The following is a 72,089-nucleotide window of genomic DNA, read 5'->3' as shown; positions in this document are numbered from 1 at the left end:
ATAGGCCATTAGGACAGGTCATGAGGGCGGTGCTGAGCTGGAAGGCTGGAGGTGGGGTGAGATGGGGGAAGGGGAAATAAGGAAACTGGTGAAGTCAACATTGATGCTCTGTGAGGCGTTCTTCCTCCAGGCATCGGGTGGCGAGGAAGCGGCGGTGGAGGAAGCCCAGGACCTGCATGTCCTCAGCAGAGTGGGAGGGGTAGTTGAAATGTTGGGTCACAGGGCGGTGGGGTTGATTGGAACGGGTGTACCAGAGATGTTCCCTAAAGTGCTCTGCTAGGATGTGTCCAGTCTCCCCAATGTAGAGGAGACCGCATCGGGAGCAGCGGATACAATAAATGATATTGGTGGATGTGCAGGTAAAACTTTGGATGTGGAAGGCTCGTTTGGGGCCTTGGATGGTGGTGAGAGGAGAGGCGTGAGCGCAGGTTTTGCAATACCTGCGGTGGCAGGAGAAGGTGCCAGGAAGGGAGGGTGGGTTTTTTAGGGGCGTGGAACTGACCAGGTAGTCACGGAGGGATGGTCTTTGTGGAAGGTGGAGAGGGGTGGGGAGGGAAATATATCACTGGTGGTGGGGTCCGTTTGGAGGTGGTGGAAATGGCGGCGGATGATTTGGTTTATGGGAAGGTTGGTAGGGTGGAAGGTGAGAACCAGGGGCATTCTGTCCTTGTTACGGTTGGAGGGGTGGGGTTTGAAGGCGGAGTTGCGGGATGTGGACGAGATGTGTTGAAGGGCATCTTTTACCAGGTGGGAAGGGAAAATCCGATCTCTAAAGAAGGAGGCTATTTGGTGTGTTCTGTGGTGGAACTGGTCCACCTGGGAGCATCTACGGCGGAGGCAGAGGAATTGGGAATAGGGGTTGGGAATTTTACAGATGGTAGGGGAGGAAGATATGTAATCTAGGTAGCTGTGGGAGTCGGAAGGTTTGTGAAAAATGTCAGTGTCAAGTCGGTTGTCATTAATGGGGATGGAGAGGTCCAGGAAGGGGAGGGAGGTATCAGAGATGTTCCAGGCAAATTTAAGGTCAGGATGGAATGTGCTGGTGAAGTTGATGAATTGCTCAACTTCCTCGAGGGAGCACGAGTTGGTGCCAATGCAGTCATCAATGTTGCAGAGGAAGACGTGGGGAGTGGTGCCATTGTAACAACAGAAGATGGACTGTTCTACGTAGCCAACAAAGAGACAGGCATAGCTGGGGCCCATAAGGGTGCACATGGCTACCCCTTTGGTCTGGAGGAAGTGGGAGGAGTTGAAGGAAAAATTGTTAAGGGTGAGGACAAGTTCAGCCAAACGAATGAGAGTGTCGGTGAAAGGGTACTGTTGTGGACGTCGGGAGATGAAGAAACGGAGAGCTTGGAGGTCCTGGTCATGGTGGATGGAGGTGTAGAGGGATTGGATATCCATTGTGAAGATGAGGCATTGGGGGCCAGGGAAATGGAAGTCTTGGAGGAGTGGAGGGTGTGAGTGGTGTCTCAAATGAATGTGGGTAGTTCCTGGACTGGGGGAAAGGACAATGTCGAGGTAGGCAGACATGAGTTCGGTGGGGTAGGAGCATGCTGAGACAATGGGTTGGCCAGGGTGGTCAGGCTTGTGGATCTTGGGAAGGACATAGAACCGGGCAGTGGGTGATCCCGGACAATGAGGTTGGAAGCTGTGGGTGGGAGATCTCCTGATGAGGTGATGAGGTTCTGTATGCTCTGGGAGATGACGGTTTTGTGATGGGAGATCTGTCATGGTAGAGGGGGGCGGTAGGAGGAGTTGTCTTTGAGTTGACATCATGGATTCAGCGGTGTAGAGGTCAGTGCACCAGACTACCTCTACACCCCCTTTATCTGGTGGTTTGATGGTGAGGTTGGGAGTGGAGCAGAGGGAGTGGAGGGCTGCACGTTGTGAGGGTGAGAGGTTGGAGTGGGGGAGGGGGTAGATAGGTTGAGGCGGTTAATGTCTCGGTGGAAGTTGGAAATGAAGAGGTCGAAGGCAGGTAATAGGCCAGCTCAGGGTGTCCAGGTGGATAGAGTGTATTGGAGGCTGGAAAAGGGGTCCTCAGAAAATAGGTGGGAGTGTTCATTGTAAAAAAAAGCTTTGAGGCGGAGGCGGTGGGAGAAGTGTTCGATGTCACGGCGTGTAATAAATTAATTGATGTGCGGACGGAGAGGGATAAAGGTGAGAACTTTGCTGAGGACTGATCATTCGTCCTCAGTGAGGGGGAGGTCAGGGGGAATGGTGAAAACTCGGCAGGACTGGGAGCTGGGACCAGGGGTAGGTGTGGAGCTGGGGGAGGGGACGGTGCCTGTAACTGGAGTGGGTGTGGTGTTAGGGGGGATGGGGATGGAGTCATGGGCAGGAGTGGTGTTCCCCTCAGGGTTCTGGGGGCGGGGATGGTGATGGTGGGTCTTGGGGGTGGTGTCAGCAGAATGCAGGTGAGTGGTGTTGGTGGGGGCGGAAGTGGTGGCAAACACGGCAGTGGGGGGGCGTGCAAGTCACTGAGTGTGTGACATCAGCGATGATGTGAGGGGCGGAAGTGATGTCACTTGTGGTGTATGAGGAATTGTGAGGGGCGGAAATGGCATTTACTTTATTTTAACCAACAATTTTCTGTCACAAATCTGTTTGATAATGTCGTATTTTAATTAAACTCAGTCCCTTAATGTTTCTTTCTGTTGGTCTTCATCCACATCTCCATGGTGTTACAATATTTCAACTTTTCTCTTTGGACTTGGGAATTTCCATTCACCTCAGACCTGTCCCATCCTCATCTGTGTCCGTTTACAACACAGTGTGTAATCCAGGTCCCAGAGGAGCCTATCCCAATTAAATAGCTCAGTCCTTCCTGAGTACTGGGAGCAGTGCTCACTGCTCAGATCAACTTCTAATGATACCATTGTGTGATCCTGACACCTTCCAGCACACTGCTGATATCACTCAGTCTCTCTCCATGTGATATCCCTCACTGTGTAGGTCTAATTGCTGCCTCTGTCAGTGTCTCTCACTCTTGCAGTTACTCCAGATCATGAGCCAACAGCATTCCCCACTCCAGAGGGAAGCAACTGCACAGGCCATGGATGGAGAAGGGATTTTCCAGATCTCTGTGGGACTCAGTGCCATTCTCCATGTGTAACCTTCATTGCATCAGTCTCATTTCCCATTCTGTCTACTTCTCTGTCTACTGTAGGTATTCCTGATGTCCCTGACTCGGCAGAATTCCCAATTCCTGTCTCGTCCATCACCACATTGAAGACGGTTGGTCAGCCAGAGAGAGATGGAGAGTGAGATCTGGAGCCTTTAGTAAAGCCTGCAGCCGGTAAGATCACTCACAGTAAACAGCACAGGGAGGAGTTCATGGGCTTTAATTCAGACCCTGAGGGCATGATGTAGGAACAATGCTGGGCAAGGAACAATAGAAAAATCTCAGGCTTCATTATCACCACCTTGTCTGTAAATTCATCTGTTCAACAGAACCCTCCCTGTGTCTGCCAGTTTCTCCACTGTCTGTTTCATCGATACCACTTCCCCTATCTCTATCAGCCCCTTCAGTCCTGCTTATCCCTGTAAGCTCCTCCCACCAGTACGACTCTCCAAGTCTCTGCCTTTGCCTTTAATCCTGGGTTCTGTCACATCTCTCCTTAACTGAAGAAAAACAACTCTTCAGTTCCTGAAGCCATCCCTGTCAGTGTAGTCCTTTCCAGACCTGAACAACCTCCCTGTCTTTGTGACTTTTTCAAATTCCTACTACCTTCATGATCTCAGTAACCTTCCCGTCACAACAACAGAAAAGCTCTGTAAATTCGTAACCTCCTCCAGCTGTTAGACTCCTCCTTGTCTCTGGGCACAAAGCAGAGGGACCCTGCTTCTCTCATAAATTAGTTTCTGCATTTCTAATGATTACTATGAACTCTTCCTGTCTCTAAGACACACTCAGTCTCTGTAAACTCTGCTGGTCCCCATTGATGTAATTTCCTTCAGTAACTACAAACCATTATACCTTTAATCTCCTCCAGACGCGACCACGCAGTTTATTTCAATAACCTCCATGAGTGATACAGTCACAGAGATGTAGAGCACGGAAGCAAACCCTTCGGTCCAACCCGTGCATGCCAACCAGATATCCCAACCCAATCTAGTCCCACCTGCCAGCACCCGGCCCATATTCTTCCAAACCCTTCCTATTCATATACCCATCCAAATGCCTCTTAAATGTTAAAATTGTACCATCCTCCACCACATCCACTGGCAGCTCGTTCCATACATGGACCACACTCTGCGTGAAAAAGCTGCCCCTTAGGTGTCTTTTATATCTTTCCCCTCTTACGCTAAACCTATGCCTTCGAGTTCTTGTCTCCCTGACCCCAGGGAAAAGACTTTGTCTATTTATCCTATCCTATCCATGCCCCTCATAATTTTGTAAACCTCTGTAAGGTCACCCCTCAGCCTCCGAAGCTCCAGGGAAAACCACCCCAGCCTGTTCAGCCACTCCCTGTAGCTCAAATCCTCCAACCCTGTCAACATCCTTGTAAATCTTTTCTGAACCCTTTCAAGTTTCACAACAATTCTGCTGAGAGGAAGGAGACTGGAATTGCATAAAAGATTCCAACAGTGGCCTAACCAATGTTCTGTACAGCCACAACATGACCTTCCATCTCCTGTACTGAATACTCTAACCAATAAAGGAAGGCTTACCAAATGCCACCTTCACTATCCTATCTACCTGCGACTCTACTTTCAAGGAGCTATGAACCTGCACTCCAAGGTCTCTTTGGTCAGCAACACTCCGTAGGACCTTACCATTACGTGTATAAGTCCTGCTAAAACTTGCTTTCCCAAAATGCAGCACATCACATTTATCTGAATTAAACTCCATCTGCCAGTTAGCCCATTGGCTCATCTGGTCCAGATCGTGTTTTTATTTGTAACCCTCTTCGCTAAACACTACACCTCCTATTTTGGTGTCATCTGTAAACTTACTAACTGTACCTCTTATGCTCGCATCCAAATCATTTATGTAAATGATAAAAAGTCGAGGACCCAGCACCGATCCTTGTGGCACTCCACTGGTCAAAGGCCTCCAGTCTGAAAAACAAACCTCCATCACCACCCTCTGTCTTCTCCCTTTGAGCCAGTTCTGTATCCAAATGGCTACTTCTCCCTGTATTCCATGAGTTCTAACCTTGCTAATCAGTCTCCCATGGGGAATCTTGTCGAATGCCCCACGGAAGCCCTTATAGATCACATCTATCACTCTGCCCTCCTCAATATTCTTTGTTACTTCTTCAAAAAAGTCAATCAAGTGTATGAGACATGATTTCCCATGCGCAAAGCCATGTCGACTATTCCTAATCAGTCCTTGCCTCAAGGACTGTGATCACCAAATTACTCCCAGTGCCATGTGCCAGTGAGGATAGAAATAGAAAGATAGGCCAGATGGAGGTGTCGCTGAGGAGCTGGTGGAGCGGTAGAGTTTTCAGTTCTTGGATCATTGGGATCTCTTCTGGGGTAGAGGTAACCTGAACAAGGGGTGGGGGGCGGGTTTGACTTGAACCAGAAGGGCACCAGTATCCCTGGGGGGAGATGTGCTTGTCTTACCCTGGAGGGTTTAAACTAGTTTGGCAGGGGTTTGGACTCTGAGTAAGAGAGGTACCATCAACCAGTCAGGGGAAAATACATCAGCCATCGAGAGCAAATTTCCTATCCCGGATATCCGGGGCACAGTACAGGGAGGGAAAAGACTTCTGGTTTAAAGGACATTTATTTCAACACACAAGGCCTGACTGATAAGGCTGACGAGTTCAGACCATGGATTGGCTCTAGGGACTGGGATATTATATCCATAACAGTAACATAGCTGAGAGAAGGGCAAGACTGGCAGCTCAGTGTTCCAGGACACACGAGGTACAGGCGTGACAGAAGGACAAGTAAGTGAGGAGGGGCAGCTGCCTTATTGATAAGGGAGGACATAACACCTGTGCTTCGGGGTGAGCAAATGAGGTCATATGGTTAGAAGTTAGAAACAAAAACGGGATGGTCAGTGTACTGGGAAGGTGTTCTGGACCCCCAAATAGCCAGCGGCTACTAGAGGAGCAGATGTGAAGAGAGATTGTAGGTACCTATAGAAATAATAGAATAGTACTGGTTGGAGATTTTAACTTCACCTGTATTGATTGGACTATCCAGAGTGTAAAAGTCCTGTATGGGGTGGAATTTGTCAAATGTGTCCAAGAAAGTTTCCTAGATCAATATGGAGAGGGCCCCACTCTACTCAGGCAGCTGAAAACGAGACCTCCTCTCAGCAAACGAGGTCAGGCAAGTGACTGAAGTGTCAGTCGGTGAGCACTTTGGGTCCAATGACCACAACTGTCCTTGTTTTAACATCGTTATGGAAAAAAAATCAGGCAGGTCCACAGATTAAGGTCTTAGTCTGGAGCAGGGCCAATTTTGGGGCTATTTGGCAGGATCGAGTAGAGGTCGAATGGGTGAATTAAAAATCACACAACACCAGGCTATAGTCCAACAGGTTTAATTCAAAGCACCAGCTTTCGAAGTCCAGGTGATCATTCTGAAAGATGAAAACTTAAACTAAATTTGTTGGTATTACATCCCATGACACTGCAATCCTGTTGCTATAAATTCTGTGCCTGTTTATTGTGCTTGACAACCACCTGATGAAACAGAGCTATGAAACCCATTGCCTCCAAATAAACCCGCTGGACTGTAAGCTGGTGTTGTGTGACTTTTAACGTTGTCCATCCCAGTCCAACACCAGCTCCTCCACATCATGCTCCCGTCCACTGGGTGAGTGTGTTTGAAGGAAAAGGAATGACTGGCAAATGGGAGGCATTTAAAAGTGTGAGCTCAAGAATCCAATATGTCCCTGTTAGAGTGAAGGGAAAAGCTGGCAGGTTTAGGGATCCCTGGCTGATGGGGGATATTGAGGCTCTGTTCAAGAAAAAGAAGGCGGCACACATTGTCTTCGATGTTTCCGTGTCTACGTAACCTCTTCCAGTCCTAAAGACACGATCACTCAGTGGAGACACAACAATCCTGTCAGGTCCCTGCACCACTCCCGATTTGAATAACCCACTGAAAGCCTGATCCAGTTCTGACGAGACTCACCCTCTGTGTAACATCATCCCATCGTGAACACACACCCTTTCATTGTAAGCCCCTCCTGTATCTCCATCCATTTACTCATCTGCACAACCTTCTACAGCTCTCACACCCCTACCTCTGTAAACACACCCTCCCCTACAACCCTTTCCACTTTGACCAAACTGGAGGAGGTTACTAATGCTTCCTTATCTGTGAAACTGTCTCAAACCAAAATTACTGCCCTTCTGGATAATCTGCAAGTCTCCACACCCTTCATATCCAAATAATTTGCAGAAGGAAAACTTCCTATATCTACAAACATCTTCAGTCACGACTACCCTACATATTTGTGTATGGCCTCTAGTTTATACAACCCAATTTATCCCTGTCATCTGCTCCATTCACCGAAAATCCTCCCTGTCTGTGTAAACCGCTCCATCCTACTAACACCCTTCTCCCTGAAAACTGCTCCATCCCTCCCAACCTCTCCATCTTCATGAACACATGTAGACCGTACAGCTCTCCACATTTCTGTAACACCCTGTGGTTCTCTGTGCTCCCTGTGAAACCACTTCCACTCCCCACAACCCTTCCAGTCTGTGTAGTTTTCTCCAGATCAGACCATTGCTCTCTGTTACCTCCGACAATCCTAGTCAACCTCCCTAATGTATCTATTCATTCAGATCCCATCGTCTTCAGCCTCCTGAAATCTCTTCCTGCCATTGTAACTCTCCCTATTTTGAACACAGAACAGTACAGCACAGTACAGGTCCTTTAGCCCTCAATGTTGCGTCAATCTTTTATCCTACTATAAGATCAATCTAACCTGCAGGCCATTGAAAGAACAAAGAAAATCACAGCACGGGAAAGGCTCTTCAGCCCGCTAAGCCTCCGCTGATCCAGATTCTCTGTCTAAACCTGTCGCCTATTCCGTCACCTATTTGGTGAGGATCTGTACCACTTTGCTCCCTACCCATTCATACATCTGTCTGGATGCACCTTAACTGACGTTATAATTCCCGCCTGTACCATCTCCGCTGGCAAAATGTTCCAAGCCCCCATCACTGTCTGCGTAAAGATCTTTCCACGCATATCTGCCCTCAACCTTTCACCTCACACTGTGAGCTCGTGACCCTTAGCAATTGAGCCCCACACTCTTGGGGAAAAAAGATTCTTGCTATCCATCTTGTCGATACGTCCCATGATTGTGCAGACCTCAATCAGGTTCCCAGTCAACCTTCATCTTTCTAATGAAAATAATCTAACACTATTCAATCTCTCCTTATTGCTAGCGCTCTCTATACAAGGCAACATCCTGGTGAACCTCCTCTGCACCCTCTCCAAAGCATGCACATCCTTTTGGTAATGTGGAGACCAGAACTGTACGTAATATTCTAAACCAAAGTCCTACACAACTATATCATGACCTGCCAACTCTTGTACTCAATGCCACGTCCAATGAAGGAAAGCATGCCGTACGCCACCTTGACCACTTTACTGACCTGCGTTACCACCTTCATGGAACAACGGATCTGAATACCCAGAGTTTAATTTTCCCCAGGACCTTCCCATTTGCTGTGTAATTCACTTTTGAATTGGATCTTCCGAAATGCATCACCTCGCATTTGCCCGGATTGAACTGCATCTGCCATTTCTCTGCCCGCCTCTCCAATCTATCTCTATTCTGCAGTATTACCAGGCATTCCCCTTCACTGTCTGCTACTCCACCAATCTTAGTGTCATCTTCAACCTTTCTAATCAAGGAACTGATAGCTTTCTCCAAGTCTACCAACATGCAGCTCCTCACCACCACCCCCCTTCCCTAACAGGGGAAGGATCCTGACCCTAACAACAATGAGAGACTGACTGACCGTGTCCAAGCTCGCGGACTGGGATCTGAGATTCCCCTTGACTCACTGTGCTAGGCACATGAGTGACTGTGGACAATGACACCAAGATTCCTGGGTTTGATATCATTGTCCACCAAGACAATGCAGCAGACGGGTGAGCCTGGTAGCTCTAGCTGAGGGGTAATACTGCTAAAGGCAGGGTGAGGTAAGGCAATAATTATGTGAGCATTCAAGTCAGCCCAAAGTGAATCTGTACAAACACGGAGTAAGCAGCCCCGAGGGACAATCCATGAGCTGGGTGTATGTCCCTGAGCACAGTGTCCTTGCAGCAGCATTGAGTGTGTACAAACACGGAGTGAGCAGCCCAGAGGGACAGGACATGACCTAGGTGTGACCCTGAGCACAGTGTCCTTGTAGCAGCATTGCAATGAGAGCTGTCAGTGCACCCTGAGCTGCAGCATTGAAGTACGGAAGCGTACTGTCAGTGGGTCGGAGGTTACTGGGATGGCATGGTGTGGCTGGCATGTGTCAGATGCCAGCATTGCAGGATATGTGGTGCATCCAGCTTTGGTCTGTGCAGTGTCGCCAGAGATGCTGGTGTCCAAGACAGAAAGCCACAGGAGCGAGGGTCATGATGGCGTCACCAGATATCAGCTCTAACATTCATGTCGAATTGTCCATATTGAGTTTCCCCACAGTGGGAGGGAGGACATGAACCTGAAAATTAAAGAGGCGAGATGTGCATGAATGTGGCTGCTGATCATCAGGAGTTATTCCATCAGCAATTGGCCACTATCTTGCTGAAATCTTGCCTTGAACGGCACAGCACAGGAACAGGCCCTTCGGCCCACTAAGTTGCACTGATTCTTGATGCCTTTAGAAGTTACAAAATGTTGTATATCATTATATTCCCTGCTAACTCATGTACATGTCAAGATACCATCATTGCTGTTGTATCTTCTCCAGCCCCCTCCATCAGTGCATTCCGGGCACTTTCTCATTCTGTCTGGAACAGAGCAAAAAAAATCTTGCTTCTCATATATCCTTTAAACTTTCCCCTAATTACCTAAAACTAATGCCCCCTAGCAATTAATATTTCTACTCTGGGGAAAACAAGACTCCAACTGTCTATTCTATCCATTCAACATGTGTCTTAGCAATAGGGGACAGGCTTTTGGAAATTTTGAGGTGAGTTATTCCTGCAGAATTTCTAACCCTTGACACATTCTTGTAGCCAATGAAAAAGTGGCGCTGAAAAAAGCAAAGCAGGTCAGGCAGCGTATGAGGTCCAGGAGAGTCAATGTTTTAGCATAAGCCCTTCACAGGAATGGATAATGAAATTATATGGTCAGTCTAGTTCAGGCTGACGGTAATCCCCGCGATATTGTTTGGTCTGTGTTCATTTATGGTGGTGGCATTGAACGTTACAGGATGTGGTTCAATTTTCCATTGTTAGAAGTAATCGTTGTCTGGCACATGTGTAAAGGAAATGGTATTGTCATTGTTAAGCACACACCTGCATATTTCCAGGTCCTGGTACATTTGGACAAGGACTGCTTCAGTATCTGAATAAATCACGAATGGTGTTGAACACTGTCCAATCATTGGCAAACATCCTCATTTGTGATTTTACAGTCATTTATGAAGCAGCTGAAAATTATTGGGCCCAGGGCAGAGAGCACTCTGACAGCCCACTGATGCTGTCCCTCTCTCTGAGCTAGGAAACTGGCTTCTAGTTCCACCTGTTCCAGAGGTGTCTAACAACATATCTGAATGGAATAATATTACTGTATGTAACCGAAGGAGCTGAGCGAGGACTTGGTTAGCTCAATCAGTTGGATGGCTGTCTTGAAATGCAGATTATTGCTGACAGTGTGGGTTCAATTCTCCGGTAACTGAAAAGAGCTGTGCTACTCAATCTCTCCCTCCCTTGAGGCATGATAAGTGTCCAGTTAAACTACCACCAGTCGTCTCTGTCTAACGAGAGAGCAGCCCTATCATCCTGTAGGAGTATGGTGCCTTACTTTTCCAATTCTGATCTACAGGTTTGCCCAGAAACCCCGCTCCTGGGGAACTGTGGCAGAGCTGTCCTTGAGCTGAGGTGGCTGCTCTCCTCCAACCCCAGCAACCTTCCTTTGTACCAGGTATAACTCCAGCCAGTGCTAACGTTTCCTATTTGCTCCAGGTTTGCCATTAATCCTGGATACGACACTTGGTCAAATGCAATTATGATGATGTTAAATGCAGTCACAGTCGCCTCACCTCTAGAATTCAGCTGCGTGGTCTCTTGTTGTACATCGTTAAACCAAGGCTTCAATGAGCCCAAGGGATGAGAGCCCAAACTGAGCTTCAATGAGCAGTTTGGTGTGAGGAAGTGCTGCTTGATCCCACTGTGGATGACATCTTCCATCCCTTTATTAATGATAGAGATGAGAGCAATGGGGCAGTCATTGATTGTATGGTTTGTCTGTGTGTGTACAGGACACACCTGGATAGTTTCCCACATTGACAGGTCAATGCCAGTGCTGTATCCCAGCAGGAACAGCATGAATAGAATGTTATCAGGGCCCACAGCCTTTGCATTCTCCAATCCCTCCAGCCATTTGGAATTACCACACACCGTGAATCGAATTAGCTGAATAGTGCCATCTGGAGGAGACTAAAATATATCCTCCGATCTATACTTCTATCTGAACATTGTTGTGGCCGTTTCAGCCTTAGCTTTTCTATTGTTGTGTCGGGTTCTTCCATCATTGAGGAAGGTGATATGTGGGGATCCTCCTCCTTCAGTGAGTTGTTTGATTGACACCACCATTCAACCTGACTGCATGTGACAGGATTGCTGAGATTAGGTCAGATTTGTTGGTTAGATCTGTCTGTCACTAGCTGTTTATGCTATTTGGTGAGTAAGGGTCCTGATTGATAACGTCACCTCATTGTGAGGTGTACCTGGTGCTGCCCTTGTTCCATTGAACATGGGTTTATCCCCATGCCTGATGGTCAGGGTAAAGTGCAGCATATGCCAGGCAGTGACAGTGAGAATTGTGCAGGATTACAATTCCGCTGCTGATGACCTGAATCACCTCAGACAGGCCAGTGCTGAGTTCTCACATGTGTGTTTACGCATACGCATACACACACACACACACACACACACACACACACACACACACACACACACACACACACACACACACACACACACACACACACACACACACACTAAAAGTGGGACTTTGTATCCAGAAATACTGTGTGCGGTAATCACTGTTCCCAATGTGGTAATCGATTAATGTCAAGTATGTTTGTCCCTGTCAGTCGCTTCCACCCCACCCAGTGAAGAACCAGTCTCGCAGCTATGTACGTTTGGACCCGACCAACTCGATCAGCAATGCTGCTGCTGAGCAGCCCCGGTGGTGGGTTTGAAATGGCCCACCCACAGTAGACATTCTCCAGCTCATTCACTCTGTCAGTGCGTGCTCCAAGTGTTGCTCAATGTAGAGGGACACTGATTCATCAGCTGAGGGAAGGCAGTCAGCAGGAGGTTACCATGTCAGTGTTTGATGTCACACCGTGAGATTTCATTATGTCACATTGTTGCTTGAGGAGTCTGTAGGACATCTCTCCTACATCTACCCCTCGTCCCAACATGTTAGGAAGGAGGGATTTCCCGTGTCTGCAGGGCTTTTAATTTTTTTGTCACTATCAATCGAAGGGTCTCTTCTGTGCTGTATGACAGTCACTCTATAACTCTTGTAATTGGACAATCCAAGGTCTGACTCCTTCAGTTCCACCAATTGCCTTGTCTATTCCACAGATTTCTACAATATTTTCTCTATTAAGACATTGCACAATTCCATTTTTAAACTATCTATGTTTGTCTCTATCTTTCCCTATCATCTCCTCCAGCCGCTCCATCCATTTGTGTCTCAGTAATCTTTCGTATCACTACAATATTTATCTCATACTCCAGCCCCATCTATCACTGTAAATTCCACCAGCCCCGACACCCCTCCTCATCTCTCTAACCTACAGATGCTTCACCTTTCTCCATATCCTGTGAATGAATTTAAAAATATCTCACTAAACTATTGTAGCATGCACAGGCCGCACTATCTCTGCAATATCCCTCGCCTTGCTTTTCCATCTCTGTGACATCTCCAGCATTGCTTTCCTGTTTCTGCAACATCTCCAGCCTTGCTTTTCTTTCTCTGTAACATCTCCAGCCTTGATTTCCTATCTCTCTGTAACATCTCCAGCCTTGCTTTCCTATCTCTGTAACAACTGCAGCCTCACTTTCCTACCTCTATAACGTCTCCAGCCCATGCTTTCCTGTTTGTGCAACATCTCCAGCCTTGATTTCCTCTCTCTGTAACATCTCCGCCCTTGCTTTTCTTCACACCTCAGTGAAATGTTTTTTACATACCTCAGTGAATTGGTTATATATCTGCTCCTGTATTTTCATCTTCTTCTATAAAACATCTCCAGCAGTGTGTCTGTCATTATCTGGACCCTAACCTCGACCCATGAAGCCTCATTTGTAGATGCGTCCAAGGTATGGTCCCTCCTCACTGCAGTTACTGTTCCTTAACTAATAATGCAACACCACCTCTTCTTTAACACCCTCTCCTGTCCTGCCTATAGCTCCAGTACAAGGGAGTATTGAGGTTTAGAACTGACCTCTCTCAAACACGTCTCTGAGATGACAAAATGTTCCACCTCCACATGTCAACTCATGTCATCATCACATCATTCTGTCTGATAATACTGCCAGGATAAATGTAAGCTGGAATATAATACCTGGAATACTCTGTACCTCAGAGTTCTTCAATCATTCACTCTTTGTTATCAGGCTGCCCAAACCATGAAGCAAAAATGTAACTCTGGGACTGAATAAATATTCGTTGCATTGTAATTTCTTTTAAAAATAAATGAATTAATCAAGTGCAACTTTCCAAAACCGAGCAGTCAGCTCCACATGCAATGTGCTTCTGATGCTTAGTTCCCCACTTAGTGTGCAGAGAGGACAGCCCTCTGTAATAGAGAAAGTGAGGACTGCAGTTGATGGAGATCAGAGTCGAAGTGTGAGGTGTGGGAAAAGCACAGCAGGACAGCAGCATCTAACAAGCAGGACAGTCGTTAGTTCGGGCATGTGCTCTTTATCAGGAAGGCATTGGTGCATTTTTTTTTGGATTCCGTAATTCTCAGGACATTGGGAACTGTACTTTCTCAGGAATGAAGCACTGCATATAGCACTGGAAATGAAAGCAGTAAATCAATTGGTTGGACAGAGTTTAGACAAGTTGAGGGGAAGTACAGACTGATTGAAGTAAAAACATAAGGATAGATAAATCCCCTGGGCTAGATGGGGTATACACGAGGTTACTCCAGGAAGTGATGAACGAGATTGATGTGCCTTTGGTGATGATCTTTGTGACTTCACTGTCCACTAGAGTAGTACCAGATGTTTGGAGGGTGGCAAATGTTATTCCCCTGTTCAGGGAAGGGAATGGGGATGATAGAACAGTCAGTCTTACATCAGAGGTAGGCAAAGTATTGGAGACGATTCTGAGACACAGAATTTACAATTATTTAGAAAATGATAGTTTGATTAAGGATGTTCAGCATGGCTTTGTGAGGAACAGATCATTCCTCACAAACCTTATTGAATTCTTTGAAGGTGTGAAAAAACATGTTGATGAAGATAGACAAGTAGATGTGGTGAATACGAATTTCAGAAAGGTGTCTGATAAGGTTTCCCATTATTGGCTCATTCAGAAAGTAAGGAAGCATGGGATGCAGAGAAATGTGGCTGTCTGGATATGGACTTGGCTGGCCCATAGAAGACAGAAGATGGTAGCAGATGGAAAGTATTCAGCCTGGAGCTCAGTGACCAGTGGTGTTCCACGGGGATTGGCTCAGGGGCCTGTGCTCTTTGTGATTGTTATCAATGATTTGATGATGAAGTAGAATGGTGGGTTCGTAAGTTTTGATGACATGAAGGTTGATGGGGTTGTGGATAGTGAGGAGGACTGTTGTAGGTTGCAACAGGACATTGACAGGATGCAAACCTGGACTGATAAGTGGCAGATAGAGTTCAACCTTAAAAAGTGTAAAGTGATTTATTTTGGAATATTGCGTTTGCATACAGAATATAGGGTTAAAGACAGAATTGTTGGCAATGGGGAGGAACAGGGGCGCATTGTGGTCCAAGTCCATAGATCCCGCAAAGTTGCCACAATCGCTGACAGGGCTGTTAAGAAGGTGTATAGTATATTGTCTTTTGTTATCAGGGGGATTGAGTTTAAGAATATTGAGAGTAATGCTTATCTCTATAAAGCTGTAGTTCAACAATGCTTGGAATATTTTGTTCTGTTCTGGTTGCCTCATTACAGGAAACATGTGGAAGCCTCAGAGAGTATGCAGAGGAGACTTATCAGGTTGCTGCCTGGATTGAAGTACACGTCTTAGTAAGAAACGTTGAGTGAGCTGGGGCTTTTCTCCCTGGAGCGAAGAAGAATGACAGCTGACTTGATAGAGGTGTACAAGATGTTGAGAGACAAAGTTTGGATAGCCAGAGTCTGTTCAACAAGGGGAATTATTTTAAAATGATTGGAGGAAGATTTAGGGGAGATGTCAGAGGTAGGTTCTTTACACAGAGAGTGGTGGGAGAGGAATGCACCGCCAGCGGTGGTAGTAGAGTCAGATATATTAGGAATATTTAAGAAGTCTATTGAATAGGCACATCGAAGTTAGTACATTGAAGGTTACGTGGATTAGTCTGATCTTAGAGGAGGATAAAAGGCCGGCAAAACATTGAGGGCTGAAGGGCTCTGACTGTGCTGCACTGTTCTATGTTCCAGGTCTCATCCACCTTGTGGATTCTCATCAATTGGGGAATGTGTGAGGGAGTGAGGTGTGTGAGGTCAGGGTGCTGGGAGGGGCGTGAGGCCAAGACTTTCAGTAATGGTGTGTATGGTTACTGTCACCTGAGTGTCAGCACAATATGTGCGGTTCCCTAGACCAAACAAAATCCACCAAGTTCAGTTACTAAAGTGATTTGCTGTTTGCTCCTGTTTGCTTCAGATACATTCTGTCGGGTGACCCATATATTAATATCTGACCATCCACAGACATATACAATTTTATTTTGATACTGGCGAATGTGAAGGCACATTTATTGGATACAATTTCAGAGGGTTATTGTTAGACACAAGATACTGCAGAAGACTATCAAAGTGTGAATGTTTTCACCCATTGTCTGGTCTCGGATGCAGGTGTATGGTGTCCTGGCGGCATGGCATATGTCATCACCACAAGTAACTTGTGTGGTTTGATTCTGGCCCTACATGTCCATAAATCTGCTCCCTGGGCCAGGCTCTGACTGAAGATGAATTTTTTAAGACCTAGCTCCTGTTCACTCATTGGTATCTAATTTAGACAACATTTGTACCTGCAGTGACAGCAGTGAGAGCCTGTTGGCTAGTTTCCGCCTGCCCAAAGTGGATTCCGAATGATTTTCTGTGAAGGAATGTTTGAATGACTGCCCTGGCCCAGGTTGAAAATTCTCTGGACAGATTCAGGAGCAGGCCAGTGTCTCACTGAGTGCTACAGGCAGTTGTGAGGTCCAGTAGCACTGTACCCAAATTCAGGCCTTTTGGAATCCACTTTTAATGTCCGGCATGATGCAAAGTGATGGTTTTACTGACCTGAACAATGATCCAAAGTTTGCCATGTTTGTGAATTGGGCAATAATAAGATATGAGCTACAATTATTCAACTGAACAATATCTGAAACAACTCTGAAAAGAATGGATTCGATATTTATGGAAGTAAAATATAAATACTGAAGAACCTTTTCCGATACAAAAGTAAAGAATGCACATTTTGTTTTGTACCAAAAAAAACTTGTTTTCGTACTGTTTTGGTGATCACAATTACACATTGAACCTCAGTATTGAAATGCATACAATGTCTCTCTGTCATTTGCAAAGTGGTTGACCTCTGACTGATTGCATCTTCAGTGAACCAATGATTGAACAATCAAAAAGACTTTTAACTCTTACACATTTAAATGTATTCAATCAATTTAATTTCTCACTTGAAATGTGTGAGCTTCAGCTATTTGCCAACAATTCTATTTGTTTTAAAATAATTATGGAAAAGGATAGACTAGATCAAAAAGTTGAAGTTCTAAATTGAAGAAAGACCAATTTTGATGGTATTAGGCAAGAACGTTCAAAAACCGATCGGGGGCAGATGTTCACAGGTAAAGGGATAACTGGAAAATGGAAAGCCATAAGAAATCTGATAGGCAGAGAGCAGAGAGAGTATATTTTTGTTAGGATGAAAGGAAAGGCTGGTAGATATAGAGAGTGCTGAACGACTAAAGAAATTGAGAGTATGGTTAAGAAAAAGAAGGAAGCATATGACAGGTACAGGCAGGATAGATCGAGTGAATCCTAAGAAGAGTATAAAGGCAGTATGAGTATACTAAAGAGGGAAATCTGGAGTGCAAAAAGAGGACATGAGATAGCATTGCCAAATAGAATGATGGAGAATCCAAAAGGATTTTACAAATACATTGAGGACAAACTGGTAAAGAGGGAGAGAATAGAGCCCTCAAAGATCAACAAGGCAGCCTTTGTGTGGAGCGGCAGGAGATGGGGAGATACTAAAAGAGGAGTTTTTAATCAGTATTTACTCAGGAGAAGAACATGGGAGGTATAGGTATACAGAGAAATAGATGGTGACATCTTGAAAAATGTCCATATTACAGAGGAGGACGTGCTGGATGTCTTGAAACGCATAAAAGTGGATAAATCCCCATGACCTGATCGATCAGGTGTACACAAGAATTCTGTGGCAAGCTAGAGAAGTGATTGCTAGGCCTCTTACCAAGATACTTGTACCATTGATAGTCACAGGTGAGGTGCCAGAAGATTGGAGGTTGGCGAACGTGGTGCCACTGTTTAAGAAAGATGTTAAGGACAAGCCAGGGAACTATAGACCAGTGAGCCTGACGTCACTGGAATGCATGTTGTTACAGGGAATCCTGAGGGACAGGACGTACATGTATTTGGAAAGGCAAGGACTGATTAGGGAGAGTCAACATGGCTTTGTGCGTGGGAAATCATGTCTCACAAACTTGATTGAGATTTTTGCAGAAGTAACAAAAAGGATTGATAAGGGCAGAGCGGTGGACATGACCTATATGGACTCCAGTGAGGTGTTCGATAAGGCACCCAGTGGGAGATTGGTTAGCAAGGTTAGATCTCATGGAATACAGGGAGAACTAGTCATTTGGATGCAGAACGGGCTAATGGTAGAAGATAGAGGGTGGTAGTTGAGGGTTGTTTTTCACATTGGAGGCATGTGACCAGTGCTGGGTCCACTACTCTTTGTCATTTATATAAATGATTTGCATGTGAGTATCAGAGGTATAGTTAGTAAATTTGCTGATGACACCAAAATTGGGGGTGTAGTGGACAGTGAAGAAGATTACCTCAGATTACAACGGGATCCTGATCAGATGGGCCAATGGGCTGAGAAGTGGCAGATGGAGTTTAATTTAGATAAATGCGAGGTGCTGGATTTTGGGAAAACAAATATTAGCAGGAGTTATACTTTTAATGGTGAGCTCCATGGGTGTGTTGCTGAACAAAGACACCTTGGGGTGCAGGTTCATTGTTCTTTGAAAGTGGGGCCACAGGTAGATAGGATAGTGAAGAAGGCATTTGGTATGCTTTCCTTTATTGGTCAGAGCATTGAGTACAAGAGTTGGGAGGCTGTGTTGCAGTTGTACAGGACATTTGTTCGGCCACTTTTTGAATATTGTGGGCAATTCTGGTCTCTTTCCTATCGGCAGGGTGTTGTGAAACATGAAAGGGTTCTGAATAGATTTACAAGCATGTGGCTAGGGTTGGAGGATTTGGGATAATAAATGGAAGTTGAATAAGGTGGGGCTGTTTTCCCTGGAATGTTGGAGACTGAGCGGTGACCTTACAGAAGTTTATAAAATCATGAGCTGCATGGATGGGGAAATAGACAAGGTATTTTCCTTGGTGTGGGGGAGTCCAGAACTAGACGGCGTGGGTTTAGGTTGGGAAGGGAAAAACAGAAAAGAGACGTAAGAGGCACCTTTTTCACACAGAGGGTGGTACGTGTATGAAATGAGCTGGCAGAGGAAATGGTGGAGGTTAGTACAATTGCAACATTTAAAAGGCGTCTGGATGGCTATATGAACAGAAAAAGTTTGGAAGGACATGGGCTGAGTGCTGGCAGGTGGGACTAGATTGTGCTGGGATAGCTGGTCGGCATGGACGAGTTGGAGTGAAGGGTTTGTTTCCATGCTGTACATCTCTTTGACCCTGTGACTGTAATTTAGAATTGACAACAATTTAACATGCACTATCAAATAAATAAATTGTTTATGTTATTTAATTGTAGCATACATTAAGTTGAAAACTTGTTATTTTTCGAATGAATGATGAAGAACAAAGAACTTTCCAACACATGAACAGAACCATTAGCCCTCCTCACCTGCGCCGATTCAGATCCTTGTATTTTCTAAACCTGCCACCTAATTTCTAAGGGCCGGTATCCCTCTGCTCCCTGCCCATTCATGTATCTGTCAGATACATCTTAGATGATGCTATCATTCCTGCCCCTACCACCTCTGCTGGTAACACGTTCCAGGCTGCCACCACCCTCTGCCTAAAGAACCCCCCACATATATCTGCCCTAAACATTTCCCCTCTCACTTTCAACTCATGACCCCTTGTAATTGAGTTCTAAAATCTGGGAAAAAGCTTCCTGCTATCCACCCTGTCTATATCTCTCTGGATTTTGTAAACCTCAATCATATCCCCCGTCAACCGTCACCTTTATGATGAAAATAGTCTTAATCTACTCAATCTGTCTTCATAACCAGCACCATCCATCCCAGGCAACATCATGGTGAACCTACTCTGCACTCTATTCAAAGCATCCACATCCTTTTAGTAATGTGGTGACCAGAACTATATGCAGTATTCCAAATGCGGCCAAACAAAAGTCCTATCCAACTGTAACATGATCTGCCAACGCTTTTACTCAACACCTAATCCAATGAAGGGAAGCATGCCGCATGCCACCTTGACCACTTTACTGACCTGCATTGTCACCTTCAGGAAACAATGGAACTGAACACTCAGATCTCGCTGTACGTCAATTTTCCTCAGGACGTTTCCGTTTTCTGTATAGTTTGCTCTTGAACTAGATGTTCCAAAATGCATCACCTCGCATTTGCGCAGATTGAACTCCATCTGCCATTTATGTGAGCATCTCTCCAATCTATGTATATTCCACTGTACTCTCTGACAGCCCCCTTCACTATATGCTGCTCCACCATACTTGGTGTCATCTGCAAACTTGTTAATCAGGCAACCTATACCTTCTTCCAAATCATTGATATATATCACAAACAACAGTGGTCCCAGCACGGATCGCTGTTGCACACCACTGGTCATTGGTCTCCATTCTGAGAAATCCCCTTCCGTTACTACTCTCTGTCTCCTGTTGCCAAGCCAGTTCTCTATCCATTTAGATAGAACGCCCTGGACCCCATGCGACTTCACCATCTCCATCAGCCGACCATGGGGAACCTAATAAAATGCCTTACTCAAGTCCCTTGGTATCTTCTCCAGCAGCCTTCCTACCACTGATGTCAGGTTCACCGGTCTATAATTACCTGCATTATCCCCGCTATCCTTCCGAAACAAGGGAGCAACATTAGCATTTCTGCAGTCCTCTGGAATTTTATTGATTTTTTTTGAGGAGGTCGTTTGTATGTTTTCTTGTTCAGCAATAACTTTGACAAAGCCTCACGTGCAAAACTGATAAAGAAAGTTCAATCTCATGGTATCAAGGGTAAATTGGTAAGTGACATTCAAATTGCCTTAGTGGCAGCAGAAAAGATTGATTGGAGAAGGCTGTTTGTGTGTCTGGAGATCGGTAACCCCTAGTGTACCAGGTATCAATGCTTTTAATCTATTTATTTGTGGTATTCATAAATGATGTAGATGTGAATATGGAGGAGGTAGGGAGAGTGTGATAAGTAAGTGTATTTTTGACACAAAGATTGGCTGGCTGGTTGGCAGTGAGGGGGAAGCTCTTATGTTACAGGAAGATAAGGATGGAATGGTCAGATGGACAGATTAATGGCTGATGGAATGTAACCCTGATAAATATGAGGTGATGAACTTTGAAGGAAGGAACGAGATAAGGGAGTACTCAATGAATGGCAGCACATTAGGAATCTCAGAGGGTGCTTCTCCACACAGCCCAGAATGTGACTGGCCAGGTAAGAAGCATTGGGAATAGTAAATAGCCTTTACTCATCAAGGCATAGACTATTAGAGCTATACAAGACTTTGGCTTAGCAAAGATAGAATATTGTGTTGAGTTCTGCGAGCCATATGCCAGGAAGGATGTGATTGTACTGGAGGTGATGCAGAGGAGTTCCACCGTGATGTTCCCTGGGATGGAGCATATCAGTTATGGAGAGAAGCTGGAAAACCTCAGGTTGTTTACTTTGGAGAAGAAAAGGCTGATGGGGGATGTGATTCAGAAGGATAAGATTAAAAGGGACATGGACAGGGTAGATAAGCATCAGTTCCTTTTAGTCAGAGGCTGAGAAACAAGACCACCGACTTTTAAAGGGTTTAAGGATTAGAGAGGATTTGAGGATTGTTTTTCACATAGTTTGTGTTGGGTTCTGGGAGTTGTTATGGTAACCACACAACTGCTAAATAGGACTTGGACGAGCTTTTGAAGTATCATAACATTCCTGGCTACAGGCCTCATGTAGAAGATTAGGACGAGTGTAGACTGTGCCATATTTCTGACGGTACAAAGACTGTGCTCATGTGATTGTATGGTGTGGACATGAATTGATTGATTTCTGAAGGGAGTATTATCAAGAATTATAAGGGTGAACTGTCAATGGAAAAAGTTAGAGAGCACGTGTGCAGTTTCGTTACAATCTGAAACCAGAGGAAGGAGAATAGAGAACAGGGCAACAGCAGAACTATGAAGCAACTACTTCAGTTCAGTCTTCACAGAAGAAAACAAACCAAACAAATCAAATCTTCCCAGCAATACTGGAAAGCCTAAGTCTCGAGAGAAAATGAATGTCAATAATAAGTAAATGCTTTGGGAGAAATTATTGGGACTGAAAGTATGGTTGAATTTAGCATACAGGTGGAAGGTGAGAAGGTCAAGTCCAATTCCAGGGTCCTGTGATTAAACAAAGAAGACAACAACAGGATGAGGGAGGAGTTGGCTGAAGTTGACTGGAAGCAAATACTTTACGATGGAACCATTGATGAGCAGTAGATGGCTTTTGAAGCATTTTTCCAAGTGCTCAGCAACATTGAAATGGAAGGACTGTAGGAAAATTTGTAATCTGCCATGGATGTCTCACAAAATAAGGTAGGCTATCAATTTGGGCGTCATGGTGACATAGTGGTTAGCGCTGCTGCCTCACAGCACCAGAGACCTGGGTTCAATTCCTGCCTCAGGCAACTGTGTGAAGCTTACACATTCTCCCCGTGTCTGCATGGGTTTCCTCCGGTTGCTCCAATTTCCTCCCACCGTCCAAAAATGTGCAGGTTCGGTGAGTTGGCCATGCTGAATTGCCCATAGTGTTAGGTGCATTAGTCAGAGAGAATGAGTCTGAGTGGGCTGCTCTTCAGAGGGTCGGTGTAGATTGTTGGACGGAAGGACCTGTTTCCACACTGTAAGTAATCTAATCTAAAAAAACCCCTTAAAATAAATGGCATAAATAATGGCATAAAGACCAGTCGGAAACTAGAAGATTGTGAAAAGTTTAAATGTCAAAAAGAGCAACAAAAAATGCTATGAAGAAACATTAGTTAGATTATGAGAGTAAGCTGTGTCAGAATATAAAGATAGATAGCAAACGAATCTATAAATATATAAAATGAGAATAGTGGCTAAGCTAAGCATTGGTCCTTTAGAGGGTGAGAAGGGAGATTCAGTGATGGGATATGAGGAAATAACCGAGGAATTGAACAGATATTTAGTCGGTCTTCACAGTGAAGGACACTAATAACATGCCAGTAAATGTGAAAGGGAGGAAGGTAGGTGAGGACCTGGAAACAACCATTCCCAGGAGAAAGATTGTGTTGGCCAACTTCATGGATCTAAGGTTAGATAATTCTCCTGGCCCTGATGGAATGTATCCCAGGGAACTAACAGAAGTGGTGGGAGAAATAGCAAATGCATTTGTGGAATTTTTCTCTCAATTCATTGGACTCTAGACTCTGATGCAGTTCCAGCAGATTGGGAAACAGGAAATCGGACACCACTGTTTAAATAGGGAAGTAGGAAAAAAGTGGTGAATTATAGACCAGTTGACCGGAGAAAATACTTTGATCTGTAATCAAGGTGTAAATAGCACCAACCTAGAGAGAAATTGTCCCGTTGGACAGACACAGCATCAGTTCATGAAAGGCAGATCTTACTTAACTAATTTACTGGAAATCTATGAATACATTATGACCATGGGTCTCAGTAGATGTGGTGTACTGAGATTTACAAAAGGCATTCGACACAGTGCCGCCAAAAAAAAAGCTGCTGCAAAAGGTAATGTTGCGTGGTGTAACGGGTAATGCATTAACATGCATAGAGGATTGGTTAACTATCAGGGAACAAATGAGTGCTTTTCTGGTTGTGGTGTGCCGCTGTGATCAGTCCTGGGACCGCAATTATTCACAGCTTACATGGACGATTTGGAATTGGGGACCACTGTAGTGTCTCAATGATTACAGATGATATTAAAATGAGTCTCAGGGCAAACTGTGCAGAGGACTGATAAACTTTACAACGGGGCATAAATAGTTTAAGTGAGTGGGCAAATTCTGGCAGATGGAGTACAATTATAATTAATGTGAAGTCATCCATTTTGGTAGGAATACTAGTAAAAAAGACTATTATTTACACAGTAAAAAATGCAGCATCCATCTGTGCAGAAGGACCTGGGTGTCCTTGTGCATGGATTGCAGAAGTTGGTCTGCAGGTGCAATAAATACTTACCAAGGAGAATGGAATTGTGTCCTTCATTGCTAAAGGGATTGGGTTATAACTCAGCGAGATAATGTTGCAGCTGTACAGGGTGCTGGTGAGGCAACACCTGCAATATTGTGTGCAGTTTTGATCTCCCTACTTGAGAAAGGATGAGCTGGCACTACAATGGATGCAGAGGAGGTTCACTAGGTTGGTTCCGGAGTTGAGGCAGTTGTCTTCTGAGAAGAGACTGAGTGGACTGGAATTATATACTGATTGGAATTTGAAATAATGAGAAGAGATCTCATAGAAACATATGTGACTAAGAAGGGAATAGATAAGATAGAAATGGAGAGGATGTTTCCAGTAGCAGTTGAAACTAGGACCAGACGGCAAAGTCACAAAATTATGTGGAGCAGATTAAGGACTGAATTGAGAAGGAACTTCTTGACCAAGAAGGTTGTGAATCTGTGGAATTCCCTGCCCAATGAAATAGTTGACGCTTTGTCATTGAATGTTCTTGAAGCTGAGAGAGATTTTTTTTGTGCAGTAAAGGAACAAAGGATTATGGTGAGCGGGCAGGTAAGTGGAGCTGAGGACATGAAATAATCAGCCATGATCTTATTAATGCTCCGAGTTCTTATGAAATGGGTCAACATGAAACGGGAATCATATTTGATCAACTGACTGGTTGATACATGTGGAGAAGCAATGGATGCAAAACATTTGGATTTTTAGGAAAATCTTGGTACAGAATGTGGCCTAGTGTGCAAAGCCAAATGTTACAGGATTGGGGCTAAAATATGAACATGGTTTTATAATAAGAGAGCTGACAGGAAACAGTGAACAGAAATAAAACAATATGTTTTGATGTGAAAGGATCATAACTTGTCGCAGGGATCAGTGCTTGGGCCTCAGCCAATCCCAATGCATATCAAACGTTTAATAGAGGGAATCAAATGCAATACTCCCAAGCACTGCAAGCACTAAATGAGGTCGGATTGTTATTGGCTGAGGTGAATGTAAAAACCTCCAAGGTGATTGAGACAAGTGGAGTGAATGAGCAAATAATTGGCAGATGGAGAGCAATGTGGGTGGATGTAACGGTGTGTACTTTGGTGGGAACAATAGAACAGCAACCTATCATTTGAAAAGGGATTATTTGAAACATGTTGATCTTTAAAGGGATTTATGTTCTGTTTTTGTTTTCTCTGTGGAAACCTCAGAGGTCCATGCAAGGCAGTGAGTTCTGACCCCAGAAATCAATTCTGGAAATGACATTGGCACGCTGACCAGTGTACACAGACCCACAGTGTACAGGTAGCTGTAACATTGAAAAAGATCTTGATCTGCTTGTACACCAGTCACTGACAGCAATATTGCAGGAAAGAAGGCAGTTAGGAAGATAAATGCTGTGTTGACCTTCACCTCAGGGGGATTTGAGTCCAGGAGTAAGAGTGTCTTACTACAGCTGCACGGGGCCTCGGTGAAACCCTATCTCGAACATTGTGCAGTATTGTGTGCAGTTTTGGTTTCCGTACCTAATGAAGGACAACCCTGACATTGAGGGAGAACAGCGAAGGATGACCAGACTGATCTCGAGGATCACAGGTTTGTTGTGGCGGCAGAGTTTGGGTTGATTGGACTGAGCTTGTATTCAATGGGCTTTGGGAAAACGAGTGTAAATGTCAATGAAATACAAAAAAAAGATAGGGTGAGACAGATTGGAAGCAGGGATGATAATTCCACTGGCTGGGATGTCTAAAACAAGGACCGACAGTATTAGGTACAGGCAGGTCACTCTGCATTGAGGTGTGAATAAATGTCTGTACTCAGAGACTGATGAACCTGGGGAATTCTCTCCAACATAAGGCTGTGGAAGCCAGTGCACTAAAAATAAATAAGGATTTATAGACACGAAAGGGATTAGGAGACAGCTGGAGTACAGCTGTTCCAGGCTCTCAGATGTTAAGCAGGAGATCTCTGCAATGTCAACAGGACTGTGTTTCTCGTTCCCTTTTCCAATACTGAGTTTTCTGTCGGTTATATCCTTCGAAAACTCGGAGCAGTTTGATAAAATTGAGTATCTAGCTTGTCTATTTTAGAGACCATTGAAGATTTTCTCATATGTCTGTGTATCTTGAGTAGCGTTTAGGCCAGATGAGGAAAACACGGGAGATTCACTTCCTGAAAGTACATTGGGGAAGGAAATTGGTGTTTACACCTGACATTGACTTCAATGTCACTATGACTGACACCAGGTTTGAGATCTAGATATTTTATTAATTGTTTCAAACAATTATGCCAGAGCGATAGCCTGGTCTGGATCAGTAATCCAGTGACATTTCCAGAACAGCGCCATCTCCAAATGGGGACCTATCAGAAACCACACTGAGCAGATCATGTCTGTGCTGTTTGACAGGTCTGTCAGAGAAACAACCACTCATTTGACTGTTGTGATAGCACTGATTGTGGGGTAATTGGTCAGATTTTAACTATTAGTTAAAAACAATGACTGCAGATGCTGGAGGCCAGATTCTGGATTGGAGAGGAGCTGGAAAAGCACTGCAGTTCGGACAGCATCCTTGGAGAAGGACAATTGACGTTTCGGGCGAAAGGCCTTCATCAGTAATACAGACATTGTGCCTGAAGGGTGGAGAGATAAATGAGAGGAGGGTGGGGTGGGGAGAAAGCAGCATAGTGTACAATAGCTGAATGGGGTTGGGGATGAAGGTGATAGATCGGGGAGGAGGGTGGAGAAGGTAGCAAAGAGTACAATGGGTGGATGGGGATGGGAATGAAGGTGATAGGTCAGAGTGGAGGGTGGAGTGGACAGTGGAAAGAGTGGTAGGCAGGTAGGACAGCTCATGGGGACAGTGCTCAGCTGGAAGTTTAGAACTGAGGTGAGGTGGGGGGAGGGGAAATGAGGAAACTAGTGAAGTCCATATTGATGCCCTGGGGTTGAAGTGTTCCGAGGCGGAAGATGAGTCGTCCTTCCTCCAGGCGTCTGGTAGTGAGCGAGCAGCGGTGAAGGAGGCCCAGGACCTCCATGTTCTCGGCAGAGTGGGGGGGGGCGGAATTGAAATGTTGGGCCACAGGGCAGTGTGGTTGATTGGTGCGGATGTGGCACAGATGTTCCCTAATGTGTTCTGCTAGGAGACAGCCTCTCCCCAATGTAGAGGAGACCGCATCGGGGAGCAACGCATACAATAAATGATATTGGTGGATGTGCAGGTGAAACTTTGATGGATGTGGACAACTCCTTTAGGGCCTTGGATGGAGGTGAGGGAGGAGGAGTTGGCGCAGGATTTGCAATTACTGTGGTGGCAGGGGAAGGTGCCTGGACGGGAGGGTGGGTTGTTAGTGGGTGTGGACCTGGCCACGTAGTCATGGAGTGAAATGTCTTTGCGGAAGGTGGAATTGGGTGGAGGGGGAAATATCTCCCTGGTGTTGGGGTCCGTTTGAAGGTGGCGGAAATGTCGGCGGATGATTTGGTTTATGTGAAGTTTGATAGGGTGGAAGGTGAGCACAACGGGGGTTCTGTCCTTGTTACGTTTGGAGGGGTGGGGTCTGAGCATGGAGGTGCAGGATGTGTACGAGATGCTTTGGAGGGCATCTTTAACCACGTGGGAAGGGAAATTGCGGTCTCTAAAAAAGGAGGACCACAGCTGTGTCCACAGAACAGCAACACTCTGATTGTACCTATTCCTCTCTTTGGGAACTGGACATAGCTGAGTAATTTTCCACATTGCTGGAGAGATGTCAGAGATGTCAGAGATGTCAGCTTAGTGGAAGTGGTAGACTGAGAGATTATCCCGGTCAAAAGGTTACAGATTGGGTTTGAATATGATGCTGGTTCTGCTGATGCTGCTGCTGCTGTGGTCTACAGCACCACATCAATTTCAGGAATTCTTTATTTAAGAAAGTTCAGAATTACATCATTGAAAGTATTTACGGAGGAGTTTTGACTTGGAAATGAATTGAGTGCAACGAAGAATTAGTGCGGAAAGAGGTGTTTGCAAGTCATAGACTCTTAGAATCATACAATATGCAAACAGACCCGTCGGCCCAACTCATCCATGCTCACCAGGTGTCCTCAACTGAATTAGTTCTATTTTCTGCTTTTAGCACATACCCCTCCAAACCTTTCCTATTCATGTACACATCAGATTGTCTTTCAATTGTTGTAATTGCGCTCACCAATACCACTTGCTCTGACAGCTTGCTACATAAACACCACCCTCTGTGAGAAATAGCTGCCCTTAGATCTATTTTAAATCTCTTTCCTCTCACCTTAAACCTATCCTCTCTGGATTTGGACACCACCACCCTGGGGAAAAGGCCTTGTCTATTTATCCTATTCATGCTACTCATGATTTTAGAAAGGTCACCACTCAGCCTCCTATAAAAAAGGAACAAAATCTCTTCCTCTCCATATATCTCAAAACCTCCTGGCTCCGTCACGTCATTTTAGATACCTTTGCCCCCTTTCCAGGTTATAGCATCCTTCCTGTAGCAGGGCAACAAGAATTGTACTCAGTACTCCAAATGTGGCCTTAACATTCCCTTGTACAGCCATATCATGTTCCAATTCCAATAGTCAATGCTCTGACTGATGAAGATAAGCGTGCCTAATGCCGCCTTCACCACCCTGTCTACCTTCGACTCCACTTTGAAGGAACTATAAACATGCGCCCTGGGTCTCTCTGTTCGAATGCACTTCAGAATATCCTACTATCACCTGTATAAATCCTGCCATAATCTGTCTATGAAAATACAACACCTCACATTTATTTGCTTGAAGCACTGCTTGCCAATCCTCAGCACACTTTCACAGTTGATCACGATCTCATTGTATCTCTAAGATAACCTTCTTCACTGTCCACTATTAACACCGGTTTTGGGTGTTTTGTCTACGAACTTGCTATCCATGGTTCCTATATTCTCATCTGAACCATTTACAAAAACAATGAACAGCAGCAGGCTGGTTCGTGTGGCACACCACTAGTCACAGTTCTCCAATTTGAACAAAACATCTCTCCCAGCACCATTTACAACCTAGTGTCAAGTCAATTTTGTATCTAATTGGCTGGCTCTCCCTGATCCCCTGTGATTTAACCTTATTAACCAGGCTACCATGTGGAACATTGTTGGGCCTCACTAAGGTCCATGTAGACAACGTTTGCGATTTTACCTTAATCTATCTTCACAATAACCTCTTCAAAAAATGAAATCTCGTTTGTGATACATGGATTCCCAGACACAAAGCCGTGATGAGTATCCGTAATCAGTCCTTGGCTTTCCAAATGCTAGTAAATCCTGCCTCTCAGAATCTTCTATGAACACTTACCCACCCTTGACATCAAACTCACTGGTCTGTAGTTCCCTGGGATTTCCTAGCAGCTTTGTTGCACATAATGTAACAACATCTGCTGGCTTTCTGTCCTCCAGCACCTCAACTGTGGCTGTCAATGATGCACAAAAGAAAGTCAATAGAACTGCACATTTCGTAAGCCAGAAACTAAGACAGAAATGTGCTGGCAAAGCTCAGCAGGTCTGCTAGCATGTGTGCAGAGAAATCAGAGTTACTGTGTTACAAAACGGGGTAAACATCTCCTCCCCCCACAACCCCCCAACCCCCGGGCTAATTTAAACTTGCAGCACTGTAAAGATTTAACCCATGCTGTAATCTAATTCGGAAGGCCAAGAACCATCCTAAAAGTCACTATTTAAATTAAAAATTAACAACTTTTTAAAAAATAATCTACGAGAGAATAGTTAACTAATATCTATTTGCAACTTCTTTCTCTGACCTATCTTTTCCTTTCTCTTCTACAATACTGGTACGATAAAACTCCCCAATTAAGCTTGACCAAAGCATTCAAATTTCAGAACCATCCAGCATTTGAATCTTCTCTTTGTATCCTTTTCTGTCTTTTCTTCTCCTGAGAGTTTCTGTTTCACAGGTCAGTGATAAATAAAGGTACATTTCGGAGAGCTATTCTCCGGGCAGTCTGCAGATGTTGGTGGCGTGGCAGTTCTCCCCCAACTGATCCTTTATTTTTTGGCTTTATACCCCAAAGCAACGGGTCATTTCATTCTTTTCAATATTGTCAAAATGCAAAATTGAAACTCGAGTGTAGTTTAGTTTCTTGGGACATAATTTAAACTGATTGATCGAATTTGATTTTATTGTTGTGTCATGGCATCCCAGGTACTGCCAGCTGCTGGACCAAATGTTACATTGTAAATTTTCCAGAACTTACTGAGCTTGTAAATCATTCAACTCTCTTAAAGGTGCATTATACTTTACATGTTCATAACACCTACCCTCTCAAAAATGAACCATCATAATGAAAACACGGTCTCATTTGTTTTTCTATTTTTTAAACACATTACTATAACATACAGGTAACTTAAAATCTAAGTTCACCTTAACTTCTTCCCATATACCTATATTTAACATTGGATAAACATTAAACCTTATCAGTTAAGTATGTGAGAACGCATCTGCGATTACATTCTTACGACACACTGCGTGTACAATTTTTAAATTAAAAGTCTGTAACATCAGACTCCAATGAAATAGTCTTCAAAGCGTTCAAAGAATGTAAGCAGACCGGGATCCACGTGCACAACCGTCTCCAACACGCTGTTTGTGAATACACATTAAAGTGTCGTAAGTTGTGGTTCTGTTCGCCAAGCTGGGAGTTTTTGTTGCAAACATTTCGTCCCCTTTCTAGGTGACATCCTCAGTGCTTGGGAGCCTCCTGTGAAGCGCTTCTGTGATGTTTCCTCCAGCATTTATAGTGGCTTGTCTCTGCCGCTTCCGGTTGTCAGTTGCTGTCCGCTGCAGTGGCCGGTATATTGGGTCCAGGTCGATGTGTTTGTTGATAGAATCTGTGGATGAGTGTCATCGGTCTAGGAATTCCCTGGCTGTTCTCTGTTTGGCTTGCCCTATAATAGTCGAGTTGTCCCAGTCGAATTCATGTTGTTTGTCATAAGGCTAGTACCAAACTCAATAGTTCTTTCTCAATCGTGGAATATTTCCTCTGGGGGATGTCGAGTTTCTTTGAAAAGTGCAATCCCATCTCATCGCCCTGTAGCAGTATAGCTCCAACTCCCATGTCACTAGCGTCGATGGCAACATTGAAAACTTTCAAAACGTTTGGTGTAGCTGAAACTGGTTTGGTGGTCAATATTTCTTTTTAATGGTCGACTGCCTCTTGGCATTGTTCTGTCCACCAAAACTTTGTGTTCTTCTTCAGCAAGTCAGTTAACGGTGCCACTACACTGCTGACCATTGGAACAACTTCCGAATGAATCCACTGACTCTTAAGAAGCAAAGCACCTTTTTCTTCGAGGTTGATCGTGGAAATTCCTCGGAAGCGTTTGTCTTTGCGTTCTATGGGATCAAAGTTCCATGACCGATATTTTGTCCCAAGAACATCACGTCTGCTTTTGCGATTTCAGTTTTGTTTAACTTTACCACCAGTTTTGTTTCTCGTATTCATTCAAAGAGCTCTGCCAACTGTACCAAGTGATCTTTCCAGGACTTACTAAAGACCACTACATCGTCAAAATGGTCTGCACAGTTTATTAACCAGGTCACAACTCTGTTCATGAGTCTTTGGAATGTGTTGGATGTGTTCTTCATTCCAAATGGCATCACTTTCAATTGATAGAGTCCATTTGGCGTTACAATTCAGAAACTGTCTCTGATAAAGTTACTTGCCATTACCTACGCATTATGTCCAACTTGGTGATGTAAGTGACTTGTCCCACTTTCTCGATACAGTCCTCCAATGTCAGTATTAGATATAAGTCTGATGATGTAACAGTATTGACCTTCCAATAATCAAAGCAAAATCATTGAGTCCCATCCAGTTCGGGAAAGAAGATGATTGGCGAGCTCCACTCGCTCTGGGTTGGTTCGATGACGTCCTCCTTGAGAATTGCCTCCACCTCCTTCTGGACCTGTCTGGCTTTGAGAGGATTAAGCCGATAGTGGTGTTATTTCATACGAACAGTATTTCATACGTCAACTTCAGGTACAATGACATTAGCTCTCCCCATATGATACTTACATCTATCCACATATTGCAATAGCAAAGTTTTCAACTGCATACAATGCTTCCGAGACAGATAGTTTACTAACCGATCCTACTGCTCAAGGACCTCAATATTTTTAACATATTTTGAGGCACATCAAAATTCACGATGTGTGGAATTGATTCCTCACTCTGTAGGGCAGTAATTAACACCTGTTTGTCCAATTCTTTCTCTCCTCTACATTTCAGGATGGCACGCTCATTTATAAGCCACATAAAGGGGTCTTCGAATATGGGAATTGGCAACAGTGGTGGTACTTTCATTACTGCCTGTGGCCTACCTATTATTTGGCATGTATGACATATATGACAAAATGTAACCACATCTTTGTGCATTCCAGGTCAATAAAAATGTTTTTGTTCCTTAGCCTGAGTCTTTCGTAACCCTCGGTGACCTCCCACAGGTAGTTCACGTGCTACGCACAACACTTCTTGTCTCTATGCTACGGGCAACACAATCTGGTGCATTTCAGCACATTCTCCTCTGCATTAACCTGCCGTAGTCTCCATTTCCATCTTGGAATTCTATATTTCTGATAATAACCCTCAGGAATATCTCTGCCTCTCTTTCAGAGTACACATCCACGTATATATCTTTTATCATCTTGTCTGTCTTTTGCAAATTGCTTCGCCTTTCAGGACTAAACACCGCTATCTGTTCAGGTTTTCCCTGCTACATTACGTCAAACAAAGTATCAGCTAACTGAACCTTAACTCCTTCATCTTTGTCTTTAGTTTGTGTTTCATGCTGTGACTTATAATAGTGGGATCTGGTTACTGGACAGGATGGGAAAACACTAGGATATTTCTGCTTTAACTCCTCAGTTTCTTGGTCACAACACAACAAGAGGTGTCTTCTTCTACAAAACAAGAGTGTCGCTTCCAACATGGACCCTGCTAAATCATTCCCGAGAATAAACTGGATTCCTAGAAATGACACTCTGTCAGTCACTCCCACGGTTACTTCCCCAGACTTGAGTAGGCACTCCGACCTGATCTTATGTAGAGGAAAGCTAAATTTCTGTCCATCTACCCGACAAATTATGACAGTCTCGGGTAACCGCTCAGAAAGACTGCAAATTTGCTCATGTTTTACTATTAGAAACTGGTTAGATCCTGCATCTCTCAAAATTATAACTTCTTCTCCTCCTGTTGTTTCTGAGTAAACTTTACTCAGAGATGTAAATTCTTTATGGACATCAGGTAAGAACTCCATTCCCAGCCTCTGCCTAGGCTGTGCACTATCGTGGAGCTCCTCGGCTTTTGTTGGGCCTTCCTTTAATACACTTACTAATGCCACTGGCGTAGTTTCTTTTACCACATCTTCTCCCATAGTGCCTTTCTTAACAAATTGCACTGTGACCTTATGTATCCCACCTAATGGCAGTGATACGCCTTTTCCCAGGGCATTTCTAAAACCACCGGCACTGTAACTTTCTGTGTCCCACTCTAATGCAGTGAAAGCACCTAAGGTCTTTCACCTCCTCTACATCCTCTTGGGAATCGTCTTTAACCTGTGCTAAACTCTTATTCTCTTCTGTTTCTTTCATAATGTAGCATCTCCATTTCTCCCAAATTGACAGGACGAAATTTTGGCTGGAAGCTTGTCGTACACAGCAACATGTATTCATCTGCTAATTCTTCTGCCCTATATTTCTGAACTTTCTGTTCCTCCACGTGAATTCTTATCATCTCTGTAAGTGAATTTTTCAAATGCTTCAGCAGAATAATCGCCATTAGAGCCTCATAGGTCAATTCTATCTTTAAAGCAAGCACACATCTGTCAAAAAGCCTGTGTTTAATTATTTCAAATTCAAAATAAGACTGACCTGATTACTTCTTTATGATTCTGTCCTGCTGACTATATGATTCTGGCACCCATTCGTGAGCACTTAAATTACCTTGTTTGACGTCTTGAGAATCTCGTGACCCCTCATCTGACAGCGGAGAAAATATCTCATTCGCCCTGCCTACCAGTTTAATCCGAAATAGCATTATCCATAAACCCTTAGACCACTCCAAATGCCTGGCCAATTCTTCAAATGAGATAAACAAGGCTTCAACATCTTTCTCATTACAATGTTGCAGAGTACTGACATAGTTGCTTACAACACTACCGTCTCTTTTAATCTCCATCTTTTTAATGTGACTTATGCTGACTCAATCGCAACTTCTCAAGTTCAAATTCTCTCTCTTTTTAGTCAGCTAAGACCCTCCCCCCCTCTCTTTTTTTTTCTCGCTCTCTGTCTTCTGTCTTGCTTTCTGTTACTTCTCTCTCTCTTTTTCTCTCCCTTTGTTTATCTTTAAAATGCATTTTCCTCAACTGGAATATAAGTCTTTTTTTCTCACTCTACTGCACTTGTCTGTGTTTCTGGCACACCTTAGTGTTTGAGAAATGGAGATGCAGGTTGCTCTGTGTGTCCAGAACAAGACAGTAATGTGGAGAATAAACCACAGTCAGGCCTTGTTGATTCCCACAGCAAGCCTGGCAACCAGATGGCCTATCCCTGTTCTTACCTCCCTATGTTTAATTGCTTGGAGTTATCCACATCAAAATGTTACAGTCAGTCAGACAGTCCGTAATTAATATGCCCATTTCATAATAAAGGGGCAAATGACCATTTAGATCAGAAGTAAAGACTTGGAATTCTTTTGAGATTTAATGAATATTTGCTGCAACTGCCGGCTGGACCTGGGTGATGGGGCAACAAAACACATCAGCATTGTTGCAAATTTATATGTAAGATATTGAGTAAAAATATTATGTTATCAATTATGTTAGGAAGTGTTCATAATCTATATCTTATTAAAAATGTGTTGAAGGTATTGTGGGAGAATACAAACATTGAATTGTTAGAAAAGGAAGATGTGAAGCGGATATAAGTCATAGAACATAGAACATAGAACATTAGAGTGCAGTACAGGCCCTTCAGCCCTCAATGTTGCATTGACCTGTCGTACCAAACTGAAGCCTTACACTATTCCATGTACGTAAATATGCTAGTCCAATGACGACTTAAATGTATTTAAAGTTGGCGAATCTACTACCGTTGGAGGCAAAGCATTCCATAACCTTACTACTCTCTATGTAAAGAAACTACCTCTGACATCTGTCCTATATGTATCACCCCTCAATTTCTAGCTATGCCCCCTCGTGCTCGCCGTCATCATACTTGGAAAAAGGCTCTCCCTGTCAACCCTATCTAACCCTATGATTATTTTATATGTCTCTATTACGTCAATTTTGAACCTTCTTCTCTCCAATGAAAACAGCCTCATATCCCTCAGACTTTCCTCGTAAGACCAACCTTCCATATCAGGCAACATCCTAGTAAATCGCCTCTGCACTCTTTCCAAAGCTTCCACATCCTTCTTATAATGCGGTGACCAGTACTGTACACAATACTCCAAGTGTGGCCACACCAGAGTTTTGTACAGTTGTCATATAACTTCATGGTTCCGGAACTCGATCCCTCAATTAATAAAAGCTGAAACACTGTATGCCTTCTTAACAATCCTGTCAACCTCGGTGGAAACTTTCAAGCATCTGTGTACCTGGACACTGAGATCTCTCTACTTATCTATACGACCAAGAATCTTACCATTAGTCCATTACTTTGCATTCCGTTTATTCGAAGCAAGGTGATGTACCTCACGCTTGTTCACATTAAACTCCATTTGCCACCTCTCTCCCCAGTTCTGCAGCTTATCTGTGTCTCTCTGTAAGCTACAACGTCCGTCGTCACTATCCACAACTCCACTGACCTTAGTGTCATCTGTAAATTGACTAATCCACCCTTCTACGCCCTCATCCGGGTCGTTTATATAAATGATGAACAGCAGTAGATCCAACACCAACCCTTGCGGTACACTACTTCTAACTGGACTCCAGGATGAACATTTCCCATCAACCACCACCCTCTGTCTTCTTTTCGCAAGCCAATTACTGATCCAAACTGCTATATCTCCCACAATCACAGTCCTCCACATTTTGTGCAATAGCCTACTGTGGGGAACCTTATTGAACGCCTTGATGAAATCCATATACACCACATCAACCTGTTTGCTTTCATTTATCTGTCTGGTCACCTTCTCAAAGATGGTTTGTGAGGCACGACCTACCCTTCACAAAACCGTGCTGACTCGTCCTAATCAAATTATTATTTTCAGATGATTACAAATCAAATATCATATAACTTTTTCCAACTCTTTACCAACAACTGAAGTAAGGCTCACTGGTCTATAATTACCAGGGTTGTATACTCCCCTTCTTGAACAGGGGAACCACATTTGCTATCCTCGAGTTTTCTGCCACTATTCCTGTAGACAATGACGATTTAAAGATCAATACCAAATACTCGGCAATCTCCTCCCTGGCATCCCAGAGCATCTTAGGATAAATCCCATCCGGACCAGGGGATTTATCTATTTTTACACTCTGCAGGATTTCTAATACCTCTTCCTTGTGAACCTCAATCCCACCCAGTCTAGTAGCCTGTATCTCAGTAATCTCCTCGGCAACATTGTCGTTTTCTAGAGTGAATTCTGTCGACAAATATTCATTTAGTGCTTCCCCTATCTCCTCTGACTCCACGCACAACTTCCCACTACTATCCTTGATTGGCCCTCATCTTACTCTTGTCATTCTTTTATTCCTTAAATACCTATAGAAAGCCTAAGGGTTTACCCTGATCCTGTCTGCCAACAACTTCTCATGCCTCCTCCTGGCTCTTCTGAGCTCTCTCTTTAGATCTTTCCTGGCTACCTTGTAACCCTCAAGCACCCTAACTGAGCCTTCACATCTCATCCTAACATAAGCCTTCTTCTTCCTCTTGGCCAGAGATTCCACTTCCTTCATAAACCATGGAACCCACGCACTACAGCTTGTTTCATGCCTGACAGATACATACTTATCTCGGACACTCAGGAGCTTTTCCTTGAATAAGCTGCACTTTACCAATGTGCCCATCCCCGGCAGTTTTCTTCCCTGTCCTATGATTCTTAAATCTTGCCTAATCGTATCGTAATTGCCTTTCTCCCAGATGTAACTCTTACCCAGTGGTATCGTTCTATCCGTTTCTATCACTAAAGTAAACATAACAGAATTGTGGCTGCTATCACCAAAATGCTCACCTACTTCCTTTTCTAACACCTGGCCAGGCTCATTACCCAGTACCAAATTTAATGTGGCTTCGCCCCTTGTAGACATGTCTACATACAGTGGCAAGAAGCCCTCCTGCACACACTGGACAAAAACTGACCCATCTCTATGACTCGTACTATAATCTTCCCAGTCAATATTTGGAAAGTTGAAATCTCCCATGACAACTACCCTGTCTCTCTCATTCCTATCGAGAATCATCTTTACTATCCGGTCCTCTACATCTCTGGAACTATTCGGAGGCCTGTAGAAAACTCCCAACAGGATGACATCTCCTTTCCTGTTTCTAATCTCAGCCATTCTACCTCAGTTGATGAGTCCCCAAACATCCTTTTTGCAACTGTAATTCTGTCCTTGACTAACAATGCCACACCTCCCCTCTCTTACCATCTTCTTTGTTCTTACTGAAACATATAAATCCTGGAATGTGCAACAACCGCTCCTGTCTCTGCTCTAACCATGTCTCCGAAGTGACCACAACATCGAAGTCCCATGCTGCAAGTTCACCCACTTTATTCCGGATGCTCCTGGCGTTTAAGTAGACACACTTCAAACCAACTTCTTGCTTACTGGTGCCATCTTGCGTCCCTGAAACCTGATTACGGACCTCCCTACTCTCAACCTTTTCTATCCTCGAACTACAATTTTGGTTCCCATCCACCTACTGGATTAGTTTAAACCCACCCGAATAGCCTTAGCGAAATCCGCCCCCCCCCCCCCCCCCGCCCAGGATATTGCTCCCCCTCTGGTTCAGATGAAGACCATCCTGCTTGTAGAGGTCCCACGTGCCCGAGAAAGAGCCTCAATTATCCAAGAATCCAAAACCGTCCCTCCCGCACCATTCCTGTAGCCATGTGTTCAATTCCTCTCTCTCCTTTTTCTCCACCTCCCTAGCACGTTGCAGGGAACAAACCAGAGATAACAATTCTGTTCATCCTCGCACTAAGCTTCCATCCTAGCTCCCTGAATTTCTGCCTTAAATCCCCATCACGCTTCCTACCTATGTCATTGGTGCCTATGTGGACCACGACTTGGGGCTGCTCCCCCTCCCCTTTATGGATCCCAAAAACACAATCAGAGACAGCACGAACCCTGTCACCTGAGAGGAAACACACCAACCGTGAGTCTCTCTCGTCCCCACAGAACTACTTATCGGTCCCCCTAACTATGGAGTCCCCAATGACTACTGCTCTGCTCTCCTTACCCCTTCCCTTCTGAGCAGCAGGGACAGACTCTGTGCCAGAGCCCTGTGCCCCACTGCTTTCCCCTGGTATGTCTTTCGCCCCTCAACAATATCCAAAATGGTATACTTATTGTTGAGGTGAATGGCCACAGGGGATCCCTGCACTACCTGCCGGTTCCCTTTCCATCCCCTGGCAGTAACCTTTTTGACTTTTTCTTGTACCTGAGGAGAGACTACTTCCCTGTAACTCCTCTCAATAACTCCATCTGCCTCCTTTTTGATCCAAAGTTCATGCAGCTCCAGCTCCAGTTCACTAACGTGGTTTTCGAGGAGCTGGAGTTGGGTGCACTTCCCACAGATGTAGTCAGCAGGGACACTAGCAGTGACCCTTACTTCCCACATTCTGCAGGAATAACATTCAACTGCACTAACCTCCATTTCCACTATTCTCAATTCCCAAAGAGACTGTTGAAAAATAAGGAATAAAAAATAAACTCGCTACTTTAGCAATCTGGCGCACAGAAGTTTTGTTTTGGTTAGAGGAGGAGGATGGGTGGGAGACACTACCCGAGTAGTGTTTCGGGGAATGCAACCACACAAATATATGACTTCCCAGAAGACTCCACTAATGGAGGTCCAACTCCCAAGGTAAGTCCCTTTTAAGTCTTTATTTAGGTCTTGGCATGTGAAGGAACGGGCAAATATTGGTCTTTGGATCATATTAGGAAAATGTGCCTGTGTTTGATCACAATGACGAGTTGACTGGAAAAACAGTGTATTATTTCAATGAATTTAGTTCAATGACTTATTTCCTTATTATAGAGCCTTCGAGGAAGGGGAGGAGCTACTCTTTGTTTTCCTTGTCTAGACCCCTCATGTTGTTAAACACCTCCATCAGGAGCACCTCCCAGCCTTCTTTGCTTAAAAGTAAAATCAAGTAAATCCAGCCTCTCTTCGGTTTGAGGACACTCTTGTCTTTTTTAATTCTGAAAGGTATCAGTGTTAAATTTCATTAGCGATTGATCTGTCCACCTGAACAACCAGGTTATATCATCCTGTACCCTCACACGTTCCTCCTAACTGTGAACCACCAGTTCATCTGTCTGTCATCCAAAAAATTATTTATCATTCCCTCCAAACTCCATATCTCCCATTCTAAACATCGTTGTTTATGAAGTTCGCAACGAAGCGTTGATTTTCTCCTGTTCTTCAGATGTTATTCACAGGGAAAGCATTGAGAATTCCATTCACGTGTTTTTCTTATTTTGGTGAATTTACAGTGTGATGCAGTTGAGTTCTTTTTTTATAAGGGAGTCACAAATTTTGTTTTGGACATGGAGCTGAAGTCTACTTTTATACAATGCTCCTCTGTATGATTTATTAATTAAGCTCGCACGCAATTAGTATTGGATTAGGTTTAGATGGCTTTCACTGCAACATTTGTGTTCCCCGTGGACTTGGATAATATTCTTTGTGTCATTCCATGCAGTAGTCAGAGCTGAAGGAAGTTTCTGTCTCTACGATAGAGACAGATTCATAATTTTGTTTGAAAGAGTTGGAGTGATGAGGATAAAGATTCAACGAAATTCTATATATATAGACTTACAGCAGGAGATCAAACCTATCGAAAAGATGTTGTGAAACTTGAAAGGTTTCAGAAAAGATTTCCAAGAATGTTGCCAGGGTTGGAGGATCTGAGCTACAGGGAGAGGCTGAACAGGCTGGGCCTGTTTTCCCTGGAGCGTCGAAGGCTGAGGGGTGACCTTGTAGAGGTTTACAAAATTATGAGAGGCATGGATAGGATAAATAGGCAAATTCTTTTCCCTGGGGTCTGGGAGTCCAGAACTAGAGGCCATAGGTTTAGGGTGAGAGGGGAAAGATATAAAAGAGACCTCAGGGGCAACATTTTCACGCAGAGGGTGGTACGTGTATGGAATGAACTGCCAGAGGAAGTGGCGGATGCTGGTACAATTGCAACATTTAAGAGGCATTTGGATGGGTATATGAACAGGAAGGGTTTGAAGGGATATGGGCCGGGTGCGGGCAGTGGGAGTAGATTGGGTTGGGATATCTGGTCGGCATGGATAGGATGGACTGAAGGGTCTGTTTCCATGCTGTACATCTCTATGACTCTATGACTCTATATCGTCAAGTCCACCTTGAACTGGAAACAAGTAATTAAATCATCTGCCCACTTTTCTGCATATTGTAAAAACATTTTCAAAAATGTTCTTAGAGCATCGTGGGTCTTCTAGTTGTTCCTTGGAATGGAGGCAATTAAATATTTAATATAGTCTTTTTGCAGTTGTTATTATAATTTATTAATTTGACATAATTATTTCTATTTTGTTTTATTAACATTCAAAACAAACAAACCAGCAAAAAAACTCACGATTTACTTTCAAACGAACTTATTTTAAAAAGTTTTCTAGGGGTGGTTTACAAAAAAACGAAAAGTCTATTTTTGTTTGAAAATGTTTCTTTTATTACACTGCAGAAGTTTTATTTTTTATCGTAAAATTAATTAATTAAAATAAGGAGGTGTACCTTCCTTCTGGAGAATCCTACACATTTTCAGCTCTGGAGAAGACTATTTTCTTTTCCGACTTTATTGAAGAGGAATATTTTTATTAATTTAATTAGCTAAATCGTTGATTTTGTTTAATTTTTCTACGTTTGATTCTTATATGTATATATTTTTTTCAATTTTAACATTATTGCCTGTAGGTAATGAAAGGTAACAAAAGGTGTCGTGAAAACTTCTGCTTTTAGGCATAATATTATTAAGGTCACATATAAGGCACAGAGAGGATGGCTGGAAGATTTAGAAAAAATATTATCCAGCCTATCAGTCATATAGATGTGTGGCTCTCAGGAAAGATAAGAAAATAGTTCAAAATTCTCTGGTGGCTATTCCTCTATCAATATGATTTTCAGCTATTTGAACAGATGAAGGGGATTGTCTCTCTGAAGAAAATGGAAGAGCAATCAATTACTGGACACTTGGAATAATTCTTATGTTCAGCAGCGATTGAGAATATTTGGTAGAATTTTTGCTTCAGTGGACTTTTCTATCAGGGGCATTAACAGAAGATTCTGTGGCAGCAATCGGTAATTCAGGTGGATTTGTTGATTCCCCCTGTGTTAAGATTAAGAACGTCTAGAAACATTTCAAGCGCATTGTTAAAGGTGAGATTGAGTAGAGAAACATTATTGTAGATATTGGCAGGAATGATAGTTTTAGGGAAAGATTAAAGCAGTACAGAGTGAACCTAAGAGGTGATGTAGAGTATTAAAAATAAAACCTTTAAAACAATACTTTCTAGTTTACTCCCAATGCCAAACCCAACTGGGAAGGAACAAAAGGTTAGTGGAGAAGAAACAACGGCTGAAGAGCTACTTTGTTGTTGAGGGGTTTTGGTTTTTGGGAAAGTGGAATCTATTTTAGAATAGAAATGACCTGTTCAGAAAGGATTGGTCTAATCTAAACTGGAAAGCAGCCAATATGTTTGCAGGGAGATTTGCATCTTCTATGTAGGGAGACTTTATGTTGATAGAGTTGACTAGGGGGATATTCCAAGTAGAATTATAAATGGTAGGATGGATGGAGAAGTTTATGAATGAGAAGAGAGCACCTCAATAAGAAACTGAAAACGAGAGAGTCAAAAGTATATCGTAATTCTGAAGCATGAAATTGTATTTATTTCAATGTGAGAGGTCTTGCAGGGAGGCTAATGAACTCAGGTAATGTTCTTACAGAAAATTGGTTAAGAGATGTTCCATTTGGAAATATAGTGCTGGGAAAGCATAGCAGGTCAGGCAGCATGTGAGAAGCAGAACAATCAACGTTTTGGGCAAAAGCCCTTGATCAGGAATGGGCTGATGAAGGGCTTTTGCTTGAAATGTCGATTTCCCTGCTCCTTGGATGCTACCTGACCTGCTGCCCTTTTCCAGCACCACACTCTCGACCCTAACTTCCAGCATCTGCAGTCCTCATTTTCGCCTGAGAGATGTTCAAGATTCAATGTTCCAGCTGTTAAGTGTCATAGAAAGGATGGAAACAAACATGCAGAGGGCAGGAAGGGGGCAGTCTGCCATTTTTGATTAAGGAATAAATTATTGCTGGAACTGGGGAAGATATTTCTGAAAAATTATCCAGTTAAAATATGCAGGTAGTTTTAAAAATAAGAAAATAAAGTTCACTTTGAACAGATAGCACTAAATGCACTTTTGTGAAAAACCGTCCAGTGAAAATATATTGGTCGAAATTAAAAATAAGAAAGGGAAGAACATGTTGATTGTATTGTACCATATGCTCTCCATCAGTTAGAAAGAAATTGAGAAACAAACATGTAGGGAGATCTCGGATATATGTAAGCTTAATAAGGTTGTAATAATGGGGGATTTTAACTTTCTTAAAATTGATTGGGGCTACCAGAGCGTTAAAGGGTTGGATGGTGAAGAATTTGTCAAATATGTTCACGAAAATTTTCTTCATCAATATCCGGATGATTCTAACAGAGAAGGAGCAAAACTAGGCCTTTTTTGTGCATTAGGCAGGGCAAGTGACTGAAGTAAACGTGAGGGAAAGTTTTGGGCATTGCCATCATAATTCTAGTAGTTTCATAATGGTTATGGAAAATAATAAGCCTTTACTTAATGTTTTTTTTAATTGGAGTACCTTAAATTTTAATGGCATGGAACAAAGACTTATCAAGCTTGATTGGAGTAGACTCTCAGCAGGTAAAACGATGTCTGACAAGTGGGAGGCATTCAACAGAGTGACGTCGGGGGTTGAGAGGCATTATGTTCCTGTTAAAGTGAAGGGAAGATTAAGGAACAATGGACTACTACAGTTATTGTAAGTTATTCAAAGAAAAAACTTACTTTAGATATAGACAACTTTATTCAGTTTAATCTCTTAGTCAATAAAAAGAGTGTGGAGCATTATTTCGAGAGAAATCAGGAAAGCAAGAGGTGATATGAGATAGTATGGGCAGATAAGGTTAAAGATAATCCAAAAATATTGTGCAACTACATTAACAACAAGAGGGTAACCATAGAGAGCGTTAGACCTCTCAAAGAAAATGAAGGATATCGATGTTTTGAACCCAGCAGATGGGGAATAAAATCATCCCATTCCTGGTGCAACAAACAGCAAAAAACACACACTATTGCCTGCACCTCACATTCATCCAGCTTGAACTCTATCTGCTATCTGTCAGTCTATTGACCCATTTCATCAAGATCCTTTTGTATTCTTGGAAAACATTCTGCACTGTCCACTGTGCCACCAGTTTTGGTGTCATCCACAAACTTACGAACCACGTCTTCCATATTCTCACGCAAATCATTTACATAAATGACAAACAAAGAAAACTCAGAACCAACCTCTGTGGAACACTGCTGAGCACAAGCCTTCAGTTCAAAAAACAACCTGTCGCCATTACTCTGTTTCCTGATATTGCACCAATTGAAAGTGCTGGAGAGAAGTCCCACAGTTCAGGCAGTATCAGAGCAGAGAAAAATGGAATTAACTTTTTTTGAGTCCAACATAACTTGTTCAATAAAGGTTCATATAAGACTTGCTATGTTAACTCTGCTTCTCTTCCCAGATCCTGTGTCATCTGTTGCATTTCTCCTTTATTTTGTATTTGCATATCCGATTTCCAGTATCTCTAATATTTTGCTTTTTCTTGATTGATCTGGATGTTGGTTATATTTGGACAATATGCTCCATTCCTGTTCCTATCACTTGTGCCATTGACACATGTATTACACTGGAGCCTGTTTCTTCTTTAAGTTCTGAAAATAAATGCGCAGATCTCACCAAAGTAATCTTGATTAAAAAGGTCTTTTAGAGACAGCTACACTTGATGAAAAGTAGGAAAAGTTTATTAATCATGATATCGTTTGTGTGTTTTATGACTATACTTATCTCCTCAGTCTCTGAACATTTTCAATATGTTTTTCTGAATAATTACAACAAAGGTGGTTGTCATGCGGCTCTTCATCTCTGTACGAGCTCAGTATGAGCTGTGTCTTTAACTTACTCTGCTGTAACTCACTGTAACCCAACACATTTTGTAATCTGTGTCTGTTTTTATTCCTGCATATTCCGTCCCGATATAAACAATCTTTACAACTTGTATAACCTGTGATTAATCAGTCTATATACACGAATAATGATGTACATCACATTTAAAAGTGTCCTATTCCATTCCCATTGTCCTTAAGCATTCCATGTACCAAAGGTCATCTGTTATCTTGCTCTGCACTGCACTTCATTCCATTTATCAGAAACAATGATGTTTGAATACTAGTGACTGGGAGACATTACTGCAATCCCCTCAGATCTCCTCAGCTACTGGCCGCAGCCCTTTTCTGTCTCATAGCCATTATCATAATCATTCCATCCCTTACTCATTAATTCATGACTTTTAATAAACAAGCTTATAGTACATTGTTATTGACCAGGCCCGACCACTCAAAATATTCTTAAGCACGTAGCCCAGTCGGTAATGTTGCCATTGTTGAAGTTAAGTGTATAGTGGATGTTCCCAGAGTGAATTAGTTGGTCCGACTGCCGACGTTTAAACAAACAACATGTATTTGTAAAAAAAAGGAATGAAACACAACGAACTGAAAACACCGTACCTGAATAATTCATCCTATCGAAAACTGAAAGGTTACCTCGAACTAAGGAGGCTGATCCAAATTACTTGCAACAATCCCAATAAACAAACCCACGAGCACAAAGAGTAAATATTGCACAAAAAGCTTATAGTTTACGAAGTCAGAGGACTGAAGGAGGGGGAGAACATCCAATTTCAACAGTGAACCTGACTCAACTAACCCTCGAACTGAACTGACCTGTGCAGCTGGAGAGCTGTCCACATACCTTTGATTACACCAGTTTTTTTTAAAGGCTTGACAGCCTCATGCCCGAGGCATTAACTGTTAGGTAAAAAAAACAAAGGACCCCAATGAAGCGTTTAAAGTTGAGACATGTTGGAACATTGGGTCGTTTAGAACTTCTCTGAAAAAAATCAAGGACAACATAACCTAGTAAAGGTACCACCTGTGTGACAACTCCCCCAGTATATAACTGAATCTTCAATATCCAAGATGGCTTCAGTTTTCAAAACTTCCAAAAATGATAGTTCGTACTCTACAATGAGCATGTACATTCGTTTACTATAAACATGCAAACATGCACAACTACATCCAGATTCAGTGTGTGGTACTTCCATCATTGAGTGCCTCCATTTGTCATTCAAGTCTCAACAATGCATTGGCAATCATGTTTTCAAGACCTGCCACGTGCACATTTTTCAAATTGAATGGCTGTAGCAACAGGCTCCAGCTAAACAGTCTCGCATTTTTGTCCTAACATCTCTCAAAAAGACTTCATTGAGTTATGATTAATGTAAATGGTTGTCTCCAATACGCTGCTGTTAATATAAGCACTGAAATGTTGTCGTACCAACACAAAGCTCAAAGTCTCTTTTTCAATTATTGAGTATTTCTACTAATGGACATTCAACTTCTTGGAGGAAAACCCAGTAGGTCTCTGTCTTCTCGTCATCTTCCTGCAAGTGTCCAACACCGAAATCGACATCATTTGCATTGAATGGTTTTGCACAATCAAGTGTGTCTGATCGTGGGTAGTGGTTAACAGATATTTCAAATGCCTCAAATGCCTTCTGACAGTCCTCTGTCCACTGAAACTTCTTGCCTTTCTTTAACAATTCAGTGGGTGGAGCAGTCACACTGCGAAAATGAGGCACAACCATTCGATAAAATCGACTTAATCCCAAGAACTGCTCCTTTTGTCAACAGGATGTGAAATTCCCCAATTACCGTCACTTTTAAATCTCATGGCACCATTTATCTATGTCCAGTAGCATGACCAAGGAAGGTGACTTTTGCTTTGGCAAATTCACTTTTCGCTCGGTTTACCACCAAGCCTGTCTTCCGAAGTCGATCAAACAAGTCTGATAGATGCTGTCGTGTTCCTTCCATGAGTCACTAAAAATCACAAGATCATCAATGTAAACCACAGGGTGGATAATCCGGCAACTTATTGGTTAGTCCCTGAAATGGGGCCGGCACATTTTTCATACCAAATGTAAACTGCGTGTCCCACATTTTCAACTCAGTCTTCCACTGAACTGTGGAACTGGGTATACATCAACCTTTTTAACTACATTGACATTACTATAGTCCACACATAATCATTGGGTACCATTTGTCTTTGGCACCATGACTATTGGTGATTTCCAGTCACTGTAACACATGTTGATTATTTTATCTTAGAGCATGCATTCAATCTCCTCCTCTCCCTTAATGTCCAAAAAAAAAATTCAAATGGATCAAATTTGCCCTGTTAATTTGGTGCTTCCCTGATCACAAAAAGCGAAAATGGAAATCCCTTACCCTAATCATTTGGATAATTTTTGGAATCTTGGTTCATTTAGTACCTCTTTATAAAAATAAAGACAACATAAACTTGTAAAAGGACTGGTTTTGTGACAACATGCCACATATGGCTTTGGACTGAATTCAAGAAATGTAAATCTTCCTGCTTTGAAGCCAATAAAGTGGATTCGAGTGTTTGTGAGTTTACATAAAACAAAGCTGAATCACATTATGTGTTGAAGGTTCAACATTGTTTTATTAAGCAATGGGGAGAATGTCCAGACAGATCCACCCTTCTTGTGTATGGTCAGGGCAAATATTCCCACTGAGAATCTATTGGCTGGTGTCTGGTCTAGTTGAGGAGAGATCAGCACTTTAACTACATCTAGATTGCGTATTTTGTGGGTGGCTATGTTGCGGGGGCGGTGTTCAGGTGGTTAGAGCATTGCAAACGGACAACACAGCAGAAATATCTAGCCTGTGATAATGAAACATCCATCATTCTCCCTCATAACTAACTTTATGAGAGCAATTGGTGATGGGAGATGTGATCAATAGTCAGTGATGTCAACATTCAATCAAGTCCCGTTGTTATTTGTACCATACTGAAAGGGGTTAACTGGATCTGTTTGTTCAGTGACTGTGATTGATGTCAGTCTCCATGGATCCTAATGATGTCGCTGGATGGTTTCCCTCTTCTATTAGTAAGGAGCTTCTTGCAATGACTTATCCCATTGTAGCAGCAGATGCATCACCTGCAACACTAACAGGAATCAGCAGTTGCAGAGACGGGGAGAGGAGAGGTCAAAATCTGACAGTAGACTGGAATGTTCTAACAAAGGATCAGAATCTGACAGTAGACTGGAATGTTCTAACAAAGGATCAGAATCTGACAGTAGACTGGAATGTTCTAACAAAGGATCAGAATCTGACAGTAGACTGGAATGTTCTAACAAAGGATCAGAATCTGAGAGGAGACTGGAATGCTGCACCAATGGCTCAGAATCTGCGAACCCAAGGATGGAATACTGTAACAATGGACAGGAGTTTATCCTGGGGTCTTTACTATGTTTCCAGGTATTGGAACAGATTACCACTTCGGATATACGGTGTACTGATGATTATTCAGGTTGCTTACTATCCCATGCTTGCTCTTGTTGGTGTTCCTGGTAAGTCTCCCCATCTCTATCTATTTATTAATCCCATAATCCATGGTGAATTTCAGTGCTATTTCTGTTGACTATATTTGGCAACGTTGGAAACTACTGTCTTCAGTTTCAAATGCAAATCTATTCATTACCACAAATTTCAAAACCGCCCACAACCCCGCCCTCACACACATCTGAGGACAAGACTGTTCACAATCCGGAAGTATCTATTTGCCTTCACATTCTCTCCATCAACAAACAGACCAACTACCAGCTCCATGGTATCCCCATTCCACAGCTTGACGTTTGTTCAGTTGCTAAATAACCATTATACATGCCTTGGAAAATTGCAGACTTCATGGTTCCAGCTCTCTTCTAATCACTCTTTCCATTACAATGTTTCCATCATGCCCTTGTTCTTGTCTCTAAAGTAAATTCATGTCAGGGACACTGTGTCAGAATAGTAATGTCGCTGGCCACATCATTCAGTGGTCCAGGTTATACATTAAAGAAATTGTATCAAATCCTATCTCAGATGATGAGAGAACTTAAACCCAAATGACAGGAACTGGAAATAAACGTGAATTTCACTAATATAACCCCACTAGCATTTTGTCGATAAGTTTATCTATTTCACTGATGTCCTTTGGTAAAGAGATCTAACATTATTACCTGGTCTGGATAAAGACGACATCAGGTCCACAACAATGTGCTTGACTCTATACTGCCTTAAGGAATGGCCTCACAGTAAAGGGCATTTAGTGATGTCAACAAACGGTGCCCTTAACAGCGATGCAGACATCGTATGTAATGACAACACTAAAGATTGTGAAAAAAAGAATGATGCGAGAGATCAGGAGAATGAGGTAGTGCCAGAGAAACTGAGCAGATTTAGCAGCCTCGGATCGAGAGAAACATAGAGTTGACATTTCGAATCTAATGACCATCCATCAGAACTGCACACAACTGGTAAATAGTGTGAATGATGATGGTGACAGGGATGTCTGTTGTAAATGGGAGAAGGTGGGAATTGAACAGATAGAGAAAGAAAGAGATAGAGCGAAAGAAGCACATTGAGGAATTGTTTTGACCAGCTGGAGTGGAAATAAAAATCAAGATTAATCTTATTTTTTTTTCCCTGTTGCCATATTAACTAAATCCTGTCCACATATGGTATACATCAAAGTCACGGTTTGAATTGAGTTATGACCCGTTGTATCCCTTTCCTGAGAGTAATCATCTTTTTTAAAATTCATTAATGGGACGTTGGACAACATGTAATTCCCTTTCCACGTTGTCCTTGAGAAGCTGTTGGTGAGCTGCCTTCCTGACCACTGCAGTCTGTGGGCTGTCAGCATTCAATTCTAGTTCCGTCTGGTTTAATTGCTTTGTGACTTTATAGTGAGTGATATAATTGAGTGGTTCGGGCTTGGACATTTCAAACGGCAGCCGAGAGTTAACAATATTGCTATGGGTCTAGAGTCACATGTAAGCCCAATCTGGTGAAGATGATCAATCTCATTCCTTGATGGGCATCAGTGTGCCAGGTAGGATTTTCTGACAATCCCTTCATTGTTTCTTAATTCGTGATATTTTATTGAACTCAAATTCCAATATTTGCTGCGATGGGAATTGAATCTGTGCTCTGCGTCATTACCTGGGTCGCTGCATTAATAATCTGGAGATAATACAGCTAGACCATCGCCTCCTCAGCATCTCCAAACATCTCCAATGGCAATAATGATGATGCTGTTGGCGTGGTTGTGCTGGACGTATAGCGTTTTACAAGGCGAAGTAATGATTTAGCAAAACATACCATCCTTCTCATGTTGTATTTATGAGAAGGGGAGATGATGGGAAGTGCTCTTGGTGAAAAGGAGCTGAATGCCCTTGGTCATGAGACACTGACGGAATTCAGACAGAGAAACAAGTAATCAGCACAGTAAATTGTATAATGTCCTTCATTGAAAAATGATTCAAATATAGGCGTGAAGACACCTCCCTGCAGTTGGAGAGAGATATTGAGACAGCACGTGGGGCACTGTGAACAGATTTTCTCTCCATTATAAGGAATAATCTCCTTGCCATAGCGAGATAGTGTAAAGGAGTTTGCCCAGACTAATCCCTGCAGTGATGGTACCACGAGGAGAGTGTGAAGGAAATGAGTGTTTAATCTGTAATGCTGCAAAAGATTAAAAAGTGATTGCAATAAAACTTGAGCATTTTGAACCAGGACTCATTATTCCCATAACAAAACAATGACAGCTGAAATATCATGTGTTTTCCTGCAGTATATGTTTTCATATGTGTACAGATGCGTTGATAGGAAAAGTTGAGCAGGATATGGGTCAAGTGCAGGGAAATTGAGTTAATGTTAGTGGACATTTTGGTTGGCATAGTCCAATTTGGGCTAAAGGGCCTGACTCCCTGCTGTACAACTCCATGACTCTCTGATCATTTATACTATCTTTGGTTGTGAGAGAGCTAAAGATTCTGAATGAACTTTCACCATCTCAACGTACAGTTGGAGTGAGACTCTGCACTAAGCATCATGTTGTTCACAAACATGTCAGCAGCTACACTCTTATAGAGTTGGCCATTCCCAAAAGTTTCTGATCTCCATGCAGAAGACGAGTTTGTCTTCTCAGAGATGGCAGTTGCCTCCGTGCGACTTGGGACAAGCCATCCAATGTTCTCCTCTCCATCAGCAAACCATATTAATGTAACAAATGTGTAGCAATAGCAATGGAGCCAGGAGGAACAACTTGGGCCAGTCTGTCTGTGCAGTCTCTGCTTCATTGTTGTGTCGTGTTGCAGCATCAATGACATTCTCCTATTTCAGTGTAACAGTTTGGAGGGGCTGAATGGTCTCTTATTTTCGTGTGTCAATCACTTGAGGGGTTTCATGTCCTGCTGTTCATCCCAGGGAAGAGGTTCATTATTGGACGACTCATGGTAGCTGCTACCCAGCTTGTTGTGCAGACTAGACTCCTTATCATCTCGTGTACTAATAGACAAACAGGCGGCTGGAAGCACACAACATGCCAGGAAGCATCAGGAGGTGGAGTAGTCAATATTTCATTAGGATTGGGGGTGGGGTATGGGAGCTGCAGATAAAAACAGAAGGCAACGGTCGGGGTGGGGAGAGTAGGGAAAGGGGAATTGAAATGGTTGATGAATAGGAGCTCACGTCGGCCCCTTTGGGCCCGACTGTGTTGGTTGGTAAAATGTGCCCTTAGTTTATTTTTGGTCTCCCCAGTGTAGAGAAGACCACATCGGAAGGACCTGATGCAGTGCACTAGGTTGGAAGGGAGGCAGGTGAATCTCTGTTTCACCTGGAAGGACTGTTTTAGGGCGCTGGATGGAGGTGAGAGAGATTGTGTGCCAGCAGGTGATGCATCTTTTCCGTTTACAGGGGCAGTTGTCAGTGGGAATTGCAGGGTTTGGTGGGGAGTATGGCATGCATCATAGATTAGCGAAGAGAATGGTCCTGATGGAAAATGTGCCAGGTCTTGGGATCCAACCTAGTTTACTGTATCTGGTGCTCCCGATGTGGTCTTCTCTATATCAGCGATCCCAAGTGTAAACAAAGGGGATGTTTTGCTAAGCATCTCAGCTGGGCCCATAAGGGCTGTGCTGACCTCCCAGTCACTGCCTATTTCACTTTCCCCTCCCACGCCCTTTCCAACGTGGCCATCCTTGCCTTCCTCCATTGCCGGTGAAATAAACTGCAAATTGGAGGAACAACATTTCATCTTCTGCCTGGGCAGCCTACAACCCGGGTGACTCAACATTGAGTTCTGCAATTTCAGATAACCTCCCCTCCAATCCCCCAAATACTTTCCCAGCCCCTCCTCCTCCCTTCCATTCCTCTGATCCTCCCTTCTTCCATCTCCCAACTGGATTCATTCCTCCCATTGACCAACCCGGTCATAACCTCTACTTTTGTTCACCGATCCACACCTCACCATCCTGTCTCCAACTCCCCCACCCCTCCTCTTTAAATGTTGATCCCCTTAACACCCCCCCCCCCACACACACACACACACACACACAGACAGAGTCCTGAAGAAGGCTTTTACTCAAGTTGTTGACTTCTCACCTCCTGATGCCGTCTCTCTTGTTGTGTTGTTCCGGCGTCCTGACTGAGTACTTTGAATTCCAACATTTGCAGATTTTTTTAAAAAAAATCTCTTCTTGAATAAGAAATATCTTATCGAATAGTTTCGATGGGCTGAATGGCTTTCGCACATTCCAATGAACCCAGCTTGAGATGCTGAATGAGCTCCTCTTTCTATACTGTGGAAATGTTCAGGGTGCAGCAGTGCTGACACACGAATGTTACCTGCATGATCACAGCATGAGCTTGAATATTGTTCAGGTTCTGATGCTTTATGTGATCTTCACCGAACATCTTCACTTCTGATCGAATGACGGAAGGAAAGACATTGATGAAGCAGCTGAAGTTATTTGTGCTGAGGAAGCTACCCTGAGGATCAACCACAGAGATATCCAGGCACTGAGAGAAGTGATATCCACCAGCCACATTATGTTCTGAATGACCCAACCAGTGGGGAGTTTTAAACTGATTCCTATTAAGTTCAATCTTGTTCCGACCCTTTGAAACCTTGCTCATTCAAATCAGTCACTCTGACGCTGTATTCACATCTTTTGTTCATTTCAATAGGCCAAGGTATATGTATAGGGCGTCTTTCCTTCTCTCAGAGGACAGTGATTGTTGGGGCATCTCTATCCCAGACAGTTGCATCCCTGAAATGATTGGGAAGGGGTGAGGAGGATGTCAATTGATTTTGAGAGAGTTGAGGGCTACAAAGATTATGGCATAAAAGAGAAATTGCTGCCAAGACCAGATAAGCCCTGACCTGACTGAAGGGAAGGGCAGATTTGAGGAGCTAAATAGCCTCGTGTCATTCCAGAATTCCCCAGAGCCCAGGCAGTTTGCGGTCTCTTCCATTTCCTGTGTTACTGACCTGAAGTAGCTGAATAGACTGATCCTGTCGCTGCGTAACAGGATACTGGTGCTGCAGGAGAAAATCTCGGTACAATTGTATAGGTTCGATGGGCTGATTGGCCTCCTCCTGTAACTGTAGATCAGGCTCCCGGGGTTGAAAAGCCTTATGTTGTCCTGGTGTAACTGAAATGCATATTGACTAAATCTACCACCTTAGCAGAACATGAGCACTGCAGATGCTGGAGATTAGAGTTGACAAGTGTGGTACTGGAAAAGCATGGCCGATTCGGCAATGCCCGAGGAACAGTATAATCGATGTTTCGGACATTCCTGATGAAAGGCTTATACCTGAAATATCGATTCTCTTGTTCCTGCCTGACCTGCTGTGCTTTTTCTAGATCTACACTTTTTGACGTCTGCCACCCCGAACTAACAACCTTCCTGGTCACATCATCAAATAATTTTAAGAATTTTTTCAAGAACATAGCCATTCTGAATATTCCTAATCAAACCCTGTATTTCCAAATTAATGTACATTTTATCTTTCAGAATTTTCTCAAGTAACGTACCGATCCCAGATGTTAAACTTACTGCTCCATAGTTTCAAGGCTCTTTTTTCAGTCCATCTTAAATAAGGGCACAATATCTGATAGCCTCCAGCCTTCCAGGATCTCAACTCTGGTTAATGATGATCCAAACTATCAGTTAGGTCCCCCGCAAATGCTTTTCTAGCTCCTTACAGTGTTCTTGGATATATCTAGTAAGGAACGTGAGATTTATCCAACCTCAAGCATTCTAGTATGTCCAGTACCTCCTATACTGTGATATGCACTGTCCTTAAGAAATCACCACGAACTTCGCCAAGTTCCTAAGTATTCTTGTCTTTCTCCATGTTAAACACAGAGGAGAAGTATCCGTTGATGATCTCGCCCATCTCTAATGGTCCCACACATACATGTCACTTTGGTCTTTGAGGGGTCCTATTTTCTCACTAGTTATTGTTTTTCATTTAATATACTGAAGCTACCTTTTCGGATTCATCTTAATTTCTCAGCACCCTTTCATGCCCCTTTTTCGGCCTACTGACTTCCTTCTTCACTAAATTCCTGTATACCAGCTGCCTGTAACGGAGCTGCTTTTCTTTTCTGGTCAAAGCCTAAATATCGCTTGTCATCCAGGGTTCCCCATTCCTGCAAACTTTCCTTTCACCCCCACAGTAATAAATAGACCTTGACCTCTAGTATCTCACGTTCAAAGAACTCCCTTCGCCAACACCGAACTATTCCAACAAACCACTGCAAACTCCTACCTAATTCCATCTAAATTCGTTTTGCCCCAATTTAGAACTTGAAGCTGTGGACCAGTTTGTCTCTCTCCATAAATATGTGAAAATTAATAGAACTATGGCCATTGGTTTCAGTGTGCTCCCACACTGTCACCTCCATCACCTGTTCTGTCTTATTTCCTAAAAGTAGGTCGAATTTTGCGCATTTCCGAATAGGCCCAACTACATACTGCTTGAGGGAATTTTCCTAACGCAATTAATGGATTCCACCCCACCAAATCCCTTAACGCTCTGGCAGTCCCAGTCAATTTAAAAAAAATAAAATCCCCAATTATAACAATCCTTTTGCTTCTGCATGTCCCACCTCTCTGCCAGTATATTAGTTACTCTAACTCTTGGTAACTGTTTCGGGTCCTATAATACAGCTCCTATAACATCACCATACACTTTCCTATTTATTAGCTCCATCCACAAATCCTCGCTGCTTGATCCTTCAGTTATTTCATCTCTGATTACTGCTGTGATACTCCCTTTAATCAGAAATGCAACCACCCTCCACTCTTTCCGCCATTCCTGTCCTGCCTAACGCAGCTATACCCTGGCACATTAAGCTGCCAGTCCTGTCCCTCCCTTAGCTATGTCTCTGTAAAGCCTGTAATATCCCAGTCCCACATAGCTATCCATGCTCTGAGTTCTTCAGCCTGACCTGTCAGTCCTCTTGCATTGAAATAAAAACAATTTAATAAAAACAGGCATTCTTGATCCTTGTTGTGTTCCAGCCTGACCTGTCTTTTCACTTCACTGTTTCTGATTACTGTATCTCCTTCCAGCCTCGCACTTGCTTCCCTGCTGTTGAGGATCTCACCCCCTGCCAATCTCTTTTAAACCCTCCCTTGGAGCACGAGCAAACCTGACACCAAGATATTGGTCCCCAACCAGTGCAGGTGCTACGTGTCACTCTTGAACAAGTCAACTCTGTCACAGAAAAGACCCCAATGAACTAAAAAACTGAGCGTCTTACCCCTGCACCAATTCTTTAGTTATGCGTGAATCTGCCATATCTTTCTATTCTTACTTTCATGAGCTCATGAAACAGGAAGTAATCAGGGGATTACCACTTCGAAGTCTTAATTTTTAACTTTTCTCCTAGCTCTCTGTAATCACTCTGGAGGACCTCATTCCTATATATACGTGTATCATTTGTGATGTCAACGTGCAAAATGACTTCTGGCTGCTCACCCTCCCCCTTGACAACATTCTGCTGCTGCTCAGAGACTTCCTGGACTCTGGCACGTAGAACCTAACACACTTTGCTGGATTCCCGTTTGAGGCCCCAAAGTCTCCAATATGTCACTCCAACAATTGACTCTCCTATCTCCATCACCCAATTTAGATTTCCCCTTTCCTGCTCTAGCCCAGAGCCAGTGGCACCAACCTGTCTACTGCTGCTTTCGCTTGAACGGTCGTTCCCTCCAACAGTACCTGAAATGGTATACTTGTTTTCGAGGGGAATGTCCACAGGCGATAGCTGCACTCTCTGCCTACCCCCTTTGCCATTCCAAACCTACTCTCTGCCTGGAACACGATAGGGAGCAAGGACTGGCTGTTGGATTAAATTGTGTTTATTTAAATACAGCAGGCTGACAGGTAAGACTGATGAACTCAGGGCATGGATCTTTATGTGGGACTGTGCCATTATAGTCATTACAGAAACATGGTCAGGATGGGTCTTCGGCGTGACCACCACACTAAAGCACTTAAACATGACGTTCGCAGCATCTCTGATAATCCTGAGCGAATCCAGCTCCAGCTTCAAAACATGGTCACCCAGGCTCTGCAGCTGGGTGCACTTTCTACATGTGTAATCAACAGGGGCGCTGGAAATCTCTCTGAGCTCCCACATCCACAGGAGAAACGTACAACTGGACTAACTGCCACCTTGACTGCTGTAATAATGAATTAAAATGACTTTATTTGAGCTTGTCTGTAATTTTGTTCTGAGCTGCTGCTGTCTGAAGCCTCTCAAACTAATGACTTACTACTTACTCTGCTACCAACTGCATTTTCTCTATTCCTCCACAATTACTTTTGTTTAGGGAAGAAGGGAGGCACTACAGTAATGCAATGTTTGTGCCTTAAGCACTCCTTAACACCAAGCCCATGACGACCTGCTCTCCAGAGCACGTTATTACTTGTACTTCGAGGGTGTCTTGCTGAGTCTTCCTCCTGCTGGTGGTGACTGTGCTGAGCAAGATATTCACCCCAACAGCCAATCCGAGTTGTCACAGACCCCTGATCCTTTCTGTCTATTACTACTGCATTTATGAATTCCTTGAATCCGTCGATTGCATTCCAAACTGTGTCTCACTCCAAAGGGAGAGAAGTTATGATCCAGTGAACAAAGGGCTGTTGGAAAATGAATTGCATTAGAGATTGGAGCAACATTCTGGCTATCCGCGCACTGAGTCTGCTTTTCTGTTCAATGCCGTTATTCTGATAATCCCCCATTCTACTTTATTGCATTTTCCCTATAACCAACCCTTGTTTAAAAATCAGTCTGCCTTATCCTTCAAGATGTTTCGTGATCTAGCCTCAACAGTCCTCTGACTTTTCTACAATTATTTCCCTCTCACTGTAGGGAGACTTGGTTGGTTTTTAATCCCATGCCGTATTTCTAGCACTCTGTGTGAGAGTTGTGCCAACATTAGATGTTATCGTGTCCCATCACACCTTTGCTGTGGCCAGAGACAAGAGAAAAAATAAAAATGTGTTCTTCTACCCCATCCTCCACATCAGCCTAAACCCCACTGAGCGCAATAAATCGAGAATAACCACCAAAGCAGAAGATGCCTCCAAGTCCATCGTAAGAAGGAGAAATCAGCACGCGGAGCCCGGCAACGTTCTGTTGGGGTGGTATACGATCATACAAAGTTACGTTATAGCATAAGGTAGTTTGTATTGTCTTTAGTTACATTATAGTACAATTTATTGTTTTAATAGTAATTGTGTCAATAAACTGATGTTGTTGTTTATGAGTCGACTCACAGTTCCTTTGGTGAATATAAGATTTAAAACACACTGTGTCGTGATATAAAAGTTTCCTAACAATTGCAGTTCGCCTGCAAGTTTATCTTGAGACAATCTTGGTCGAGAACGCTCAAGTCTCTTTGCACTTCAGACTGAAGAATTTCCCCGCATTTAGAAAATAGTCCATGCTTATATTCTTCTTATCAAAGTGCATGACCTCACATTTTCCCCCATTGTACTCCATCTGCCACTTCTTTGCTCACTCTTGTAACGTGTCTAAACCCTTCTGCAGCCTCTCCATTTCCGCAATGCTACCTGTCTCTCCACCTATCGTTATATCATCTGAGAAGTTAATCAGAATGTCCTTAGAACATTCATCTAGATCATTAATTTACAAAGTTAAAAGTCGTGGTCCCAGCACTGACCCTTGAGGAATGTCACATGTTACTGGCTACCGTACTGACATGATCACTTTTATCCTCACTCGCTGTTTCCTGCCTTTTTAACTTTTGTTGTTTCTCAATTCCACCGACACAGATTCTATACAATCTGTTCATATTTCAGTGATGGGAACTGAGTGATGGGTCTGCATTATCTTTAACTTATAGCTTGGACATGGACTAAATATATGACATTGTCGATTCCACTGAATTGTGGCGACAAACTATGTCTTTGACGAAATGTTCTGTTTGCATTATGGAAGAATCTGAACACGTGAACCTGCTTGAGAGGACACAGACAATTTCAAATGTTTGTATTCTTCCATAATACAGACAGAATATTTGGTCAAAGACATAGGCTGTCGTCACATTCCAATGGAATTGGCAATGTAATATGTTGACCTTTTTTTGTTTTTGTTTGTATATGAAGAAGACACAAGTTAATAAAAAGATACAAGTTGGTCAAATGAACAACAAATATTGGTGTATGGAGCATAGAATGGAAAACGTGAGTGTGTTCAAATATGTTGGCTGTTTAACGGAATTGCACGAATTATTTAAATGGAGAGATTGGATTGAGGCACAGAGGAATCAGGCACCTGGATCACACAAAAAAGATCGTGTACATCAAGGTTTTAGAGAGGTCTGACAAATGTTGAAACTTTTTTGAAGCAGAATTCATTCAGATGTAGGAAGAATTTTCTACAGTTTTACAGGGTACTGGTGAGACCACATCGAAATAGCTATGGCCATAATGACATGCAAAGCAGTGCAGAGAAGATTCACTTAACTGACTTCTATGACGAATGGTATTTCAGGAGGAAATATTGACCAGACCAGCCCAGGATCTTCTGGAGTTTAGCTGGACAATATGTGATCTTGTTAACTTCAGAATATTCCGAATAGTCTTTTTAAGGTGAATTGTGAAATAATACTTCAGTTTCTATGAGAGATTACAATAAGTGGATGGAAAGTAAAACTGAAGAATACCTCATTTCATAAGATGTGGATTGTTTCAGCCCTCTAAAAATGTTGTGTATTTGTGAACTCTCTTACCATAGAGTGATGAAGGCTAGGACATTGAATATTCATAAAGCAGAGGCAGGCAGATTCTTGACTAAGAACTACCCACTCACGTTGTAAGGGCAAAGAAGGAACACTTACGCCTGATGGTAGTTTCTACTTTTTTGTTGTCTTCAGCTCCGGATTAAAGTAGGAGACGATTCTCATGAAAAGATTGATGAGCACAACTTTCCAAATGTGTTTTTTTAAACAAGTGAAAAACTCCTTTGAAACAGCTTTAGAAATTAGATAATGTCGAATAGATGTCTTAATAATGCAGCTTCCTTTCAGTTGTTGTTGTGAGGTGAGTTTCGTTAGCAAAGCCACAGATCTGTTGCTTATGTTTAATTTCCACTCATAATATGTTAGGGAACCCCAGTGGTCGTGGTGGTGCAGGGACACTAACATTTTTTGTTTCAGGGAGAGTTACAGAATTCTGAACAAGTGACAGTGAAGGGACAATGGTTTCGATTCAAGTCAGGAGGCAATGTGACCTTGGAGATTATATTCCTCACCAATTGATGCTCACAAGCTATGGAAATGGTGAGACTATTTTCTGTTTACAAGAATTAAAGTGATAGAGTTTTATGGCACACAAACAGGCCATTCAGCGCAACATGTCTACACCAGCCAGAAAACACCAAACTACGTTAATGCAAGTTACCTCAAGTCGCATGGTCGACTCTGCTCTGGCATTCTGTGTTCATTCAGCTGCTGATTAAACGCTGCATTAACTTACGTTATTCGTGTCCTGGGCTGTCAGTTGGCATTTTATTTCAATGTATTCACACTACTTCAAAGTCCACAATAAGCTGATCAGATCAGTAAACATGGTTACATTGTTCAATTATTATGAGGAAATTGGATTTTTCAAAAATTCATTTGGGATTTTAATGGAGCTAGACCAGCATTAATTTGTCCTTGAGAAGTTCCAGTGCAGTTGGTGTTGGTCCATCCAAGTGGCTGTTGAGAGGGAGTACCAGCTGTGCATCTTATGTGCTGGTTTAGCTGGGAGTAAATATTACTGGTGGTGGACGCAATGTTAAACAAGCTGCTGTACTGTGATGAACAGCTGGCAGGAAAACTGATTGTTTGTCAAAGCAAATATGTGGCAAGTAATTTATTATTCCGCAGAGAAATAACAACCTTACAACTAGAAGTCTATATAACAAAGAAGGAAAGTTTGTTTCTATGTTATTGGTGTCATTAAACTAATGATGTTAAACAGCTAGAATAATGTTGGTGGGGTTATTGAACGAAACTTTCAATGAGCATGTGAATTATCGTGGATATTTTCAGAGATATTTTCAGGCTGTCTTCGGTTTAGTAAGTGCTGATGCTCCATGGGATGATGCTGATTTGTAATCTCCACACTTACTGAGCTCACTTCGATGGAACAAACCAGCAATTGGGTGGTGCTTCACACAATATATTATGGCATCGTATCATAACGAAGATGCCCATCAAATCCGGCACCATCAAGTGCTGATACAAGTGTTTTTCCAAGTTTGTACGGTTTCCTTCCTCAACCACCCTCACTGGCAATGTATTCCAGAAGCATATCATTCTCTGGACTCAAAACAGATTTCACAAATCCTCACTCAATCTCTTGTCTTTCACTTTAACCGTGTATCCCCTTGTGTTTAACCGTATGACTAAGGGGAACAGCTGCTGTCTGTTCACTATGTCTATACCTCTCATGTTGTTATACACCTCTGTCAGGTTCACACCATAACCTTCTCTGCTCCAAAGTAAAACAAAAGCAAATCTAACATATCTTCATGGTTTGAGTACTCTCTTGTGCTGTTATTCTTTCAAAGTGCAGCACATATTGCAGTGTTAAGTTTTTCAGTCATTGATCTGTCCATCTGAATAATCCAGTTGTACCCTCCTGTAACCTAACACTTTCGTCCTCACTGTGAACCACGGAATAATCATTGTGTCATCCACAACATTGTTTGTCATGCTCTAACCCCCACTCCCATCTCCCACATTCTTATCATCAATGTCTATGAATATCAGAAACTAAACTTGATTTTCTACCTGTTCTACAGTCGTTGTTGCAGAGGAAGAACTGATAATTCTAGTCTATAGTTTTCCCTCTTTTGGTGAATTTGCAACATGATGCAGGGGAGAACTGTTATTACAGAGCCACAAGTATTATTTTGGGCATGGAACTGAATTATGGTTTTATACTCTGGCCCTCTGCATTATTCATAAGACTTGTACCTCATTATTCTTGGACTCGCTTTTGGCACTGTGCACTGCAACATTTCCATTGTACGTGGACCTACAGCTTATTCTTTATAACAACATCTCCCTTCACACTTCTCGCACTGTGTATTAACACTACTTCCCTATCACTCCCACTTTCCCTGACTCTCCCTTCCACATTTTGTTCTCACACTAAATGCTGGACATTGCTGACTTCTGCGCTACTACATGTCATCAGTCAATGGTGCATTTGAAATGATCACTGTCCAACAGCAACAGAAAACAACATGTTTGCCACTGTCTGATGCGGCGCGACCAGGATGGCTTTGTTAACTATTGCTACAGAGTGGAGTTTCTTCCTGTCCCTTTATCACAACACTTATCCAAACTGCCTCATCACCAACAGGACAACCAGAATTGGAAATCCATGTATCAATTTTCTTTTGTATATTGTTAGGATATTGATCAAACAAACAGTATTCTTTTCTTTTGCCCCTTATTCTTTCAACTGATCATCGAATATAATTTGAGGTGAGATCAGAGAGACTTCCCTTTCAGTCGAAGCAGGACTTGACTGAGGGTGGAATCAAGGACCCTGAGCAAAACTGTGATTAATGGGAATTAGAGAACCTTCTGCACTGGCAATGGGAACAATGGGAAAACAATCTCTACAATTTATCTTCCGAATTACATGCCATCCTGACTAGGAACTGAATTGTTGTTCCTTCACTACCAGTTGTTAAAACATCTTCTAATGTGCCTACAAGCAGCTTCGTGTGTATGTGCATCACTTGGACAGAAGAGATCCAAGTAGGCTGCTTTATGTCATCTTTTCCAAAGTTATTGTGCTTGACACATAAAATCTGTCCATGCTAGTTCCTTCCAAAACCCGTGGATGACTATGTCCTGTACCAATGTACCTTATGTTTCCACAGTTTCATCTAAAGTTTCAGAAATGTAAGTCCTTGCAGAATGAGTATGACCCTAGTGACACCAGGAGCATGATATGATATTGAGGTAATGATTGGGATCCTTAATTCAATTGGTTACTTTTCGAGTATTGATCCAATATTCTTCAGAGGAACCAAAAGTTTTATTTTAACACATTAGAATTGTACATCATTATTATAACAAAGGCGGGGGTTACTGGAGCCAATATCTCTGTATTAGCACGTAATGAGTTATTTTTCTACTCATGTTGTTTTGTATTCTTTCCATGGCCCAGCACATTGTCTTATCCATGTCGTGGTTTTTAATTCTAAATATTCTGTGCATCGAAGAGCCAGGAGGGGATATGAGAACTCGTTGGTAGATTGGGTCAAGGAAAAACCGAAGGCTTTCGATAACTATATCAGGAATTAAAGAAATGACTAGAGTAACATTAGGGTCTATCAAGTGTAGTAGTGGGAATTTGTGCTTTGAGTCAGAGGAGATAGGGAAAGCGTTAAATGATTTTTTTTTCATCAGTATTCACACTAGAAAATAGCCAATGTTGTTGAGGAGAATCCTGAGATACAGGTCAGTAGATTAGATAGGATAAAGGTTCACAGGGAAGAAGTTTTAGCAATTCTGGAAACATAGAACATAGAACATAGAAAAATACAGAGCAGTACAGGCCCTTCGGCCCTCGATGTTGCGCTGACCGAAGCCTACCTAACTTACGCTAGCCGAATAACCTCCATATGCTTATCCATTGCCCGCTTGAATGACCCTAAAGAGGGAGAGCCCACCACTGATACTAGCAGGGCATTCCATGAACTCACAACCCGCTGAGTAAAGAATCTACCCTTAATATCTGTCCTATACCAACCTCCCCTTAATTTAAAGCTGTGTCCCCTAGTAACAGCTGACTCCATACGCGGAAAAAAGGTTCTCACTGTCAATCCTATCTAAACCCCTGATCATCTTGTACACCTCTATCAAATCTTCACTAAACTTTCTTTTCTCCAATGAGAACAGCCCCAAGTGCCTCAGCCTTTCCTCATACGATCTTCCTACCATGCCAGGCAACATCCTGGTAAACCTCCTCTGCACCCGTTCCAGTGCCTCCACATCCTTCCTATAGTATGGCGACCAAAACTGCACACAATACTCCAGATGAGGCCGCACCAGAGTCTTATACAACTGCAACATGACCTCAGGACTCCGGAACTCAATTCCTCTACCAATAAAGCCCAGTAAGCCATATGCCTTCGTCACAGCACTATTTACCTGGGTGGCAACTTTCAGAGATCTGTGTACATGGACATCAAGGTCCCTCTGCTCATCCACACTACCAAGTAGTCTACCATTAGCCCAGTAATCCATCTTGTTACTCCTACCAAAGTGGATGACTTCACACTTAGCTACATTGAACTCCATTTGCCACCTTTCTGCCCAGCTCTGCAACTTATCTATATTCTGCTGTAACCTGCCACATCCTTCTTCGCTGTCCACCACTCCACCGACTTTTGTATCATCCGCAAACTTGCTCACCCAGCCTTCAAGCCCCTCCTCCAGGTCATTTATAGAAATGACAAACACGAATGGTCCCAAAACAGATCCTTGTGGAATACCGCTAGTAACTGCACTCCAAGATGAACCTTTACCATCAACTACTACCCTCTGTCTCCTTCCAGCCAGCTAATTCCTAATCCAAACCTCTAATGCACCCTCAATGCCATACCTCCGTAGTTTTTGCAGTAGCCTACCATGGGGAACCTTATCGAACGCCTTGCTAAAATCCTTATACAACACATCTACTGCTTTACCCTCGTCCACTTCCTTGCTCACCTTCTCAAAGAACTCAATAAAGTTTGTGAGGCACTACCTTCCCTTCACAAAACCATTCTGACTATCCTTGATCACATTATTCCTATCTAGATGTTCATAAATCCTATCCCTTACAATTCTCTCTAAGACTTTGCCCACAACAGAAGTGAGACTCACTGGCCTATAGTTACTAGGGCTGTCCCTACTCCCCTTCTTGAACAAGGGGACCACATTCGCTATCGTCCAGTCTTCTGGCACTATTCCTGTAGACAACAACGACATAAAAATCAAGTCCAATGGCCCCGCTATCTCCTCCCTAGCTTCCCAGAGGATCCTAGGATAAATGCCATCAGGCCCAGGGGACTTATCTATTTTCACCCTTTCCAGTATTCCCCGGAACTCTTCCCTACATACCTCAAAGCCATCCATTCTAATCACTTGTGACTTAATATTCACATCAACAACAATGTCGTGTTCCTGAGTGAATACTGATGAAAAGTATTGATTTAGTGTCTCTCCAATCTCCTCCGCCTCCACGCACAACTTCCCACTACTATCCTTGACTGGACCAATACCTACCCTAGTCATCCTTTTATTCTTGACATACCTATAGAAAGCCTTTGGGTATTCCCTAATCCTACCAACCAAGGACTTTACATGTCCCCTTCTCGCTGCTCTTGGCTCTCTCTTTAGATCCTTCCTGGCTACCTTATAACTCTCAATCGCCCCAATTGAACCTTCACACCTCATCTTTACATAGGCCGCCCTCTTCCCTTTTACAAGGGATTCCAATTCCTTATTAAACCACGGATCCCTCACAAGATCTTTTCCTCCCTGCCTGACTGGTACATACTTATCAAGGACACCCAATAGCTGCTCCTTGAACAAGCTCCACATATCATTTGTGTCCTTCCCTTGAAGCCTATTTTTCCAATCCACGCATCCTAAGTCATGCCTCACCGCATCATAATTTCCCTGCCCCCAGCTATAACTCCTGCCCTGCAGTGCACACTTATCCGTCTCCATCAGTAGAGTAAAAGTCACCGAGTTGTGGTCACTGTCCCCGAAGTGCTCACCTACCTCCAAGTCTAACACCTGGCCTGGTTCATTACCTAGAACCAAATCCAGTATGGCCTCACCTCTTGTTGGCCTGTCTACATATTGTGTCAGGAAACCCTCCTGCACACATTGGACAAACACCGACCCATCTAATGAACTCGAGCTATAGCTTTCCCAGTCAATATCTGGGAAGTTAAAGTCCCCCATGACAACCACCCTACTACTTTCACTCTTCTCCTGAATCATCCTTGCAATACTTTCCTCTCCATCTCTCGAATTATTAGGAGGCCTGTAGAAAACTCCTAACAGGGTGACCTCACCTTTCCTATTTCTAACCTCAGACCAAACTACCTCAGATGGCATGTCTTCCTCCATCGTCCTTTCCACCGCTGTAATACTATCCTTAACAAGCAATGCCACACCTCCCCCTCTTTTACCCCCACCTCTGACCCTACTAAAACATTTAAACCCTGGAACCTGCAATAGCCATTCCTGTCCCTGTTCTAACCACGTCTCTGTAATGGCCACAACATCGAATTCCCAGGTACCAACCCACGTTGCAACTTCACCTACCATATTTTTTATGCTTCTGGCATCGAAGTATACACACTTCAAGCCACCTTCCTGTTTACCGGCAGCCTCCTTCGAGATCGATGCCTTGTTCCTAACCTCCCTACACTCAAGGTCCTGTACCCTAAATCTACAGTCCAGGTTCCCATGCCCCTGCAGAGTTAGTTTAAACTCTCCCAAAGAGCACTAGCAAACCTCTCCCCAAGGATGCTGGTGCCCCTCAGGTTCAGGTGGAGACCATCCTGCTTATAGAGGTCCCACCTTCCCTAGAAAGAACCCCAGTTGTCCAGAAACCGGAATCCCTCCCTCCTGCACCATCGCTGTAGGCACGCATTTAACTGTTCTCTCTCCCTATTTCTCGACTCAAAAGTGTAAAAATAGATAAATCCCCTGTACTGGATGGGATTTATCCTAGGAATCTCTGGGAAGCCAGGGAGGAGATTGCAGAGCGTTTGACTGTGATCTTTATATTCTCATTGCCTACAGAAATAGTGCAGAAGGCTGGAGGATAGCAAATGTTCTTACCTTATTCAAGAATGGGAATAGAATCTAATTATACACCAGTGAGCGTTATGGGTAAAGTATTGAAATTGTTAAAGGGATAGGGATTATTCTGACCTAGAAAGGAAGAATTTGATTAGGTATAGTCAACACGGTTTGGTGAAGGGTAGGTCGTGCCTCACAAACCTTATTGAATTTTTTGAGATGGTGACCAGACAAGTGGATGTGGGTAAAACGGTTGATGTGTGTATATGACGTTCAGTAAGGCGTTTGGTAAGGTTCCCCACGATAGGCTATTGCAAAAAAAAAGAGGCATGGGATTGAGGGTAATTTAGCGGTTTGGATCAGGAATTGGCTAGCTGAAAGAAGACAGAGTGTGGTAGCTGATGGGAAATGTTCATCCTGGAGTTCAGTGACTCGTGGTGTACTGCAAGGATCTGTTTTAGGCCCATTGTTGTTTGTCATTTTTATAAAAGATCTGAATGATGGCGTAAAAGGATAGGTTCGTAAATTTGCAGATGAAACTAACATCGCTAGAGTTGTGAATAGTTCCAAACGATGTTGTGGGTTACAGCAGGATACAGATAATTTGGAGGCTGGGCTGTGAGATAGCAAACGAAATGTAATGCAGAACAATGCCAGGCTGTTCACTTTGGATGGAGCAACATAAATGCAGAGTATTGGGCTTTTGGAATGATGCTTGGTCGTGTAGATGAGTAGAGATTCATCAGTGTTCATGTACATAGATCCCTGAACGTTGCTATCGTGTTTGATAAGGTTGTTCGGAAGGCATATGGCGTGTTTGCTTTTAATAGCAGAGGGATTGAGTTTCGGAAGCATTGGGTCATGTTGCAGCTGTACAAAACCCAGGTGCAGCCGCACTTGGACTATTGAATACAGTTCTGGTCACCTCATTCATGGAAGGATGTGGAATCTTTGGAAAGGATTCAGACGAGCTATACTGGGTTGTTGCCTGGTAAGGTGGTCTTATGAGGAAAGGCTGAGGAACTTGAGGCTGTTTTCATTTGAGAGAATGTTGAGAGGTGTCTTACTTCAGGCTTATAATATAATCAAAGATTCAATAGGCTGGATAGCGAGAGCCTTTTTTTGGATGGTAATGGCTAACACGAGGATAAGTCGCTTTAAATTGAGATGCAATGGATACAGGACAGATGTCAGAAGTCGTTTCTTTACTCAAAGAGTAACAGGGTGTGGAATGCACTGCCTGCAACAGAAGTTACTCGCCAACTTTAAGGCCATTTAAGTGATCATTAGATGAAAAATGGAGTAATGTAGGTTAGATAAGCTTCAGATTGGTTTCATAGGTCGGCACAACATTGATGGCAGAAGGGTCAGTACTGCGCTGTAACATACTATGTTCTATATGTACACAACCCTGTCAAACTGTATATCCACTGATTAAATACTTATGTTGCATACTATTCTTTCTGTTTGATGTTGTCCTGTTCACATTCATCAAATGCATGTAGTGTGGAAACAGATCCTTGGAAGAGTAACCTACACAGACCCATTCTTCTCCCCCCGATATTGATCCCTCACATGCGAATAGGTCACAGTGTGTTTGTGAGCAGCGTTTTCTTCTCACAGAGTGTAGTGACTACTGGGACTTCTGTATTCCAGAGAGGTAGGGGTGGTAGATCACTAAGATATTTGGAAGGGGGCGCAATGGATATATGAGGCATTAGAATGTTGAGGGCTGCAGTGATTGAGCATAAGAGAGGAGTTGAGGCTTTTGCAGATTAGCTATGATCATATTGAAGGGAAAGACAGGCCAGAAGGGCTGAATGATGTGTTCTCTCATTCTGTTATTGGGAAGATATTTTCCTGAAAATTCTGTTATTGGATGTTGCAGTCAGGGAGACCAGACGATTTTGTGGGCCATCTCTGGGTGAGGTATGGGCATTGTACTTACAGTGAATCTGAATCGGCAACATGACCAAGAAATGAAGACAGTTCTGTGAAGACAGAGGGTTGAGTTGTTTCACACCGTCACCTACCCTTTCTTTTCCCAAGAATATTTTCCAACACCATGTCAAACAGTGTGTGACAGTCTTCATCAACTGAATGGTCTCCGCTGTTTCTGTGCACAGGTTTGAGAGGTTCAGTGGAACATAGGAACATGGGACTAAGGAGAAGGGTTGGCCATTAGACACTTTGAGACTTCTCCATCAGGCACCAAGATTGTGGCTGATCAGGTTGTGGTCTCAGCCTCACTTTCCTGTCTGAAGTTCATTGTCCTTTACCATCCAAGGTCTAAGTAGCATGGCTTTGAATAAATGCGAACACACAGGCACAACAAACTTCTTGGGAAGAGCATTCCCACTCAAACAGCCCTTTGTGAATTTCTCCTCATCCCTTTTCAGACTGCGTTTGGAGAGGTCTCTGTTTCATTTTCTATTCCAGCTCCTTCATTGGTCATAACACATGTAACTAGGTTGGTGATATGGTCAATGATATAGTTCTCAGATGAGGTCAGGTTCTTTGCTAGGCACAAGTCAGGAAAATATCTTTAATTTCCAAAGTAATTTACCAAAACAAACTTACTCAAGCTATGATGGAAAGATACATGACAAGAAATGTGGACAGCTATGTACATGAATACTTATCGTTCAATCTATACAGAGACCAGTTTGTATATGCAGAAACGTACGCATACACAGACATACACTGAGACAGTCACAGTGTCACACACAGGTGCACACAGACATACGCAAACATATGCATTAAGACACACAGAAAAAAACAAAATCTGCAGAATATGAGCTTGAAAGAGCTTTTCGTAGCAAAGGCTAAATTCAAGGCAAAAAGAAAATCGGATACTTTAATAAGACTCCGACAGGCATGGTCTCCAATTTCCCAAGAAAGGTCCAAATACATGAATCACTTGGGGCACGGATATCATTGAGTTAGTTAGAAAGAGAAGAACGTCATCTGCATAAAGTATGATCTTATGCCATCCTGATCCTACCACCAGGGCAGTAATATTGTGGTCCCTTTCGATGGGCTCTGCCAACGGTTCAATCACCAATGTAAATAGAAATGGTGAAAGGGGACACCCTTGATGAAAATTGTCAGACATTACACCATGAGTGAGATCTGCTGCTTTATAACTCGATAATACTGTCACCCACCTGGCAAAAGCCCCTTCAAGGCCAAGCCATTCCAAGACATAATAGAGGTACGGCCACTCCACCGGTCAAATGTTTTCTCTGCATCCACTACCAAGCCTGGAATCGACCCTTGCTGGCACACCTGAACCATATTAGCACTCTCCTATTATTATTAGACCAGCTGTGACCCCCAATAAAACCTATCTGGTCCTATTCACAATGAAGGGCAAGACATTCTCCAGCTTCAACGACAGCATTTTCACCAAAATATTAAAGTCCACATTTAATAAGGATATAGGTCTTTATGAAGTGCAATCCTCGGGAGATTAAGATAAAAATTTCCTACTCTCAAGAGGATGGGAGGCAGGCCTGACTGTATGAACAATTGTATATATCCAACATTAGTCCAGCCAGCTGATGTATGAACTCCTTTTAAATCTCACTCTAAAATCCATCTGGGCACGGTGCTTTACCACTCTGGAGCTGTCTTGCCGCCTCCTGTATTTCTTGGATTGCCAGTGGGGCATTCAAAAGAGACACCTGCTCTGAAGTTACACCTGGGAACCGCCCAGAAAAGAACTTCATGAATGCTGCATTAATCTTTCTGGGATCACAGGTGATGGTAGCACACTGGCAAATGGATGTGATAGACTGGGGGCACTCTTCTTTCTGACCACGTATGCCAGATATCTACCCTGATTATCACCATACCCGAATACCCTCTGTTTAGCAAATGAAATCACTCTCTTTGCTGTCTGGATGAGCGCAGCGTTCAGAGCAGCCCGGACCATTGCAATCTGCTGCAACTTAGTCACAGACGGTCTGTCAAAATATGCTATGTCAGCTGCTGCTCCCCCTTCTACCGCTTCCGAGTCGCCGAGTAAGAAATAATCAAACACCTAGCATAGGCCTTGGCAGTCTGCCAGAGCACTGTCGGAATATCTGCCGTCCAAATTAATGGGCAAAATAATTTTTAAATCCCATGAAAAATATTCAATAAACTAGTTATCTTTCAGGAGGAAAGTATCCATGCATCAGTGTTGCGAGCCTATCCCATCGCCACCATCCTTAACCTTCATGCACACTGCCACATGATCAGAAGTGACTATGTTCCCAATTCTACAGGACAGCACTGAATTCAAAAAGGCCAATGGGGCAAAAACATGTCGATCCATTTTGGCACTTATGTCAGTTAGGAAAAAAGGTGAATCACTACCCTCAGGGTGAACCATCTCCACACATCCATCAAGCGCAGCTCCCTGTTTAGATCCACCAGCTGCTGAGATTGCAGGGAATAATCCGCGAGAAGCCGAAACATCCTATCCACCTTGGGAACCATATGTCGGTTAAAATCTCCCCCTATAATTGTATGATGCCCCTCAAGGACCCATCAAGCTGGAGAGCTCATCCGGTAAAAATTGAGGTGTGTACCAGGGGCAAGATGGAGAACGGGAAAATTTTCTGGCTGCACGAGGTGCTCCTTCTGAGGTATTTTAGGTGCTGGAGGTGATTTCCTCGAATTCCAGGAGCAGCAATTACCGTTTTATATGCTGTTGCATTGTTTTGAAATTTTGGAGAAAAAGTCAAAACAACAGCAGTTTTAAAAGGCAAAGTACAGAGAAAGAAAGCACATGGTGAGGACAGTGAAGGTGTTAGAGAGATAGAACCTGTACAGTTACTGCCTTTGCCGTTTTTGAATTCATGTATCACTGGACATCGGAGTGCGTCTGGGAAAATTAACAAACAGTGAATTTCACGACTAATCTTGGAGAAACTTGTTTGGGCCAAGTTCACAACACAGAATCAGATCAGTTAATCGTTGTTTTAAGTCTGTCCAATAGAAAGGCTGCAGTAGTGAGTGCAGTGGGATCTTTCTTGATGATGTTTTTGGACAAGACCCTTGATTAAATTGAAAATATAAGCCATGTCTATTAATTTAACCTGATGTAGTGTTTTGCAGAGGACTGAGATGGTGTTATTTTCTGGGTCTGTAGATTGTGAAGGAGCAAAAATGGCCTTTGCACTGATATATACTTCTTGTCACATGTGGGAGTTTAAAGAGAGTTTAAGTTTTACTGCGGATTATATCTGCTATAAATGCTGTTGGATGTGAATCTTATCAAATCGAATGGATTGGTTGGAGAGACAATTAGAAGCGATGAGGAATTTGCAACAGCAACAGTATGTGATGGATGGCAGTCATAAGAAGGGGGTAAAGTCACAGATACAGTCATAAATATGGGTTATCTCCAGGAAGGGTAATAGAGGTAGGCACCTAAGGCAGGAGTCTTTTGTGAATGTACCCATTTCAAACAGGTATGCTGTTTTCGAAAATGCAGGGGGTGATGGATTCTCAGGAGAACGTAGCACAAGCAGCCAGGTTTCTGGTATTGAGACTGGCTGTATTGCAACGAGGGGCACGTCGGCTTCCAAGAGATCAATTGTGTAAGGAGCTTCTGTAGTCCGAGGTACAGACAGGTGTTTCTGTGACCAGCGGAGAAAACGCAGAATGGAGTGTTCTTTCCCTGGTGCCAGAATCAAGGATGTCTCAGAGAGAGAGCAGAATGTTTTAACGGGGGAGAGGGGTCAGTAAGAGGTCATTGTCCACATTGGAACCAACAATATAGGAAGGGAAAAAGCTGACATTCTGAAGAGAAATTTCAGAGAGTTTGACATAAATTTAAAAAGAGCTCCTCAAGGATGGTAATATCTGGTTTGCTCCCTGTGCTACGAGCTAGTGAGGGTAGAATTGGAGGATAGAGCAGAAGAATGCATGGCTGAGGAGCTGGCGCATCGGAGAAGGATATACATTGTTAGGTTATTGGAATCTGATGTGGTTCTGGGAATTTGTGTTGCAGACGTTTCGTCATCTGTCTAGGTGACATCCTCCGTGCCTGGGAGCCTCCTGTGAAGCACTTACATGATGTTTCCTCCGGCGTTTATAGTGATTTGCATCTGCCACTTCCGGTTGACAGTTCCAGCTGTCCACTGCAGTTGCTGGTATGTTGGGTCCACGTCGATGTGCTTTTTGATTGAATCTGTGGATGAGTG

The sequence above is a fragment of the Hemiscyllium ocellatum genome, chromosome 20 (genome assembly GCF_020745735.1).
Source record: "Hemiscyllium ocellatum isolate sHemOce1 chromosome 20, sHemOce1.pat.X.cur, whole genome shotgun sequence".
Lineage (NCBI taxonomy): Eukaryota > Metazoa > Chordata > Chondrichthyes > Orectolobiformes > Hemiscylliidae > Hemiscyllium > Hemiscyllium ocellatum.
The sequence above is the reverse complement of the archived record's forward strand: the minus strand, read 5'-3'. Positions refer to the sequence as shown.